General features: G+C 37.5%; 3 protein-coding genes across 5 annotated transcripts; 2 read left to right on the plus strand and 1 right to left on the minus strand.

Moving 5' to 3' along the window:
* The first annotated feature begins 17,366 nt into the window (after positions 1 to 17,366).
* On the plus strand, positions 17,367 to 21,420 carry LOC140810289 (uncharacterized). The gene is made up of 4 exons (XM_073168161.1): positions 17,367 to 17,403; positions 17,555 to 17,640; positions 20,812 to 21,104; positions 21,171 to 21,420. Exons 1-4 carry the CDS (start codon positions 17,367 to 17,369, stop codon positions 21,418 to 21,420), a joined length of 666 nt encoding a protein of 221 aa, XP_073024262.1.
* A 22,462-nt stretch (positions 21,421 to 43,882) lies between these two features.
* Positions 43,883 to 49,536, plus strand: LOC140809886 (transcription factor MYB33). Of its 2 annotated transcripts, none has more exons than XM_073167657.1 (4): positions 43,883 to 44,037; positions 44,688 to 45,124; positions 45,806 to 46,784; positions 48,849 to 49,535. In XM_073167657.1, the coding sequence occupies exons 2-4, from the start codon at positions 44,765 to 44,767 to the stop codon at positions 49,139 to 49,141; spliced, it is 1,632 nt and encodes a 543-aa protein (XP_073023758.1). In that variant the 5' UTR covers positions 43,883 to 44,037; positions 44,688 to 44,764; the 3' UTR covers positions 49,142 to 49,535. The 2 variants fall into 2 exon arrangements, with proteins under 2 accessions (XP_073023758.1, XP_073023759.1); XM_073167658.1 differs by lacking the exon at positions 43,883 to 44,037 and adding an exon at positions 44,070 to 44,337 and having other exon boundaries at positions 48,849 to 49,536.
* A 590-nt stretch (positions 49,537 to 50,126) lies between these two features.
* LOC140809887 (SAC3 family protein C) lies at positions 50,127 to 54,979 on the minus strand. Of its 2 annotated transcripts, none has more exons than XM_073167659.1 (9): positions 54,582 to 54,979; positions 54,382 to 54,482; positions 53,938 to 54,159; positions 52,210 to 52,425; positions 52,030 to 52,118; positions 51,815 to 51,911; positions 50,969 to 51,061; positions 50,656 to 50,810; positions 50,127 to 50,438 (listed from the first exon to the last, which is right to left on the minus strand). In XM_073167659.1, the coding sequence occupies exons 1-9, from the start codon at positions 54,844 to 54,846 to the stop codon at positions 50,414 to 50,416; spliced, it is 1,263 nt and encodes a 420-aa protein (XP_073023760.1). In that variant the 5' UTR covers positions 54,847 to 54,979; the 3' UTR covers positions 50,127 to 50,413. The 2 variants fall into 2 exon arrangements, with proteins under 2 accessions (XP_073023760.1, XP_073023761.1); XM_073167660.1 differs by having other exon boundaries at positions 54,382 to 54,504; positions 54,582 to 54,723.
* Positions 54,980 to 72,089: the final 17,110 nt, after the last annotated feature.

Raw genomic sequence — 72,089 nt, forward strand, 5'->3', positions numbered from 1 at the left:
GACCCTCTGACTGACTTCGGCAGACCGACAACGAAGTCCATGGTGACATTCTCCCACTTCCATTCTGGAATAGGAAGATGCTTAAGCATACCTGCTGGTCTCTGATGTTCCGCTTTCACTAGCTGACACGTCAGACACTCGGATACAAATCGTCTGATATCCCTCTTCATTCCCGGCCACCAATATAATAACTGCAGGTCTTTGTACATCTTCGTACTCCCAGGATGAATAGAGTATGACGACATATGGGCCTCAGATAAGATATCCTCTCGAATAGAATCGCCGCTTGGAACCCACATTCTGTCTCGATATCTCACAATACCATCTCTAAGTGTATACAAGATACTGCCCTTAGCCTCATCTCTCTTCCTCCACTTTGCCAACTGCTCGTCTACTAGCTGTCCACTGCGAATACAGTCTAGAAGAGAATACTGAATCGTCAAAGTAGATAGATGAGGAACTCTACCTCGAAGATATGTCTCTAGATCAAACCTCTGCATTTCAAACTGAAGAGGTCTCGAAATCACCAAATGAGCCATCACTGCGACTTTCTTGCTCAACGCATCCGCGACTACATTAGCTTTACCAGGATGATAGCTAATGTCACAGTCATAATCCTTCACTAGCTCCAACCAAGGCCTCTGCCGCATATTCAACTCTTTCTGTGTAAAGAAGTATTTGAGACTTTTGTGGTCGATAAAGATCAGGCACTTCTCTCCGTACAAATAATGCCTCCAAATCTTCAATGCAAATACTACGGCTGCCAACTCTAGATCATGGGTAGGATAATTCTTCTCATGAATCTCCAACTGACGAGAAGCATATGCTATCACCTTCCCATGCTGCATCAATACTGCGCCTAACCCGAGTTTTGAAGCATCGGTGTACAGAACAAAATCTCCTGGCCCTGAAGGCATGGCCAATAGTGGCGCTGAAATAAGAGCTTGCTTCGATGTATCGAATCTCTTCTGACATTCCTCGCTCCACACATACTTAACATTCTTCTTCGTCAATGACGTGAGTGGAACTGCGATGGAGGAGAATCCCTGAATAAAATTCCGATAGTATCCAGCTAGCCCAAGGAAACTACAGATCTCTGACGCATTTTGCGGCACAACCCAATCTCTGACTGCTGCAACTTTCGTCGGGTCAACCTCAATATCGCTGCTAGAAACGACGTGGCCTAAGAACGCCACTTTCTCTAACCAGAACTCGCACTTGCTGAACTTCGCGAATAGCTTGTGCTTTTGTAAGGTCTGCAATACTGTGGTCAGATGTCTGATGTGATCCTCTTGATTCTTTGAGTAGACAAGAATGTCGTCTATGAATACTATCACGAACTGATCAAGATACGGCTGAAATACGCGATTCATGAGATCCATGAAAATCGCTGGCGCATTCGTCAAACCGAACGACATCACAAGAAACTCGAAGTGGCCATACCGAGTCCTAAAAACAGTCTTGAGAACATCGGCGTCTTTCACCCGTAGCTGATGATACCCAGAACGCATATCAATCTTAGAGAATAGGGAAGCTCCCTGCAACTGATCAAATAAATCTTCAGTCCTTGGAAGTGGGTATTTTCTCTTCACTGTAACTCTGTTTAACTCCCGGTAATCAATGCAGAGGCTCATCGAGCCATCCTTCTTCTTCACAAATAAGACTGGCGCTCCCCATGGCGAAAAACTCGGGCGAATGAATTCCTTGTCAAGAAGTTCCTGAATCTTCTTCTTGAGTTCTGCCATCTCTGTCGGTGCTAATAGATACGGTGCTTTTGAAATCGGTGAGGTACCTGGCATAAGCTCGATAGAAAATTCCACCTCTCGCACCTGTGGCAAACCAGTGACGTCATCAGGAAAAACGTCCAGAAAATCTCGGACAATTGGAACATCGGATGCTGAATGTTTGGGCGTCTCGGGAACAGATACAAGAGTAGCTAAAAATGCTTGGCACCCTCGATGCATGAGTTTCCTAGCCTGGACATAAGGTATTATACGCGGTAAATTAAAATACATGTCTGGTTCGAATAAGAATTGTTCCATCCCAGGCGGTCGGACTAGAACAGATCTCCGCTGGAAATCAATCAAAACTTTGTTCCTCAATAGCCCGTCCATCCCCAGAATGAGATCAAATTCTAGCATCGGCAGAACGATAAGATCCGCATACACAAGATTACCATAAAGTTCAAGGTCTATATCTCGGATCACATTAGTAGCTGTCATTTCCTCTCCAAAAGGCAATGCTAGTGAATACGCTATGTCTATTCCAATTATCTTGATCTTGAGAGAATTTGCAATGGTTTCTGAAATGAATGAATGAGTAGCCCCTGAATCTATCAAGGTTTTTGTAGCTGAATCGGCTATAAAGATTCTCCCTGCAAGATTGGAATATCATGCTAAACCCAATAGTTTTACAAGATCTATGCTTATAGACATGCAAAGGTCAAAGTTCTTTTAACCTAAATTCCCATAGCTAACACTGATTAGAACATGCAATCCTATCATAAATTCTAAGTTCAAAATCTTAACCCAAAACATTAAACTTCAAATGAAATTTAAAGATTTAGGATACCTCTCATGAGCATCGTCTCCGGGTTAGTCTCCGCAGCATGGAGAGCAAAAACTCTGCCTTGGGTAGGCAGATTCTTCTGAGGGCAATTATTCAATATGTGGTCGGTACTATCACATTTGTAACACTTTTCCGAACCACACATACAAGTCCCAGCATGACGACGTGAGAACTTGGCACAGACTGGATACTCCACTATCCTCGGGACTGCTCGTCCCTGCTGTTGCTGCTGCTGCCCTCTGATCCTAGGTGGACCGTGGAAAGGTCTCTTATTCTGGTGCTGCTGCTGAGGAGGACGGTGTGGTGCCTAAAATGGTCTTTTACCCTGGCGATCGCGCTCAATATCATTCTGGTCTTGCTCTGCCACTAGAGCTCTGGAAACAGCAACATTATAGGTAGTAGGGCCAGCCACCCTAACATCAACGGCGTAATATCGGCCGCAGACCATTCAGAAAATGCCTCAATTTGGCTCTAGCATCATTAGCAATTAGGGGTACAAAATGGCATCCCCTCTCGAACTTACGGATGAACTCCGTAACAGTCAAGTCTCCCTGCCTCAGGGTCATGAACTCTGTGGTCAACCTGGAACGCACCTCTTTGGTAAAATATTTAGAGTAGAATACCTCTGTGAAACGCGTCCATCTCAAAGTAGCCAAATCCAAAGCTACGGATGCTTTTTCCCACCACAAGCGAACGTCTCCTCCAAACAGATAAGTCGCACAACGAACCCTATCTCCATCTTCGAGCCCCATGAACTGAAAATAACCTCAAGGGACTTAATCCAGCCCTCGGCAGCCATAGGATCTAACGTCCCTAAGAACTCCTTCGGTCGCATCTTCCTGAACCGCTCATAGATAGCTTCCGGCCCCGTCTGTCTGGCTTCCACTGCATTGTTCCCCGCAAACTGTGCGAAGAACTGAGTCATCCCAGCTAGCATCTGGGCATTCATGTCTGGTGGAGGGGGTGGTGGTAAATCTCTCTCCTCGTTCTCATGACGATGCTCATCACCTCCCGTGCGATCAGTAATGCGTCTAGGAGACATGCTGTTCCATAATTATAACTCATACGTAACCAACATGCATAACTCCACTATTTTCTTTAAATTTAAATAAATACTGCATAATCGTAATATTGACATAAAATATTTCATGCTTTAAACGAAATGCGTAATCGTAAAACTTACAGACCGAAGACGTGACTTCATGAGATTCTCGAGAGCAGTAGTAGTACAACCCTTGACAAGATCATTGGCTCTGATACCAACTGTAAAGGCACGTATTTCGTATTCATATTTTAGCGGAATTATTAAAAAAATTTCCAAATAAATAATTATCTTGCATCATTTATAAAATAAAAATGTAAATAATTTTAACTTTAAAATTACAGCGGAAGTCAACATTGTATTTCCACCAACAACTTTAAATAATCCAACATAATAAAATTTAGTTTGAACGCTAAAAGGTGCATAAACTAAAACATGAGCTCCTCGGGTTTACTACTGTTGCCCCAAAATAGCTCACTGGTCTCCGCCCGCAGTCTCGACCTCATCAATACCTACAACAAACAAGTCTAGTGAGTCTAAAGACTCAACATGTATATATCGTGAATAACAAGTAAATATACCATAAAATCGCATGCAACGTAAAAATATGGTATCGTAAAACGCATGGTGAAAATCGTATCATGAATAATTATAACTACGTGCATATCTGAAAATCATACGTAAAAACTTTTCTCAATAGATCTCTGTCATATCATATCATAATTTTCTGGTAGAGATAATGTTTCTAAGCAAGTGGCCCATAACATAACATGAGCGCCTGATCAGACTAAACCACAGTATACTGGGCGGTAGAGATCACCACAGCCCTTGGACTGGATATCCGTACCCATTCATAATCGTAAACCCGTCGTAAGTCACCGGGTGGAGAGGTCCTCGGTTGCACCTGCCGACTTCCAAACCCATAACGTAAGGTGGCCACAAGACATGTCGCATATATCTCAAAAATAAACATTTTATATTTTTATGCACGTAATATAATTATAATCTTATTTTTACCAGATGAGTTGGATCGCTCCCAGGATTGCTGCAACCTAATTCTAATATGTGACACATGCAAATATTCTTATCTTGACCAAAACTTAACAATAGAACCAAAAACGAGATGATTAGAACCAATAACTTGATTTTAGATCATGGCTCCATACCAAATCAAACCAACATTAAACAGAAGTTTAATCATGATTAAAATACCCCTAAGATACTGAAAAATAACCATGAGGATAGCTGTACACGAAAATTGGTGAATGGAATCCAAAAACATAAAACACTCTTTCTAGAGTCATTTTGGCACATTGCACCGTAAATTCTCGTACGACCTCTAAACTCAACCGAATCACAAACGGCCAAAAACATGACTTTCTTAACTCATTAAGGTACTGTCCAGTCCAAGACCATGGGCTAAAAGCCAACCAAGAACTCAAACAAGCACCAAAACCGAAACTGAAAGTTGCTGTCAAAATACAGCAGTAGCAACTTGTGTGTTTGTGGTGTAAAATCTGAAATTTAATGACCATTGGCTTGAACCACCGACCAAAGACTCTTACAAACATTCTAAGGCATGGCTTGGACCATGGCTACGGGCTAAAAGCCAACCACAACCCAAGAAAACACCGAGGGGACAATCACAGCTACAAATCGAGAACGCCACTTTCTGTGTAGTGTGATGTATTGACTTGTTTTACTGTCTTGGGTCGTTCCATTGGCCATTTGATCGACCATGACTCGATCTAGACATGATGGAGTGTTGTATGAACCATGGCTATGGGCTAGACGCCAACCACAAACCACACAACACTCCAAAACCGAAGCTGCCTCCTACAGATTTCAGAAATTTCAAAACCGAGGGACATTTGCCATGTAAGTGTAAAAATCTGATGAAGCCGTGAACCAAACCTTGAAAGGGTGATTTGGTCATGTCCTAGACATGATAAGGGATGGTTATAACCATGGCTACAGTCTCTAGGACAGCCAAGATTCGAACACACACCTTAACCACTCAATGACAAAAATCGTGACCCATTTCTGCAGCTTATGGAAAATAGTTGTTGTCATGCTCTTGTTTGAAATGTATGGACTCAAACCAATGAACCAACAACATCCTCACACATTCTAAATTATGCCTAGAAGCAGCCTTGAGTGCCTGAAACCGAGGCAACCCATGAAACCAACAAAACACTTCAAACGTGAAACATGAGCATCAACCGAGAGGCATGCACAGAAATTTTTTTTTGTTGCAAAGTTGCTGTCCATTTCATGATGTTGCATGAATAATGATTATATATTGGTTTAAAAATATCTATAGGACTTGTTTGAAGAGCAAAGAAATAAAATATACATTCCTGGGATTTGTTTTGCAAAAAAAACAAATCAATACGACGAATACGAGCGGCGGAGTCGGAGTTGGATTTCTTTCTTGTTTCTGGTGGTGTATCTCGATTCTAAGCTGCTATTGTTCTGATGTTTTTGAAGGTGAGAGTGTGGGTTTGCTAGACACTGAATACGAGTGTTATAGGAGGTGTTAAAGGTGTCATAATATACATTAAGTTGGGGGTTACAAGTCAAGAAGTTGAATGGAATTTGAATTGCTTTCCATTCCCTTGCTGTCGTTGTTTTTTATTCTTATTATTGCTGCATCTACACGTTGATTTGTTAGCATAACAGGTTGAGGAGTTTTGAAGAATTATGGTGCATGTATTACCCATAATTATCGAGTTTAAAAGTGGGAAATGAATACACTATAAAAACCATTTAGTGATGATTTGAATGGGGTTTGCTACACATTTGAATTTTTTTAAAGTGTTGACCGATTTCTTCTTAATTTTTGCATGGTATGATATGGTTTAAATCTTGCATTTTAATTGTTTAAGATTTTAAACCTCTATTATATATATTTTAATGCATTAACAAATTAATTTAGTTTAGAATCTTGCATGGCATTCATGAACTCAAATTTAAATATTCAAATGATATGATTAATTTCTTGAATATATTATACTTAGATTAATTCATCCTCCCTGGTTTACACATTTTACTTTAAGCTTTAATTAAATATTAACCTAAAGAACTTATTTACCAACTTAGCTCTAATTAATTAGATAAATTTTACAACCTTCTATTTCTTAAATTAAATTATTCCTTGTCTTAAAATAAATTTAGGAATATTTTCTTATTATTAATCTTATCTCAAATCTCCAAACTTCGGTCCGGCATCTCGTATTTATCCTGAAAAGCTAAAACTAAACATCTACTTTTAAAATAAATAAAACACTTCATATATTCATAAAATTCATTTTTAATTTAAATACTAAAAATTATGCATGACTTATACGTAATCTGATTTTTCGGGTTCTACACTAACATTGTTCTTGGAAACATGTTATTAACATTATACATGTTGTTTGAGATTTGTCTATATGTACTTGTATTTTTGGCAAGTCATATTTGCAGTAAAAATTCTACTCAAATTTTCTTAAAAACTAAAAAAATGACTAACAAGCCTGTTTTCTTCAACATTATATACAAACATGTCATCAATACTTGTTACAAACTACCTGATTTTTCTTACAAACAAACAGTTGAACAACACATTTCTAACAACATTCACCAAATCATCAAGGTGTGCAAAAACTGATGTTACTTTACTATTAACTTGGTCAAAAAAACCAAAACAACTCCCCAAAGAATATAGTAAACTACAGAAAATCGACGAATAATCATTTTTATTTATTCACAAGTGTTTCACTATTATTTACAAAGAATTACTTATAAACCTATTCTACACATCCATGCAGAATTCTTTCATACACGTTATAAACAAAATATATAAAAACTAATAAAAATCGTTGCACAACCTACTTTCCACAAGACATCATATAGAATGGATGGCTAAGATAAATGGATATTAAAATTTCAGACTGGTAATTGTCCATTAACCAGAATTTCATGTGAATATCTGAAGGCTTATAAAGACAACACAACCAAACTGAAGCAAACACAAGGGATGCATAAGACTGAATTCAGTCGTGAATTTCTATTCTAAAAATTTCAAAGATTTCACAGACTGGACTCAGTCGTGAATTTCTATTCTAAACATTTCGAAGATTTCAGATTTCGAAGATTTTACAGACTGAACTCAGTCGTGAATTTCTATTCTAAACATTTCGAAGATTTCACAATGAAATCAACAGAGAATGAAGGATTTGTCTTTACACTCACCAAAAAACTACAGCATCCAGAGCAAAAAATCCAAGAATATAATCCTATTAAATTCAAAATCATCTTAAGGCTCAAAGAAAACTTACCTTAAATACACGGACAACTTTGATCTTCCACATGAGTGAAAGGGGATCGGTTACGGTGACCGGAAGCGCAACGGAATTTAAAAAAAACGAATTATAAAAGAGAAATTTCGGCCACCCCCATGAAATTGTGTAACAAATACAATAAAACACAAAATGACATTCATAGTGTGTTAAGAAATGTACCTATCAATCACAAGGATTGATGTATGGCTCCAACTAAGGTGTAAACACCTTAGCTCTTCAATGGTAGAAACTATCTACAAGCTCTCCTTGTTCTTGAATCTTTCCTTCAAAATTAGGCCCACCACCAACTAGCTAGAACCACTCTAATTTTGCACTAGAAAAATTAGAGCATTTTTCTTTGAGAAGTGTAGTGTTTCTTCAACAATTGAAGAACAAAAAAAATTGGAGAGGATGAATAGTATTTTCGGTCACTATTCATGCTAGGAGAGAAGGAGAGACATTTTTTTGGTTGTGGGAAAAGTTAAAGTAAAAAAGTTGCATGCCAAGCCTTGGTAATAGAAAAAGTTGTCTCCCAACCCTTCACCTCCCATGCATGCATATATATTATATGGTTTTTAACAAATTAAAAACCATGAACTAAATTTAATTATCTCAAACATATTTGAAACTAATTAAACATTACTTGAATTTACCCAAGTCCCACTAGTTAAATAATTAATTTTAAATTGAGCTCTACAAGACTCAATATGATTTAATTAATTCAACACTTGAATTAATTTAATTATTTGGACTCTACTAGGTCCACTAGTGTTTAATTAATTCAACACTTGAATTAATTTAATTAAGTCCATAATAATGTTTATGAAAATCACAATTTTCAAATACATTATTCACTTGGCCAACTTTTAATTTAGGAACACTTCCATAAATTAAAATTTACATTTCTCTCATAGAAGTCATACTTCTATTTTTCTTTAGTCTTATAAACTCATTTATAAGTCGTTCAACACATTGAACTAGTTTCTCTTTTATAGAAGTCATACTTCTAATTTTCCTTACGCTTATAAACTCCTTTATAAGCCGTTCAACACATTGAACTATTTTTACTTCTCAACGGGATCTAGAAAGCTAGTACTTGTGTGGCCCTCAATGGTTCACTGATACAACTAGCCGTGGGTTCACATCTCTATGTGATTCGGACTAAACATGTCCTTATATGAGCATACCCCAATTGCTCCATTCTTACTTATCAACATCTTGATAACAAGAACGTCAGAACTCAAGTCTGATAGTACCCAACCAATCATGTTAAACGCCTAGCTGCATCGCTTACATGATTCCCTAGGTATCAAATGATAGTGTCTGCAAGAACCATTCAATTATGGTTAGCGTACAGTACGGTCCCTTCAACTCATATATCCCGACCGATTCGACAACCATTGGTTTTTCGAGAGTTGTCAATGAATCGATACTATGTGTCATGTCGTAGTTGCATCGATGGTGTAATCTATGAAACCCCTTTCATAATTACCACCATACTCTGATCAGAGATTTCAACCTACATACAAATGATAACACATAGGATATCCATACCCGAAGGTAAGCGGTGAATCCCCGACTACAATGCATCGACTCCTATATGTTTCGACAGAACACCCAACCTTGCCACCTGATGACCCCATGAGAGTCGGTAAACAAGTCAAAGTGTAATTCTAGCACATAGAGTCTCAATGTTGTCCCGGGTCATAAGGACTAATGGTGTACAACCATAAACTAGGACGTTTTCACTCGATAAGTGAGAACCACTTGGAAAGTCCTTTATGGAGGGTTGTTCAGTGCACTCTACCAGGAGCACCTATCTGCATGCTCGGACATCACAATGTCCCCTACCAATGAAACATGGCACTCACATCGCATATACTAGTCTCTAACTCGAGCGACTTATATCCTTCTTAGTGGCGGCTGAATCGACTAAGAACCGTTTAGAATATACAGTATTCCAAATATGAGTTTCATGATACTCATCATATGAGCATCTCATATTCTTTCTACTATTTGAATATTCAAGGTCTTTATCTATGCAACTAGCATGGGTATACAGATAAAGATTTGCCAAAATAATAATTTCAAATATTATTAAAATAAAGATTGCTTATACATAGAGTTTCATTGTGAACACTCGGCCAACAGTTGGCTCGACGGGCACCTACTCTAACAATGAGTACAAGCCATGTATAGATCTTTTGACTGCAACTTCATTACTTCTTTTGGAAACTGTATTATGCTTCATGAACATTTCCCTCAAGTATCAGTTCCTCATCATCATCCTTTCACCCAATAACTTTAATTTTTTACCTTCCTTCTTCAATTGTTTTACCTTATTCGAAAAATATATGTTGAATTTCAGGAGGTGAAAGTTGACATTTATGGAAGTTTTCCAGCCGCCATTATTATTTTTACATGGCCCTTGAATTGATCTTTTGAGTGAGATGATCGGTAATCTCTTGAGTATTTACTTGAAGATGCTTCTGATCCCCCAACCTATATCTTCGATGTGGGGACCCGGACGCTAATCATTTCTTTAATCGTTTTTAATATCAAATGAAACAATTAAGTAATGTAAGACATAAATTTTTTTTTTAAACATACACATCGAAAACGTAATGTAAATCCATTTAATTTACATATTACAGTTAAAGTACCAGTCTAGTATTTAATACATTCCTATTAAACTAGATTTCAATTACTATAGATCAAGTACTGAATCCTAGTCCATTTCTGAGCCCGGATCTCCATGCTATCTAATCCCGCCTCGTTCTCTTCTTGTCCCTTATCATGTCCCACCTGTTGTCATGCACACATACAAACAAGACAACAGCCAGATAACTCCGGTGAGAATTATATTCTCAGTATAAACCATGTATACATGCAATTATAAAAATAATATAAAGCATATAACAGGTATTCCTAACATGTATAAAAATCAGAAACATAAATCAAATATTCCTCACATGTATTATATTCTTAAACATGAATCACTATCAAGAATAAATCATATTCTAAACATGTATCATTATCAGGAACATAATTCAATATCAAGCAATGAATCACTCTTCGTGATTCTCAGACTCAGACTCGACTCAGTCCTAATCTAGGGATCCCGTTCGGAATAAGAACATACACCTACCTACACTCCCGATCGGGGTGGTGGTATGTTCTTATTCACGGACTTTGGCTCTTTCCATACGAATACGAGTAATAGAAAAGACCCCAGTTCTATCCACTCCGATATAGCCAAACGTCCGGTGTCCTGACCTAACCGTCACAGACTTTTGGCATTTTCACCAATATCCTATCTTGTGACAAAGTTCAATGTGCCCGTGGCGATCCCTCCACTATCAGGCACATCTGTCCCAAGATTCCTATACCATCTTATGACATCGTGCAATGTGCCCGTGGCGATCCCACCACTATCAGGTACTTCTGTCACAAGATTATTCGTCTAGTACTTGCTATCTATAATTCAAGAAAACAAGTACATCAATCAAATCAATGCAAATATCAATGCAATAAAGTAAGGTATGTGATTTAGGGAAACTCGAGTCAAACATCACTCGAGTTGTGCAATCCCAACTCAACATTAATTTATACATTTATCTTCACAGTCTGACGAAGTCGAAGTATCGAAGTCAAGTCTGTCCATATCAAATCTGAAATAACAGTATCAAATAGACCGTGTCAATATACCGCTTAACTCAAAGCCTGTTCTGATCAATACACAAATCAAAACATAATCTGATCACTATCGAATCAAGACACAATCTAATCCATATCGACGATATCACGATATAATCGAAGTCACTACTGAATCTGATCAATATCAACCCACAGATGTTTCGACGGCATAACAGTACAGTCTGCGTAACCCCGTCAATTCCAACATCATAGAAATAATACCAGAACTCATAATAACTATTGATATAACTCATAATTTCAACGATAATGCAAATCTGATATCGAATCTCAATCAAATCAACTCTGAAAATCATAACAATTACATAAACAGGCTATTCTTTAATCGACTTCAAATATACGATGTCCACTGTATCAGAAACACCATATATGATTCATATTCAATTCTGACAATATCATAATTTCAAACGATATCAGAACTCAATGAAACTTATGTCCCGTTGTAGCTGTCGTCGCTAGGAACACGGTGCTGTGCTCGGATTACAAACCAGATGACCAGATCGTAGATCAGAACCTGAGCTTTCCTCGGCTACTCTTTTCTTGATTCTGAGTAATGGACGTTGCTTATATATATACACACACGTCGCATACAAGGGCAGGTGGCTACAAGCATGTTCTGCACGTCTCGCGCATATGCGCGACCAACAACGGCGCATATGCGCGAGACACAAAAATTCTCGGCGCGTCTTCGTCACGACAGCTCGCGCATATGCGCGCCCCATCGTCGCGCATATGTGCGAGACCTACTGTCTCGTGCAATGCAACTCGCGCATATACGCGCATTCACGCCGAGCATGTGCGCCAACTTCTCTGCCCTGCTCGCGCATATGCGCCCGTTCACGTCGCGCATATGCGCCGAGCACTCCCCTAGGCTACTGGACACCTCGCGCACATGCGCGCCCTCACACCGCGCATATACGCGGAGTCTTCTGCCAAAACCGCGCATGTGTGCGCACCAACTCGCGCATGTGCGCGTATGGCATCTCCTTCGCACAAATTTCGCGTCTGTTCTCATCTTTCCCGGTCTAATTCCTTTCGCCCATAATTACATCAATTAATCAAGAAATCATTTCGGATTAACATGATAAATTTCTCGGGCCTTACAGTCGAGATATTCCATATTGAGCTAAAATCTTCGACCTAAGTTGACTCTCTTGATCTTTGAAGAATGATTTGTTAATTTCTTATATTTGAGGCCAGTAGTCCTCCACCATAATCAATGATCCCCGATCTTTCAATCTTTGATCTCCTAGAATATTCTTGGCTCCATGGTTTTATAGTTGATGATCTTCGATGGTATTTCTGATTCTTTGGCCTTTTGTCCATGGATCCCGTATTGCCCCTTGTGTTCCCTCATCTTTCAAGTGCTTTACACCCACTAAAATGATTCTCTCTGGTTGAACTTCTTATGTACCTATCATTCATTTTAAACATCTTATCTATGGGCAACCAACACTCTTTTATTTATTTTTTAAGCGAATTCTTTCTTACTTTGAACATGAGTCTTTTACCTTAAATATCATTTCTTTGGGAATCAAATACATTTTCATCATTTTTTCATATCCATCTCAACTTTTTCATGGTTAATCGGGGATGGTGTTTTCAAAGCATCCTTTCGAGTTTCTGTTGGTCCGCGCTTCTTCCATCATCCAATTCCTTAGAAAACGAACTTCCTCCAAAGTACCGGCTCACCGAATTTTTGGCTATAGATCCTCTATTATACCATGTATTCCCCCAACTTTCAGTTTTCTTCTTCTTATAATAGTGATTACCCTTCTTCTTGAAACATTTTTATTCTCTCTTTGGCTTCAAAAATCATATTACAAGGTATCCAAGACTTATTTATGACTTCTTGGAGACGATTCTTGTTCTTCACCTTAGGCACCATTGTTTTTCATCAAATATCACTTCTTTGGGAACCCAGTTTTTTTTCATCACATTCTTTTTCAATGAATTGGGTTCACTTTATCTCCATAGATATTTGTTTTTTGGGCTTTCAGGAGTTGGGTCAGTCATAATTCTGGATAACAATATGCGTGTGTATAATTTAACTTAACATTCACAATTAGGAAAAATTGTTTTTTGGTCCATTATCTTGTCCAATTTTGCGTTTTTTGTCGAAGTTTAGTTTTGGTACAAATTTTCAGTCATTTTGTCTAATTGTTGTCGTGACATTTGATAAGCCAACAATTTTCGATACCATATCAATATTTTTTAACCATGTTAGCATTTTTTTTTTTTTTGCATTTTATCAATCATTGGACCAAAATAACCGAAATTTAAAATTTAAGCATACCATAACCAAATTTTGAAAAGTTAGTAGACCAAAACTCAAAATTGTACAAGTTGGTTTCCCTTCACAATTATTATACGTACGGGCTCAAAATTAATTTGAACATATTTAATATTTGTTTCAGGAATGTTTTGCAATACGCATGTTCGTTATATGATATACTTGTTAGATCAATAACGATAATTGAAGAAAAAAGAAAAATTAATGGTCAAAATTCTCGATCTCCATATACATCTGAGTTTATGTTGGAACAAATCACGACTTGAGATGAAGTTTAAGGTTAATTAGCCAACCCCATTAGCAGATTTGGGCCATGTCCAAATTACTCTAATTAATAAAAAGAAATTGTTCGTATAGAATATATTACAAATTGATTTTTTTTTTCACTTTTGGTTTTTTTTCCATCGAAATTCTTATATTCAGAGTCGATGTCATGTGAGATTTCGTAAAAAAAAAAAGAAATAAAACCAATTATCGTACTAAAACAAAACTTTATTAATTAATTATAAGAGGACCAAAAAATCCTATTTCTACCAACTTACATTATCACTTTTTGAAATTTTTGTTATTGAAGCATACAATATATTCCCTTTTGCCCTCGCTAGAGCCTAGGACCAACCATCTTCACACAATATTTTTTTTATAAGATGTGATAATTTTATTTTAATGATAAAAAATACCATAAATAACTTAATTGTCTTCAATATATAAAATCATAAACCCTATCATATATTTTTATTTATTTTTATATATTATCAAAATAATAGTGTTTTGAACTCGAGATAATTATATAAATGATTTTTTTTTTACAAATATTTAAAGTTTCCTTTTGTAAAACATATTTATATAATATATAAAATTAGGTAAAAATAAATAAATCATGCAAGCACTGTCGGCGCATGAACAGATAAGAAATATGAACTCAATCAACAACTTTGAAATTATAAAATTTATTATGATAAGGTTAATTTTGTTATTACAATCTAATATATAAATTCAATCACTCTTATTAAAATCATACCAAACATTAATTATAGTATCATACATCTTATTTATCATTAACGTATCATTATATTATATATCACATGTTTATCCTATCATCTATACCAAACTATGCCTTATATGATTGAAATATTGTCACGTCCCTGACCCAAATCCACATAAACGTAATTGTACTTCATATCCGTGATATATTTACAAAAATAGTTAACTCAAATAAGTACAAATTGTTATTGAAGTCTATTAAAAGCTTGAACAAATTTTTTTTATAAACTCACGTGAGATAAAGAGTACTTCAATTATTTTTTTATATAAAATATAGAAATTGCGGTCACAAAATATAATATACCGTAATTGGTTTAGTCCATAGAAAATTGTGATTATTTCTACGCCTTGACGTAACACATTATGATATATAACGAATAAATTGCTAAAAATAGTATAATACCAGCGGCTACGTCTTTTTCCAGTGCCCAAAAATAATAAAGTTAAGTGTACACATCACATTATTAAAAGTTGTCAGGTCTTTTATCAATCGTAAAGTTGACGTAAATTTAATTAATTAATTATTTTCTTCTCTTTTGAGCAGAAACTTAGTATAAGTTTCGATATGGGTCGGATTTCTTTTTTTATTTCTTTCTATATCCGATTTCTTCTCCTCTCCATCGTTAGTTGTCGAGAGCATGATGATACCACCAAGTTTTTCTTTGTTGCGATTTCGAAAGAGAGTCTCGTGAGACCCCATGATTTGTTTCACGTTAATTATATAAATTGTGAAATGTGAATCAACTCATAATGTAATTGTAATTGGTTAGCCAATTAAATTTGAAATAGTCTATTAAAAATTTTAAAAAATAGTTAATTAATTTTTAACAAATAGTCAATTAATTTTTAAGTGTAAAATGATATTTTAAGAGAAATCTACACGTACAAATCCTTGATTCTTGTTAAATTGGTGCTTTTGTCATTTTATTTTGTATATGTGCAGTGATATCTAAGATAGACTCACAGCCACTGCCTCATGTTTTATTCCATTTTATTTTGTATCTATGTCATTTTTTTTTTCGAAAAGTACTGTAAGCAGCAGATAAATAGGGAAAAATCAGATGGGACTCATAATCTTCATATCCTTTATTAATTAGGTCATCTACAACCACAACATCTATTTTTGATGTAAATTTTACACTAAAACAAGCGGCATAATATTCACTCTTGACATAGCTAGTAAGTATTCGAGGTGAGTTCTAAGGTTTCTTACTTTAATTGAGAATTTATGTCATATAGTAGGTCTCTTGTGAGACGGTCTCATGAGTCTTTATCTGTGAGACGGGTCAATCCTACCGATATTCACAATAAAAAGTAATACTCTTAACATAACCAAATAAAAGATCCGTCTCACAAAATACGACCCGTGAGACCGTCTCACACAAATTTTTGCCTTTGTCATAAGTGGGTTTCTCTCAAGTTTAAAACTTTAAATTATGATGTGTAGACTCATGTTTATGAGAATGTCCATTTAGCGATGCGTGTAAAATAAAATAATTCTCCAGTATCAATTATATAATGACACTGCAATTTTATGAAGTTAATGCTAATGGAGAATTTTGACGGTAACACTTGAATTGGGGTGAAACAAATAATTAAAGTAGTAAAATTAATTAGAATAACATAATATTAAGTCATAAAATAATTAAATAATGAGGTCTTCTTTGGACCAGTCTTATACTTCCACTTAGTTTAACTGATTGAAGAATCATAGAAAATAAACTAGTAAACATATTTGAAATATCGAATGAGAAACTGAAAAAGAAATACATGGAATTGTGTAGATTCCATCCAACATCGAAGATATCAAGTTTGGATAATCAGAAATAAAGTATGTTGTGACCGAGTAACATACAGCATGTATCCGTATCAATTGATATATGATTGATTGATTTGAATGAAAATGTATGTCTATGTGCCTTAATTGATTTAATGTGTCATACATTATTGATTGGTAAATCAACGTATAAAATAAATATTTTGTTAACACACATCATTTTATACATACATTGACACATGACATGCACATTATCCTGGGATATTTTTATATCATTGGATTTTGATTCTGAGGTTTTGAGCATGATACTATGTTTGAGATTATGTGGTTTATAAAAGCATAGCCATTTGTGGCCCCTATGATTGATTGGTTGAGATTTGGAGGTTGATGACACTTTGCCGACACTATCATATAGATATTGTACATCTCAAAATTCAGTACACGTAAAACCCATGCATTTATTTAATTGTTAAATCATTTATTAAGTTTCTAAATGAGATTAGTGATGCATAATTTGTGAAACTTGCTTTCTTTTAAATTATTTATATTTATGTGATGCACGTTAATATGTTTTTCGAGTTTCATGTTTCAGACAATTATTCGATGCGGGATCGAGGGAAGGAGACCGGCGACGAGTTTGGTAATTTTAAAATACGGTATTTTATTTTAAGTTGAGAATGTGGGGTTTTAAATAATTTATTTAATTTAGCATTTTAAAGCTTAAATTATGTAATTAGTGAGTTTATAATTTTGAAACATCCAAAGTTGGCTTTGTGCATTCTATTTTGTAGGGGTGTCAAAATGCGACACGACCCATCAACCCGACACGACCCAACTAGAAAAAAAGCAGGTTCGGGTTGGGGTTTGGTGGATTCAGGTTAGTGCCATGTTAGGCGGGTTTCGGGTTGGGTCGCGGGTTGACCCTCGAACTTTTTTTTTGAAAATATTACCTATATTTTTATATATTGTATGTTTGAACAAAATTTATTGTAAATTTATATGATAAATTTTCATCATTTAATATTTATTTTGCATATATTTTTTTTTAATAATTTTTTATTTGATTTAGTAAATATACTTTTAATTTTCTACGATTAAACATTCAAATTTAAATCGAAAATTTTGTTATTATGTGTTTAAATTAAAATATTATTATTTTTTTTATTTTTTTTGAATTTTTTCATTGATTTTTTTAAAAAAATTAATAAAATTCGGGTTATGCGGGTTAGACGAGTTGAGTCGGGTTATACGGGTTCGTGTTCGGGTTGGGGTTTTCGGGTTGCTCCGGGTTCGGGTTGGGTCGGGTTGAAAAAATAAAATAAAATTTCGCGGGACCCGCAACCCGACCCATTCCACCCGATTGACACCCCTACTATTTGGCAAAAAGCAGAATTTTAGAAAATTAAGGTATATTTATTTTTAATTGAGGAGTTGTTAAAAATTAGTGTGAGTTAAATTTTGTTAGCATTTTAATTAGTTAAATTAGCACTAATTACTCCTAATTTAAAACACACACATGTTTCACACACTCACTTACACGTTTTTACACACACCAAAACACACAACACACACCTACACATTTTATTTCAGATCTTCTATATTTTGGAGAGCAAAAACCTAGGGTTCCTCCACCTTAGAGCAGCCGCCACTCCCATTTGAATTTCCAACTAGTTTTCGGTGATTTTTATTGCAAGAAGATAGTGCCACGTTCGTCCTGGATCAAGCTTCGCTCTGTCTCCGCTTCGGTATTGCCGTATCGTAAGTTTTAAATATCAAAAGGCATGTATATTCTATTTTTCCTGCGTCGATCTAGTCATATTATGTGTTACGATGTTTTTATGTGAGAAAATACATATGTGATATGTAGAAATTTGAGCAATCATGTTTGGATCACTTTTGAAACCATTTTTGGATCTCAAATAACGTTTTTTCTGTCAATTTAAAAACTGCTATTTTTTTGTCGTAATTCTGAGAAACATTTTAACACAAAAATCGTAGGACTTTTCAATACCTTCGATTTGACAGTAAATTCGAAATATTTGGATAAAAATTGAGTGAGTCATGACGTTTTTTGTGGGACTGCTCAAACTGTGTTTTCTGAAAATTATGATATTGATGCGCTCTTGAAATTTTATGGTTGCAGGCTTCGTTGGGGATTGACGGGTGATCGCTGTTGCGTTAGGTACGTTGTTAATGATGTTGGGATGTTCATTGATGTTTTGTTTTGCGTCGTTAGGCATTTGGGAGAACGAGTAGTCGTGAAAACTATTTTGGTGTCAAAATTTGAGTTATGGGTTGTAATGATTTGCGTGTGGTGCGTCGCTTTTTTGGGAATGTTTGGGACATTTTTATGGAGTCGAGTCAGGATCATAGTGTCCTATGATGGGTCTCGAGGCGCCGTTCACTGTGAATTTGGAGAGAATAAGCTTCTCAACCGCAGAGTACAGTACCCTCGGCGCCCGAGCGCCACACATTCTGTCGAGAGTTTTTATTTTTAAGCTCAGCGCCCGAGCGGTAATGTTTTACCGCCCGAGTGCCACTCCTTCTGACCGAGTATTTGCTTCCCACTTCTTTTCAAGTCCAAATAGTAAGTTCGTGTCTTTTATGGTTGGGAAATGTTTGCACGTCATCTTAGATTTGGTTTCTGGGTTTGATATCATGATTAGTATGATTAAACGAGGTCAAGTCCCGAGTGATCTAGAATGTCATAAGCTATTTATGCACTTCGGTGGTGAGCTCGAGTACCTACGTCTAAGTTATGCAAGCTAAGTGTTGAAATTCATGTTAGCATGTGCAGCAGCGGCCCCAAGCAAAATCCAACGAATCCCTTAACGCAAAGTAAGTATGTTCGACGTGCAAAAAAAATATTTCAAGTTTTTGAGGTATGTTAAATGTCTTGTGACCAAGTGTGTATGGAAAGCAGTAAAGCATGACCTGAGACTAATCCACCCTTTAAATCATGAACGAGTTTAGATCAGGATTGGAAAGCGTTAAAGCATGAACGGGGATCAATCCACCCGTTAAAGCGTGAACGTGGATCTCATGTATGTGACAGTGGATCTTCTCTGTCAGCCCAGTACTGTGGTTTAGTCTGATCAGGCGAATTATGTTATGGGTCACTTGCTTTGAAACATGTCTCTACACAAAATGATGAAGTTATATATGTACAAGTATGCAAGCATGTTTATGAAATGTTTTCACGTTATGGCATGTCTATGTTATGTATGTATGTTCAAGTTTAATTTCAAGTTCAAGTTTCAAGTACGTACATTCTATTTTGAAGTTGCATGTGGTTTTATTATGTATTACTCGTTACTGCCAGTTTATACGTGTTGAGTCTTTAGACTCACTAGACTTGATCGATGAAGGTGAGGATGATGTTGAGGAGACTAGGGGCGGGGACCAAGGAAATGGCTTGGACTGAGCAAGAGGCTAGACTCGAGGACCGCCCAAGTTTTTAAGTTTTTGTGAAAAGTCAAATACTCTGAACGCTACTGGTTATGAGATTTTAAACAAATACTTTTGTCAAACTTTATTTTTAGATCTTTGTTCCATCTACTTTTGGGACGTACGATTTACTTTATCGAATTTGAAGTTTGACTACTCATTTAATAAATTTTTTAATTTTTCCGCAAATTTTAAGTAGCAAAAATTACGGTACGTTACAGTTGGTATCAGAGCGGTGTTATTGTAAAGGGTTATGCCTACTGCCAGTTGCAAGAAGCTCATGAAGTCACACCTCAAGTCTGTAAGTTTTAAAGTTTTGAATTATGTTACATAGTAAGCATTGAGTCATGATTTCAGCATGTTCACATTTTTAGTTCAAAGTTTGTGCATCTTATGTTGTTGTTAATATATTCATGCATATTGGGTTTACGTGTTGGGTAAATGGTTAGAACAGAATGTCTCCTAGACGTGTGATTGACTGTGAAGCAAGGGATGTATCAGAGAGCCTCGAGAGGAGGGGAGAGACAATCCTCCACCTCCACCTCCACCTCCAGACATGCAGGCGCAGATGCTTGCAGGCATGACGCAATTCTTCGCGCAGTTTGCGGGGAACCAGGCTACAGCAGTGGGTGCAGGGGCTAGGCCCCGACCAAAAGCAGTGTATAGGATGAATCCGAAGGAGTTTGTGGGGATGACTGACCCGATGGTGGCAGAGGGATGGATTAAGTCCATCGAAGTGATTTTTGACTTCATGGAGCTGCAGGATGCAGACCGAGTCAGGTGTGCCATATTCCTTCTAGCAGGGGATGCCAGACAGTGGTGGGAGAGCGCATCTTTAGCAGTTAACCTGCAGAATTTGATCTTGAATGGATTCAAAGAGGTGTTCTTCTCCAAGTACTTCAATTAGGAAGTACGATCCAGGTTTACTAGAGAGTTCATTGCGCTACGACATGGAGACAGAAGCGTAGCGGAGTTTGTGAGAAAGTTTGAGAGGGGGTGTTACTTTGTACCCCTAATAGCTAATGATGCTCGGGAAAAGTTGAGGCATTTTATGGATGGGTTGCGGCCGGTCTTACGCCGTGACGTCCGAGTTGCTGGTCCTACTACCTACACGGTTGTCGTGTCAAAAGCCTTAGCGGCAGAACATGATCAGAGGGATATTGAGGCTGACAGGCAGGGCAAGAGGCCCTATCAGGCTCCACAGCAGTAACAACGACCTCAGTGTAAGAGGCCGTTCCAGGGGCAGCCAGGGAAGAAGCAATATTAGAGACCGCCAAAGGTCAAGGGTCCTATGCCACAGCAGAAGGCGCCACAGAGGCCGGGTGATCACCCGGTGTGCCCAAGTGCAACCGCCAGCATTCGGGGCCATGTTTATATAGGTCAGACAAGTGTTTCAAATGCGGGGCAAGTGACCACATGTTGAAGGAGTGCCCATAGTGGAGGCAGCCGACTCAGGGTAGAGTGTTCGCCATGCATGCCCAGGAGGCGAACCTAAACACGACACTGTTAACTTATTTAATTCAGATTAATTTTTTGTCTTGCATGTTCGAATTTTATTTCGGATTATTGGTGTGCTAGTGATATTTTTGAACGACTTGAGATATTAATTTCTACTATGCTTGAGGTTAACGTTATAATTTCGGGGGTATAAGTTTTGGGTTGTGCTAACATCTCTCATGAAATATTTTCATAAAGAGATTATCCACGAAATTCCTGATAGACTCAGGAGCCACTCACTCCTTTATCTCAGAAACGTTCGCTAGTCATCTAGACGTCAAGCCTATTGGACTCGACGTGAGCTATTTAGTGACAAGCCCATCAGGGGAAGAATTGTTAGCTACCATCGTGGTCAGAGATATTGATCTAGAACTGCAGGACCACCTGGTATATGCCGATCTGATAGTGTTTCTGATGCCGGAATTCGATATCATTCTGAGAATGGACTGGCTGACGAAGAACATAGTCCTTATCGACTTCCAGAAAAGGTCAGTGTTAGTAAGACTTTTAGGCATGGAGCAGTTTCTCTTCGAGCCAGCTAGATGGAGGAGTTTCCCTCGCATGATCTCTTGCATGCAAGCACGGAGACTTATGCACAAGGGTTGTCAGGCTTTCTTGGCCAGCATCATTTCAACACCTGACATACTCACTCCGTCTATATCTGAAGTACCAGTAGTAAGAGATTTTTCTGGCGTCTTTCCTGATGACATCACAGGCCTTCCACCAGAGAAAGAGGTGGAGTTTGCTATTGATCTCATGCCAGGCACAGTGCTAATCTCTAAGGCACCGTACCGATTAGCTCTAGCTGAGATGTTGGAACTCAAGCAACAGATTCAAGAGCTTCTCGACAAGGAATTCATCTGCCCTAGTTTCTCACTGTGGGGCGCATCAGTGCTCTTTATAAAGAAGAAGTATAGGAGCATGAGGCTGTGTATCGATTACCAAGAGTTGAACAAGGTAACGATCAAGAATAAATACCCACTTCCTAGAATCGAAGACTTGTTTGATCAGTTGCAGGGAGCTACAGTGTTCTCTAAGATAGATCTTCGATCAGGGTATCATCAGCTGAAGGTGAAAGATGCAGATGTGCACAAGACAGCCTTCAAGACCAGGTATGGGCATTACGAGTTCTTAGTGATGCTGTTTGGACTGACGAATGCTCCAGAAATTTTCATGGACCTCATGAATGAAGTATTTCAACCTTACCTTGATCAGTTCGTCATAGTATTTATTGATGATACCCTTATTTACTCGAAGAGCCATGAGGAGCACAACCAGCATTTGAGGACGGTTTTACAGATCCTGCAGAGTCGCAAGTTATTTGCGAAGTTCAGTAAGTGTGAATTCTGGTTGGAGAATGTAGCATTTTTGGGTCACATAGTATCTAGTAGTGGTATTGAGGTGGATCCAGCAATGGTGACAGTCGTTAAGGAATGAGTTGAGCCAAAGAATGCATCAGAGATCCGCAGCTTTCTGGGTTTAGCCGGTTACTACCGCAAGTTTATTCAGGGATTTTCGTCGATAGCAGTGCCGCTCACTTCACTGACCAAGAAGAATGCCAAGTTCGCGTGGAGTGGCGAATATCAGAAAAGCTTTGATACCTTAAATCAAGCTCTTATTTCAGCGCCAGTGTTAGCCATGTCATCAGGGCAAGGAGACTTTGTGCTATACACCGATGCATCTAAGCTCGGGTTAGGCGCAGTATTGATGCAGCATTGTCGGGTTATAGCTTATGAATCCAGACAGTTGAAAGTTCATGAGAAGAACTACCCGACTCACGATCTGGAATTAGCAGCTGTTGTCTTTGCATTGTAAAAGCTAATGTTGTCGCAGGCTCCTTGAGCATGAAAGTGGCAGTTGTAGCACAGTTGTTAGTGCAGAGACCTCTTCAGTCAGAGATTCAAAGTTTTGGTCTAGAGGTTTACCGTAAGGGCAGAGCTCCTAGGTTGTCTAATCTGACAGTCAAGTCTGATTTGCTAGACCGTATCTGTCGAGGACAGTCTTCAGACGAACAGTTGCAGAAATGGAGACTGAAGGATGAAGCCAAGGGCAGTGTACTCTACACAGTTTCTGATGGTATTGTGAGATACAGAGGTAGAATGTGAGTGCCTAATGTTGATTCGATTAGAGAAGATATCTTGTCATAGGCACATGCATCTCCGTATTCCATTCATCCAGGAGGTACCAAGATGTATAATTTGCAGATCCTGTATTGGTGGTCAGGTATGAAGAGAGACATCCGATGATACGTATCAGAATGCCTCACTTGTCAACAAGTGAAAGCAGAGCAACAGAGGTCAGCAGGAATGCTTAAGCCACTCCTTATCCCCGAGTGGAAATGAGAGAATATTACCATGGACTTCGTTGTTGGTTTGCCAAAGTCAGTCAGAAAATTCAATGCCATTTGGGTTATAATGGATCGACTTACCAAGTCAACGCACTTTTTTTCAGTAAAGACGACTTTCTCCTTGACGCAATATGCGGAGCTCTATATCAGGGAGATAGTTCTATTGCACGGGATCCCAATTTCTATTGTATTCGACAGGAACCCGAGATTTAAATCGTCCTTTTGGAAGAGGTTACACGCAGCCATCATGCAGATCATTCTCTATTTGTCAGGAAGAAAAAGAAGTCATGGGGACGAAACTGCTTTTCAGTACAGCTTTTTACTCGTAGACAGATGGGAAATTTGAGCGAGTGATTCGGACTTTGGAGGATCTATTGCGAGCATGTATGATCGATTTCCAGGGGACTTTGGAATCTAAGCTACCTCTAGTGGAGTTTATCTACGACAACAGTTTTCAATCATCCATAGGTATGGCTCCCTACGAGGCTTTGTATGGAAGGAAGTGCAGATCGTCGATTCACTGGGATGAAATCTGTGAGAGAGCAGAACTTGGTCCAGAGATAGTTCAGCTGACTGCAGACGTGGTGGTCAAGATCCGAGACAGGATGAAGACTGCCCAGAGTCGTCAGAAAAGTTACGCTGATAAGAGAAGGAAAGATCTCGAGTTTGCCATAGGTGATCACATTTTTGTAAAGATAGCACCCATGAAGGGTACTGTTATGAGATTTGGGAAAAGAGTCAAGCTGAGTCTGAGGTTTATTGGACCTTTCAAGATTTTGGACAGAGTTGAGACACTAGCCTATCGTGTTGCCCTTCCGCCGAATCTGGCTGGGGTACACAATGTGTTCCACGTCTCGATGCTGAGGAAGTACCTAGCTAATCCTTCGCACGTGTTGAGCTATGAACTGTTACAGTTGGCTCCAGACCTGTCGTATGAGGAGAGACATATCCAAATCCTAGACAAACAGGAGCGTAGGCTTCGGAACAAGGTGACCAATCTGGTCAAAGTCCGGTGGCTAAATCAATCAGTAGAGGAAGCCACTTGGGAAACCGAGGCAGATATGAGGTTTCGCTACCCGGAGTTGATTGGTAAGATTCAATTTCGAGGACAAAATTTATATAAGTGTGGGAGAAACTGTAGAGCCCAAAATTCAGTACACGTAAAAGTCATGTATTTATTCAATTGTTAAATCATTTATTAAATTTTAAAATGAGTTTAGTGATGCATAATTTGTGAAACTTGCATTTTTTAAATTATTTATATTTATGGGATGCACGTTAAAATATTTTTCGAGTTTCATGTTTCAGCGATTATTCGATGCGGGATCGAGGGAAGGAGACCGGCGACGAGTATGACAATTTTAAAACACGGTGTTTTATTTTAAATTGAGGATGTGGTATTTTAAATAATTTATTTAGTTTAGCATTTTAAAGCTTAAATTATATAATTAGTGAGTTTATAATTTTGAAAATTCTAAAGTTGGCTTTGTGCATTCTATTTGGCAAAAAGGAGAATTTTAGAAAATTAGTGTGTATTTATTTTTATTTGAGGAGTTGTTAAAAATTAGTGTGAGTTAACTTTTGTTAGCATTTTAATTAGTTAAATTAGCACTAATTACTACTAATTTAAAACACACACACACACGTTTCACACACTCACACACACTTACATGTTTTTACACACACCAAAACACACAACACACACCTACACATGAACGAGTTTAGATCAAGATTGGAAAGCGTTAAAGCATGAACGAGGACCAATCCACCTGTTAAAGCATGAACGGGGATATCATGTATGTGGCAGTGGATCTTCCCTGTCAGCCCAGTACTGTGGTTTAGTCTGATCAGGCGAATTATGTTATGGGTCACTTGCTTTGAAACATGTCTCTACACAAAATGATGAAGTTATATATGTACAAGTATGCAAGCATGTTTATGAAAAGTTTTCACGTTATGGCATGTCTATGTTATGTTTGTATGTTCAAGTTTAATTGCAAGTTCAAGTTTCAAGTATGTACACTCTATTTTGAAGTTGCATGTGGTTTTATTACGTATTACTCATTACTGTCAGTTTATATGTGTTGAGTCTTTAGACTCACTAGACTTGATCGATGCAGGTGAGCATGATTTTGAGGAGACTAGGGGTGGGGACCAAGGAGCTGGCTTGGAGTGAGCAGGAGGCTAGACCCGAGGACCGCCCAAGTTTTTAAGTTTTTATGAAAAGTCAATACTCTGATTTCACGCTACTGGTTATGAGATTTTAAACAAATACTTTTGTCAAACTTTATTTTTAGATCTTTGTTCCATCTACTTTTGGGACGTACGGTTTACTTTATCGAATTTGAAGTTTGAGTACTCATTTAAGAACATTTTTAAGTTTTCCACAAATTTTAAGTAGCAAAAAGTACGGTACGTTACAGATATTCTCTTATACTTGATTGAGGCTGGTGTGTCTGCTCGAGCATTGATTTGACAGCGATTCGATTGATTTTGATACATGATTAGTGGATGGACATTTGACCTAATATCTTTACGACATGCATGCATTGCATATCATATGTCATTGTGTTAATATTGAAGGATCGATTGTGTTAGTGTCTTTGAAGATATTTCGAACACTATATTCTCCGATGAGTTGCAATAGCTCGTATTCTAAGAATGTTAACACCGATGAATTAAATCGCGTTTGTTTTAAAACCAAGCGGAAGAAGTAATCTTTCGTGAAAAAGACTGTTATATTAGAAAATATTTTAACTCATGTAAACCGAATAACTGAAAAGCAGGGGATCAGTTGTCGCATATATCAGTTCACTTATGGAAAGAACTGAACGGACGAATTCTCTAACTGATCAAGTCAGTTTGAAAACAGCAGTTAATCAGTTAAATACACAAGATGTGTTTATGGATGTTCGGAGACTTCAACTGCTCCTACGTCACCACTTCTACCTTCACGGGTAGGATTCACTAGAAAACTTTGATTTATACAACTACTTGTACAAACCCACTCAGCTAGAACTTACATTACTGCCTAAACTGAACTCCTAGCTACGACTGAAGGCAGCACCTTCCAGCCAACACTTCTTTAACGTCTATGTGTCAAAGACTACATACACAAATTTAACGTCTTTGTGCAAGATTGTATTTGAGTGGTGGTGAGAGTGTTTGTGTGTGAGTACTGAACAAAGATGTTCTCACACACTGAAGGAGATAAGCTTCGAAACTAAGCTGATATATCTTTGGTATATATCTGGGCTGATTGCTTCTTGAAAGCTGATGAGCAAATAAGCGTGCCTTTTCTTTTACCACACTCTCTCTGGTATTTGCATTGTTGCTCTCTCTGTCTTCACTTGTGAGGCCCGGGGCCGAAGAGGGCGGGGGGTGATCGTCGGTGCCATCAGTTGCACGGACAATGAGCGGCTCCTGGCAGGCTTCTAGGTGGAGGGAACATGAATGGACCTACCCACACGGGAATGAGAGGGATTCCGAGACTGTTCAATGTAATGGAATGTACAGTTGAAGAGGGCTTAAAAGATTTGATTTGTACTGCTCATATCACGAAGGTGCATCTTCTTTTCGGTAGCTCATCACATAAGAACTCCAAAATTAAGCGTGCTTGACTTGGGGTAATTTTGGGATGGGTGACCTCCTGGGAAGTTTCCTAGGGTGCGTGTGAGTGAGGACATAAGCACGCTGGAAAGACTCGTCTTGATACAGTGAGGACAGTCGTCGAATCTGGGGATAGTTGGTATCAGAGCCGACCTCTCTTAGTACGGTTTGGTTCGGGGATGAACCAAGTGAGGCCCGGGGCCGAAGATGGCGGGGGGTGATCGCCGGTGCCATCAGTTGCACGGACAATGAGCGGCTCCTGGCAGGCTTCGAGGTGGAGGGAACATGAATGAACCTACCCACACGGGAATGAGAGGGATTCCGAGACTGTTCAATGTAATGGACTGTAGAGTTGAAGAGGGCTTAAAAGATTTGATTTGTACTACTCATATCACGAAGGTGCATCTTCTTTTCGGTAGCTCATCACATAAGAACTCCAAAATTAAGCGTGCTTGACTTGGGGCAATTTTGGGATGGGTGACCTCCTGGGAAGTTTCCTAGGGTGCGTGTGAGTGAGGACATAAGCACGCTGGAAAGACTCGTCTTGATACAGTAAGGACAGTCGTCGAATCTGGGACGTTACATCACTGATCTTCATCTTCAATTCATAGGCGCAAAGTTAGATCGTACAGTGAGACTCAATTATTGTATCTGTTGCATTTTGAATTTGTTTTTGGACTTTGTGTCTCAAATTTTTGACTGCCCTTCTGAAACGTTTGTCTTTAATGTTCTGATACAACGTTCTTTATTGTCCTTTTATTGGACAATTACTTTGTACCTTTGTGTATAGCTGGAATCCACTAGAAACAGCTTATCTTGATCTACAACTGAAAGATTCTGACTGATGCTTCGAACTAGTCAGCTGAACTGATCTTCAGTTGATCTGATGAAATCAGTTGACTCTTCAGTTGAACTGATTTCACTCTCATTCAGTTGTACTGATCAGCTGTGTTTCTTCATCAGTTGAACACTCTTTTGGCTGGCCAGGCTTCTGAGGTTCTTATGCTGAACCACCTATCAAGTGGACAATCAGCTGGACTGCTCAATTGACGTAACAGTTAGTCTGATTTAGTTTCTGCGATCAGTTGCGTCTTCAGTTTGCGATGTAAACAGCTCGTGACAGATCCTAGCTTCTGCACACTAAGGTAGATTATTAGTACTATAAAATAACAAGTTTTTTTAATATCAAAATCAAGATTGCGAACTTGAAAAGTTCCAACAGATATATTTGTATTTATTAAGGTTGTTCCATACGAAGCGTTTGCTCACCCACAAGGGGGGAAGGGGGGTATGTTATCTTTGTGTGTGAACAATGACAGGAAATCCAGGTTATCAAGAGACCGGAGATGTGAATTCTTGATGGAGTCACATCTGAGTTGAGGTTGTGTAGTTTATCCCATTGTATATACATGTATCTATATACCGGAGCATGTCCTGGGGATACGAGTTTTTTGTATGTAGTTGATTACCGTCATGCATGGGTTTGTCTTATGTTGTGATGTCTTTAGAAACAGTTGGCACATTTTGGGCTCATTATAAAGAAATTTTTACTTTTTTATCGATGTATTTAGACTCTAATTAAATTGCATTGTAATAACGATTAGGAGTAGAGGATCCCACACAGTATGATATAAGAACATAACCAAGAATGTTTGAGTGTTCTGTACACTTGAATATGCACAAATTAATTATGCGTTTGTGTTTGACATATTTGTATTACTTGCCCCTACTTGATTTGATTTTAGGAAGCTGATGAGAGTAAGTTTTTGATAAGATTAATGATGTGATATGATGAGTATGTATAGTTTATATTTGATATTTATACTATATTTTTGTAGATGGATCTCACAAATCTTGAAACTACTATGAGTAGTAGTATCGAGAGGATGGTCGGACAATTCGTAGGAATGTCCATGGATATGATTATGGCTCGATTCTGGATCTGAAGCTACCAAGATTCTTTGGCGCTTAGAGTGCAGAAAGAACAGAGGCATGACTGATGGATATCGAGCAATTGTTTAATATTATAGAATATTCCAAGCCACATAGAATGAAACTTGCCCTTTATCAATTAAAAGACCATGCAAAATCTTGGTAAGAAACAGCTGAGATTGGACAGAATGAGACTAGTGTTGAAGCCACGTAGGATGTCTTCAAGGCCCAATTTCTTGAGCAGTACTTTCCTCCATCTTGTTATATTGCCCAAGAAAATGAAAACAATATTCCGCTGCAGGGAACGATGACTTTTGCAGAATATTCTTATAAAATTTTCTAATTTGTTGAAATATGCGTCTCATGTATCGCAAAACCCAAAAGCTAAATATGACATGTTCGTGAATGGTTTACATCCTGCTATAATAATTTTGTTATTTCTAGGTTGTCTACTATCTACATAAAGATAGTTGAACAAGCCAAGGTAGCCGAAGCCTGATTAAGAAGAGGAGGTCCTCAGTACTTTCCTTCACCTCAAGTGTCATCTCAGCAGCTAACATGCGTCCAAAAGGTAAAAAGGTTAACAAGACTGGTGTGACTGCTTCTTCATCATCTTCTAGTTCCAGTGGATCCCAGCGAGGGAGTCCCGCTATTGCTCCTTTTTGTAGCTACTGTGTAGGGAAGCATACTATCAAGCAATGTCGATGTATGTTTGGTACATGTTATCAATGTGGGCATGAAGACCATTTTTCACGTGTATATCCGAATAGGGGTATGAATTCTTTCCAACCTCAGCTAGGATTTCGAGGTGGCCCTAGTACGATAAGACATGCTTCTCATGTTCCCTCTTACTGGCGGTCGAACTTTCCACGATATCGAGGACCTGGTGGTCAAACTGTCCAAGGCCCTCCTCGACATAGAGTGTATTCCATGACTAAAGATCAGGAAAAGGAGGCTCCTGGTGTTGTTATTGTAGGTATCTACATGCTTTGTGATTATATTGCACTTGTTTTATTTGATACATGAGCATCTCACTCATTCATATCTCATGCATTTGTTGCATTCCATGATATTATGTGTACTCTATTTTATGATACTTTATCAATAGACATGCCATCATGAAAGATTATTCTATATGAACAAGTTGTGAATAATTTTTCATTGATCTATGAAGATAATGTAATATTTCTGAATTTGATTGTCCTTTCAATGCACGACTTTGATTGTATTGTTGGCATGGACATCCTGACAACCAATCGAACTAATGTTGATTGTTTTCATGGAGTGGTTCGATTTCGACCGATTGATTGACATATGTGAAATTTCTATGGCAAGAGTTCCCAAGATAAAATTTCCTTAGTATCTTTTTGGAAATTTCTCGGCTTTTATTTAGCGGGGACGAGGGTTTTATTATTTATGTTTTTGATGTCTCTAAAAAAGAACCTTATTTATCTGATATTCCTGATTTTTCTCCTAATCAAGAAGTCGAATTTAGTATGGATCTTGTATAGAGGACTGCGCCTATTTCTAAAGCTCCTTATCGCATGCTACCTTTGGAATTGAAATAATTGAAAGAACAATTGTAGGATCTTCTCGATAAGGGATATATTCAACCGATTATATCACCTTGGAGAGCTCCAATTTTATTTTTTCGAAATAAAAATGGTACTATATGAATGTGTATTGATTAAAGGAAACTAAATCGGGCAATTGTGAAAAATAAGCATCCACTTTCTCGTATTGATTACTTTTTTATCAGCTTTAGGGCACTTCTATTTATTTAAAGATTGATCTTCGTTATGATTATCATCAAGTACGAGTTCGAGAAGAAGATGTGTCTAAAACTTTTTTCCATACCAGGTATGGACACTATGAGTTTTTGGTTATGGCTTTTAGTCTAACTAATGCTCATGCCGTCTTTATGGACCTAATGAATCGTGTCTTTCAGAATTTTTTTGGCCGATTCGTTATCGTATTTACTGATGATATTTTTGTTTATTCGAAATCGAAAAAGGAGCATGCTGAAAATTTGAGACTGCTACTTCAAACTCTTCGCAATTGACATTTATATGCCAAATTGTCTAAATCTAAATTCTGGATGAACAAAGTAGTATTTTTGGGCCACTTCATTTCGAGACATGGCATATCTGTTGAACCTTCTAAGGTTAAAATTGTATTGAATTTGTCGAGACCTACGAATGTCCCTGAAATTCGTGGATTCATGGGTTTAGCTAGTTATTATCATCATTTTATTGAAGGGCCTTTAATAGCTAAACCTATTACTCAATTGACACAGAAGAATCAGAAATTCATTTGATCAGATGAATGTGAAGTTAGTTTTCTTGAATTAAAGGCGAGATTGATCACAGCATATGTGCTTACTATTCCCTCAGGTACCGAAAGATTTTTAGTGTGCACAGATACATCTGGTAAAGGTTTGGATTGTGCTTTGATGCAACATGAAAAGATACTTGCATACGCATCTCGTCAATTAAAATATCATGAAACTCGTTATCATGTTCACGATCTTGAATTGACTGTCATTGTGTTTGCTTTGAAAATGTGGCATCAATATTTATATAGAGAAAAGTTTGTCATCTATTTATCCATAAAAATCTGAAATATTTATTTTTTCATTCTGATTTAAATATGAGGCAACACATGTGGATGGATCTCTTAAAGGACTTTGATTGTGAAATTCATTATCACCCTGGATCAGTAAACATTACTGCAGATGCCAATAGTCGTAAAGTTCATGTCTTTGTTTTAGTTTTTATTAATGTTGCCAATGTACACTAGGATATATGTACTTCTACCTGGAATTTTCATCAAATTGGAATTCTGTCACCGTCTCCGCATTGTAAATTGAGCCTAATTTGATATCTAAAATACTAAAGGCCCAACAAAGCGATGTACAGATTCAAAAGTCTGAAGAACTTGTATTTGCAGGACATCCTTTTGGCTTTCAGATTTCTTCTGATGGTTCTTTACTACTTAATGGTCGGCTGGTAGTCCCTGATAATTCTGATCTGAAATCTACCCTTCTTCGTGAAGCACATTATAGCAAATACAATATTCACCCTGGAGGCCGAAAAATGTATTTAACATTGAGACCTCAATTCTGGTGGAAATGTATGAAGGACATTGCTAAATTTATTTCAAAATGCCTTGTCTGCCAGGAAGTTAAAGCCGAGAGATTGAAACGGATTAATCTGTAGTGACCCGTTCCAGAATAATGGAGTACGACAACGTCGCCCGTACAACGCCTCAAATGGTGCCATACCAATACTACGATGATAGCTGTTGTTGTACGCGAACTCAATCAAAGGCAAATGATCCTGCCAAGCGGGTCCGAAATCCATAACACAGGCTCGCAACATATCCTCAAGCGTACGGATAGTCCTCTCTGACTGACCGTCAGTCTCCGGATGATAAGCCGTACTCAGACTCAGTGTAGTACCCAAAACTGACTGGAAACTACCCCAAAACCGTGAGGTAAAACGAGGATCTCTGTCACTAACAATACTGACAGGCACTCCATGCAAACGTACAATCTCCTGAATGTACAATCGAGCCATACGATCGAAAGTGAAATCCCGGTTATAAGACAGAAAATGAGCAGACTTGGTGAGTCGATCCACCACTACCCAAATAGCATCACTATTCCTTGAAGACAATGGCAAGTGAGTAATGAAATCCATCGTAATATGCTCCCACTTCCATTCAGGAATAGGTAGATTCAACAATAATCCTCCAGGTCGACGGTGCTCTGCCTTAACCTGCTGGCAAACCAGACACTTGGAGACAAACTGATACACACTGCGTTTCATCCCTTTCCACCAAAACCGCGTTCTCAAATCTCTATACATCTTATTGCTTCCTGGATGAATACTCAGCTTGCTTCGATGAGCATGAGATAAAATCTCTTCCCTCAAATTGCCATCCTCTGGTACCACAACCCGATTAGACAAACACAGAAGACCATCAGACTGATAATGGAAATTACTGTCTCCACCAGCCAACCGAGCTAACCTCTGAGTCTTGAGATCAGACATCTGAGCATCTTTAATCCGAGTGAACAAAGCTGGCTCAGATAAAATGGCAGCAACACGAATGCTCTCCCTACCTTTCCGATGTTGGAATTTAAACCCCAACGAGCAACAATCTTGGACAGCACTAGACATAGCACATGTCTGAAGTGCAGAGGCTCTCACCTTGCGACTAAGAGCATCGGCTGTGAGATTCGCAGAACCTGGATGGTACTTGATTTCGCAATCATAATCCTTTAGTAAATCCATCCAACGACGTTGTCTCATGTTCAACTCAGCCTGAGTGAACAGATACTTTAGACTCTTATGATCAGTAAAGATCTGAAACTGAACACCGTACAAGTAATGACGCCAGATCTTCAGTGCAAACACAATAGCTGCCAATTCCAGATCATGAACTGGATACTTCTCCTCGTGAGATTTCAGCTGTCTGGAAGCATAAGCGATCACATGACCATTCTGCGTCAATACACACCCTAAGCCTTGAGCGGAGGCATCGGTGTAAACACTGAAACCATCAGATCCTGACGGTAACGCCAAAACAGGTGCAGAAGTCAGAAGTCGGCGAAGCTCTCTGAAACTATCTTCGCACTCGGATGACCACTCAAATGGGACATCCTTCCGAGTAAGTTGCGTCAATGGTCTGGCTATCTGAGAGAAATTCACGATGAAGCGACGATAATACCCTGCTAGACCTAGAAAACTACGGATCTCAGCCACCGTCGTAGGACGTGACCAATTCAGAACTGCTTCAATCTTGCTGGGATCCACAGAAACTCCTTCCTTGGAAATCACATGACCAAGGAATACCACACGATCTATCCAGAACTCGCACTTACTTAGCTTAGCATATAATTGCTTCTCACGAAGAATCTGCAATACAATCCTCAAGTGTTGGGCATGCTCTTCCACACTGTGGGAATAGATCAAGATATCGTCGATGAAAACCACCACAAACTGATCCAGAAAATCTCGGAAGACTCGGTTCATCAGATCCATGAACACCGCTGGCGCATTCGTCAATCCGAATGGCATAACTAGAAACTCGTAATGCCCATAGCGAGTACGAAATGCAGTTTTGGAAATATCATCATCTCTGACTCTCATCTGATGATAACCCGATCGCAAGTCGATCTTGGAGTAAACAGAAGTACCCTGAAGCTGATCGAACAAGTCATCAATCCGAGGCAAGGGATACTTATTCTTGATCGTCACACGGTTCAGCTGACGATAATCAATGCACAGCCGCATCGATCCATCCTTCTTCTTGACAAACAAGACTGGAGCTCCCCAAGGTGAAACACTCGGGCGAATATAACCCTTATCAAGAAGATCCTGCAACTGCTGCTTCAGCTCTCTCATCTCTGACGGAGCCAGACGATAGGGGGCACGAGAAATCGGTGCAGTCCCTGGCATTAACTCGATGCCAAATTCCACCTCTCTAACCGGAGGAAAACCAGGAATTTCTTCTGGAAATACATCAGGAAATTCACAAACCACTGGAAGATCATCTAGACCGACACTACCTGTGGATGAATCAATCGCATAGATGAGGTAGCCTTCCCCGCCAGACTCTAAAGCACGACAGGCTTTCAGAGCAGATACCACTGGCATCGGAGGTCGCGCTCCCTCACCATAGAAAAACCAACTAGAGCTCTCAGTCGTACGAAACTGAACAAGCTTCTGGTAACAATCCACAGTAGCTCGGTAGGTAGTCAAAATGTCTATACCCAAAATACAATCAAAATCTTCCATCTCTAGGATCATAAGATTCGCAGTCAACTCGTTACCCTCAAAATCTAAAGGACAACCCATCACTAGACGCTTGGCTAAAACCGAATGACCCATCGGCGTAGAAACAGAAAGAATGACGTCTAGAGAAACGTATGGTAACTTATGACGCTTAACGAATCGTGCAGAAATGAATGAATGAGATGCTCCGGTATCTATAAGAACAAAAGCAGGAATACCGCATAAACAAAAAGTACCTGCTATGACTCTCTCCGTCTCATCTGCAGCCTGATCCTGGTTTAGCGCAAAAACCTGACCTTGGGCACGAGGTCGAAGATTCGAACTACCCACTGCCTGACCCTGCCTCCTCTGCTGAACAGTCGTCTGAGATCCGGAACCAGATCCTACTCCACCTCGCAGCTGAGGACAATTCTTCTTAATATGCCCCATCTCTCCGCACTGATAACAAGCTCCTGCGGCTACTCGGCATTGCTCCGATGGATGGTTCTTCCCACAATGCGCACAAGACTCCTTCTTCTTACCAAAACGGAAAACACCGCTAGATCGAGATCCAGATCCAGAAGAAGACGAACCCGATTTCTTGAACGACTGAGATCGAGGCCTCAAAGTACTCGGAGGTCTGGAAGAAAGAATAGACCTACCACGCTGAAGACTGATCTCGGCCTGGCGACACCGGTTCACTAGTCCATCATAGGAAGTAGGATTGTCACAGACAGTGACTCGATCAAAGATCTCCTGATTAAGGCCCTGAAGAAAATGATCATACTTGGCTTCCGAACTGCCACTGATGTGAGGAGCAAAGGGTAACAACTCGAAGAACTTCTGCTGATACTCATCAACAGACATATTCCCCTGCTTAAGGTTCAGGAGCTCAATCGTCTTGGCCTGGCGAAGGGCTGGAGGAAAATACAGCTGCAAGAACGCTGCACGGAAATCAGTCCAAGTCGCTCTACCCTGAGACTGGACTATCGGCGCAGAAGTCGATCGCCACCACCTGCGAGCACGGCCCTCGAGAAGAAAACTAAGGGTCTCCATCTTCTGCTCATCGGTGCACTGGAATGCGCGGAAACAACTCTCCATGCGCTCTAACCAATCCTCCGCATCATCGGGAATCTCACCGCCAACTAAAGGCTTAGGCCCCATCTGCATGAAACGATGCATGTCGAAACGCCTAGGACCATCCCGACGATGACGATGGTCACGATGCCGTCTATGATCGTCCTGATCACCCCAACGACCTACACTCCCCTGACTACTCTCATCACCAAAGTGGTCAGCCATCGCTACAAGATAGAATGGGAAAATCGGTCAAATGGTCAACGGAAATCCCAAAACAACATCTATATCCCAAAATCATATGCATGCTCTGATACCATAAATGTAGTGACCCGTTCCAGAATCACCTACTAATCAAGAGCTAAGCATGCAATTAACTTAATTAACAATAATCAGAGATAACAGCGGAAAAATATGGTTAAGAACAAAAGTTATACAACCCAATCGAAAAACCAGAATACTCAAACTATCTGATACAACCATATCGAATCAAATGGTACCGAAACTAAACCAACCGGCTACTCAACGTCCTCCTCCTGCTCCTCCTGAGCCATCCAACCTGAGGCCTGCCCCGTGGGAATGGGGTGTCCAAGATAAACAAAACCGAGGACGTGAGCGATAAGAACGCCCAGTACAAAAGCATGAGTATACAGACCTATATGAAATGCACATGCTATGATCATGATACCAGGTAGTCAAGAAACAGGAGTCACAAAAGGATCTCAACAATGCTCAGTCTAGAGGCGCCAAGTGGATAGTGCCGCGCGGTCCAACCTCTGGGTCACTGCATCCACTACAAGACAGACGTGGACCTAAAATGTCCTGGACTACCGAAGCCCTCCCGACCCGTCGGCCACTGTGTACTCTCGGTGTCCAATGCGTCCACAAGACAGGGCTGAGCGGCCCCAAGATATAGCTTATCTCGAAAGAGATACAGCTCAACAGTAAAGGCTATCTCGAAGGAGATATGGCTCAACGTGCAATGCAACATGCATCATAAATCGTGACATAATAGCATGCATCATATGACATATAATAATGCAACAGATAATCATGCAACACATATATGAATGTATACTCAACCAGGATATCTCGGATAGTACTTTCGTACCTCTATCACTGCAATCCTAATCCACTGGAACAACCAGACAACAGGTCTAATCCAAGCCTATGCAACAAGAGCATACTCAATGAACAATACTACCATGCACTAGCAAAACCAGTACTCCCTAGTACTACCAAAGGTTTAGGGTTTTACCTTCGTCCGTCGACAGCCCTTTGATGTCGATTGCCTCGTAACTCAGGCGCTGCTGCTCTACCAATCCCGGCAGCTCTTGGCTATCGCTCGACCAACAACTAACCCTAGAAGCCTCCAAACTCACCAATAAGAGACACAATCCAAGAAATTAGCAAGGAAGAATGAGAAATCCGAGCACTATTTATAGGCCATGTTCGGATCGTCCGAACCCTCTTCGGAACGTCCGAACTCCTACGTGTCCATCGGCTCTTGACAGCTCATGTTCGGATCCACCGAACATACACTTCGGAACGTCCGAACATGCATGCAAACTGACGTGTCAACCGAGTCTCGACACCTATGATCGGATCCACCGGAATCATTTCGGACCGTCCGAACACTTCGGTGCTTCCGAACCATCTTCGGTCCGTCCGATCATGACCAGGTCAAAATTACACATTAAACCTTCTAATCACCATCAATCCGTTAATTACCCAATTTGGAATTCGGCTACTACATAATCCATATCTCGAAATTCCCAAATACAATTGGGAACATATTGCTATGCATTTTGTGACTCATTGATCTCGTTCGCCCAGGGCTGTGATGCTATTTGGGTTATTATCGATCGGCTTTTGAAATCTGCACATTTCATTCCATATGAGCAGACTTATCCTTATAAGAAAAATGCTCGCTTCTACATCAAAATGTTGTGAGACTGCATGGTATGCCCGTCTTGATTATATCAGATTGTGATCCCTAATTTGCTTCTAAATTCTGGGTAGTTTCTAAGAAGCTATGGGTACGCGTTTGGCTATGAGTACTGCTTATCATTCTTAGACTAATGGCCAAACTAAAAAGTACAATTCAAATGTTAGAAGATATGTTACGTGCTATTGTGATGAATTTAAAAATTGGATGGCAAGATGTCTTACCATTAGTAGAATTTTTTTATAATAACAACTTCCAAACAAGTATTGATATGACACCTTTTGAAGCCTTATATGAGAGACAATGTAGGTCATTGTTATTCTCAGATGAGATTGATAAAAGACAAATGATTGGACCTAAAATGATACATGAAATGAATGATAAGGGTCAAATGATTCGACAACGAATGAAAGATGCTCAGGATCGTCAAATGAGTTATGCTAACAAACGAAGATAAAACTCAGAATTCTAGAAAGATGATAAAGTATTTTTAAAAATATTTAACTTCAGAGGTAATGTTCTATTTGGCATGCGAGGGAAATTATCTCCTCGATATATTGTTCCATAGGAGATCCTTAATTGACTTGGGGATCTTGCTTATCGGCGGGAATTACTATCAGCTTTATCTGTCATTCATGATGTGTTTCATGTTTCTATATTGAGAAAGTATGAATCAGATCCATCTCATGTGCATCAATCTAGAAACAATAAACTAGCTGCATAATATTCATTCATGGCATAGCTAGTAAATATTCAAGGTGAGTTCTTGGGTTTCTTACTTGAATTGAGAATTTATGGGGGTTTCTCTCAATTGTAAAACTTTAAATTATGACGTGTAAACTCATATTTATGAGAATTTCCATTTAATGTGTATAAAATAAAAGAATTCTCAAATATCAGTTATATAATGATACTGCCATTTTATGAAGTTAGTGCTAATGGAGAATTTTCATTGTAACACTTGATTTGGGGTGAAACAAAGAATTAAAGTAGTAAAAATAATTAGAATAACATAATATTAAATAATAAAATAATAAAATAATGAGGTATTCTTTGGACAAGTCTTATAATTCAAATTACGATGGTCTTTTTTGCTAAGAAAATTAAAATGATAATCAATATTAAATACTTCCACTTAGTTTAACACATAGAAGAATCATAGAAAATAAACTAGTAGACTTAGACATATTTGGATTGTCGAATGAGAAACTAAAAAAGAAATAAATGAAATTGTGTAAATTGCATCCAACATCAATGATATCAAGTTTGGATAATCAGAAATAAGATATGTTGCGACCGAGTAACATACAATATGTTTTTGTGTCAATTGATATATGATTGACTGATTTGAATGAAATTATATATCTATGTGCCTTAATTGAGTTAATGTGGTATACATGACATTCATGATTGATAGATCAATGTATAAAATAAATATTTTTTTAACAAATATCATTTTATACATACATCGATACATTGCATGCATGTTGAGCTGTGATCTCTGGATACCTTTATATCATTGGATTTTGATTTTGTGACTTTGAGCACGATACTATGTTTGGCATTATGCAGTCCATAAAAACATAATCATTTGTGGCCTCTATAATTGATTGATTGAAATTTAGGATTTGATGGTGCTTTGTCGACGCTATCATATGGATATTCCTTTATACTTGAATGAGGCTGGTGTGCCTACTCAAGCATTGATTTGATAGCGATTCGATTGATTCTGATAAATTCTCAGTAGATAGACATTTGACCTGATATATTTACGACATACATCCATTGAATATCATATGTCATTGTGTAGATACATTTGTATTTATTACGGTTGTTCCATATAGAGTGTTTACTCACCCCCGAGGGGGGGCTTGCTATCTTTGTGTGTGGACGAACTAGTGGATCTAGATCAAGAGCTCCATTACGTCCAGTCACTGGCAAATAGCGCAATACTTCTTCGTGAATCTCTGCTATTTGAATACTGAACATCATAACAACAAATAGGAATGAAACGGCTATAGCTCCCATATGAACTACTCGGAAGATCATAGCGAAAAAGTCGAGACCTAATAAAATAAGTAAAGCAGAAGTATTGCAAAAGACTGGGATGGGTAACAAAACGGAATGTACCGGATTTTTAGTACGTACAACCATTAAACCAGAGACCAAAGCAGGGCTCGACAAAACATAAAGTATTATAGTATGTCGTCCTTCCTTGAAATAGAAAAGCTACAAGTTACCAAGAGACCGGAGATGAGACTTCTGGATGGAGTCACATCTAAGTTGAGGTTTAGTATTTTATCCCATTGATATATATGTATCTATATAATGAGGCATGTCCTGAGGATATGAGTTGCTTGTATGTAGTTGATTTCTGTCATGTGTGAGTTTTATCTTATGTTGTGATGTCTTTACACGAGACTTTATTATATACTATTTTTAGTATTATAATCACAGTTGACACATTTGGGCTCATTATAAATAAATTTTTTACTTGTTTTCCGTTATAATTAATTGACTCTAATCAAATTGCATTCGTAATAACGATTAAGAGTTAAAGACACCATGAGTATGCTACAAAGTTGTTTTCTCTAAATATGTGAGAGATCACAAGGTCATGTTCTTGATGCAACTAAGGGTGTTGAGCCAACGATTACCATGCACCTAGGTGGAGTCACATTCCACCCAAAGCTTATTCCTGTTTCTTTTAACTTAAGACTCAATGACTACCATGACCGCTACTAGTTCAGCTTCAAAGGCAAAAGCCTTACCAAGATTCACTGAAAAACAACCTTGAACAAAACATTTAAAATTTCTTAAAACATCACCACAAAAAGAGTTATAATGGAGGCCAAGGGTGCTTCGATCCGTGTTACCATTATTCATCAGACGAGTCGAGACATTCTTCCCCTTCAGTTTTTTTCATGGTTGGAAAAAAGTGTTTTACCCTTTGGCAAAAACTTGTGTGAGACAGTCTCACGGGTCGTATTTGTGAGACAGATCTCTTCTTTGGGTCATCCATGAAAGAGTATTACTTTTTATGCTAAGAGTATTACTTTTTATTATGAATATCCGTCGGATTGACCCGTCTCACAGATTAAAATTTGTGGGACGTTCTCACATGAGACTCACTCTTACATTTTTATAGCCAGATATGGTCATTTATTCAGATAAGTTGTTGATTTGAAAAAATGGCTAGATCAATCATTTTCACATGAGACTCACTCTTACACCTTCCAAGCTGTTGTAGAGAATGGATTCATGTTAGAGTTTTCTTTTTCTTACAATGGATAATAATTTTTACAATGGATAATAACTTTTCGTCTCTATTGTTTTGGGGCCAAAATCTTTTTTTTTTCTTTCCTCTTTTACTATGTGATACACAAAAATATCCTTAACCTTATGAATTTTCATCTCTTAAAACAAAATGTCATATATAATTTTAAGAGGTAAAGAATACGGATAATAGATAACACGCGTTATATTAACAAAGATCCATAAAAAAACAGAAGAAGAAGAAATTAACACTCCATATTTTCAAATATTGTTCGAAGAATCTAAATTTAAATAATTAATAATATAATTAACTTAAATCAAACATATGGGATAGTGACGACATTAATTTCAATTAAGTTATAATTTATATTGAGTTAGTGATTAAAAAGATAATTTAGAGATAAATTTTCTGAGATTTACTTGAAAATTTATAAATTTGAGTAGCCTACTATTATGAGTAATTTTTGTAATATGTACTATATAATAATATATATAATAATACATTTTATTATGATATGATAAAGAAAAACAGTCATATTATCCCTAATATTTAAAATCCAAATTTTTTTTTTATAAAACAACATATTTTTTAAATTTAACAAAAAACTAGTTGACTTAAACTCATTAATAATAATAATAATAATTACGTTTTTCCCCCCACAAAATAAGGACAGTAAATTTCAACTCGAAAGTTGAGGTAAATTGATTTAAATTAAGTTATAAATAATATTGAGTTGAATGATTAAAAAGATAATTTACCGATATACTTGAAAATTTATTTAATTTGAGAAATCTAATATTATGAGTTTTTATAATATATACTATATTATAATATGATAAAAAAAATATTCCCATATTTTTATATTTATAAAACACCGTATATTTTAAAAATAACAAACAATAATTTGACTTTAAATGTAATGATATTCTTCTCTAAAGTTCTCAATTCACTATAATCTCAACTGTTTTTTACAAAATAAGAACATTAATTTTCAAAGTTGAGGTATATTGATTTTGATTGTCTAATCTAATTAGGTAAAAGCAGTCATCGATTAATAACTTGGCTTCAAAAGTGCTGAAATGATTAAATATATTAGCAATAAAAAAATTTTATTAGATAATCTCACTGATCAATTTTGTGAGATAATTTTCGATCCAATTCAATTAATTAAAGATCTATTCATATACTAGAAGAGCGTGTTTTTTGTGAGACATTCTCATATGTCGTTATTCGTGTGACAGATCAATCATATTTTTATATTTACAATAAAAAAATAATATGTTTGACATAAAAATAATACTTTTTCATGGATGACTAAAATAGAATGTTCGTCTCATCTAACAAAATTGACTTGTGAAACGATCTCAAATGAGTTTTATGTGATATTAGAAATATTTCATCCATATCAACGATGATTGCTTTGACATCAACAATTACATAATAAAAAAAATACTAAAATTAAAAAATTTAATTCATTATATTACATTAAGACTTGATTTTGTTCTAATCTTTTTTTCCCCATAAGTAACTCAATATCAAAAATATTGTATTTTACTCTTAAAAAAATGTTGTATTTATACTATATTATTAAAGAGTAGGTCTCATGTGAGATAGTCTCACGGTTCCTAATCTATGAGACGAGTCAATCCTACTCATATTCACAATAAAAAGTAATACTCTTAGCATAAAAAATAATATTTTTTCATGGATAACCCAAATAAGATATTCGTCTCACAAATACGACTCGTGAGACCGTCTCACACAAGTTTTTGCCATTATTAAATTTGGCCATCCACTAACCAACTTGTATCTATCAATGTGATATCAAAGTTTTTTTTATTACAGTTTTAATCTTCATAATATTTGTTAACTAACTCTACGGTATGAGTTTATTAATAATTTTTTATATATATCTAGTTTTTTTGATTTTTTCTCCAACTTATTTCTAATTAATCTAAAATTCAAAATATTTAAATAAATCTTATCTAATCATTAAACAATAAATAGCACATCATAATAAATTAAAATATATTTTTTTACATAAAAATCATCAAATAAAAAAAATTATTACGACATACGTAGTTAACACTAGTCTTTAAAAAATTAATTTATGGGCAAATACGGATTTAAAAAGTTTATTGTGAGATAAATATAATATAATATAATTTAATCGAACGTTCGCTCACACACACAATCACACACATTGACACACATACCATGTGTACGCATCTATACATACGATACATACACCCGGCGATCTCCATACAATTACTATTTCTTCCTTCCCCTTCGCACATTTCCGCTGTTTATAATCTCCTTTCTGTTTCCTTTTCTAGCTCCTTCAATTCCTCCCGATTCAGGTAATCATATGCTTAATTAGTCTACGCTTTCCCATTTCCGTATGATGAAAAACAAGATCATGCGTAGCCTAATTAATGAATGAAATTGCGGAACCGGAAATTTTGCAATTATTAGGTCAACCTACATTTATTGCGGAGCGAAGAATTTTTGTTCGCTTGCATTGTTTATTAATTGCTTAAATAAATGAAGTACGAGGGCAATAACGTCTGGATTTGGTACTCTTTGATGTCGATTGGATGATTATTCGTAAGCAGATCATTGTTTAAGTTCGAAATGCGTATGGGGCGTTGCAATTCTTGGTAATATCGATGTTCATGTTCATGTTCATGGATGCCGTTTTTACTTTCACTGTTTAAGTTGGATTTCTTTTCTTTGTGGGTTTTTGAGGTTGGCCAATTTGGTGTTAATTTTTGTTAGGATTATTTATTTCCCTTCAATTTTTTTTAATCGTTTGATTCACTTACGTAGTTGCTGCTGATATTAAGAATTGAGTAGTATTTTTGTTAAATTTATCTTGGTTAATTTATTATGGAACTAACTTTAAGTGAAAGATGAATTGTCTATGACGGAGTTATGGGGAAGTTTTTTTTAAATCGTATTTTGCCTGTATGAAATTTGTCCTCTGTTTACTGTTTTTTCTTGTGTTTAGGATTTTAGCTTATGATTTGGCTTTTGGGCTATTGGTTTCGTGGAGCTTAAGAAGTTCCCTCTCATAGAGTAACAAAGATGGGTCATATCACTGGGGACGAGTCTGAAGACAGAGTCCTCTCTAGCGATTCACCTCTGAGTAACGATGGTGATAACTTTTTCAGAGGTTCAGACGGGGGGGTTATTCTGAAGAAAGGTCCATGGACAACTGCTGAGGATGCAATTTTGATTGACTACGTGAAAAAGCATGGGGAAGGCAATTGGAATTCAGTTCAGAAGCATACGGGACTTTCACGGTGTGGTAAAAGCTGCCGCCTGAGGTGGGCCAATCATTTAAGGCCAAACCTGAAAAAGGGAGCATTCACACCAGAAGAAGAGCGACTAATAATTGAACTTCATGCTAAAATGGGAAACAAATGGGCACGGATGGCTGTGCATGTAAGCTTCAACAATCACCTTTTGCAATCTTACAGATCATTTATCTTTTGAACGCATGAAGAATTTCATGTACTTCAATATAGAATCTCTGCTTACAGCAGATAAATTTCTCAGATATTTATGAGTATAGATCTTAAATGTCTCCTTCAGCGTGATTGTGAGTTTGATCCAAACTGATAAACTATGTAAATTGAGTTTTGCAGTTTCTGATATGCGTGAAATGAGAATGCTTCTTCTGGATGCCTTGAATGAATTCTCCGGAGGAGTCTAATATGCACTTGTAAAATCATTATTGGGATTAGTTAGTTAGCTCATACTTTTGCAGATTCGGTTGGTGTATATGTTACTGATTGTTACCCAAGAAAAATAATTTATTTCAAAAACTTATCCTGCAACTGTTAGGTTGAAACTTCCCTTGATAGACATAGATGAGGAGATGTTGGCATCGGGATGTTTACATCATGAAAATCATCTCGTCCAATGTTCACATTACACTATGCTGTTAGCTAATTAGTCTCGGCTTTAATGGGTGGAAAAACCAAAACAGATTTGTAGCATGATTTTTCTTTTTTCATATACGCTGCCCTATGATCATTGCATATTACAATGTAAAATGGTATTTGAACAGTCATATTTTTGTGATTTGAAAAATATTCGTAATCAATCGTTTCTGTTTCTCAGTTGCCCGGACGGACAGACAATGAGATAAAGAATTATTGGAATACTCGAATAAAAAGACGTCAACGTGCCGGCTTACCTCTTTATCCAACTGAATTTTTCCAACATGCACTTCCAGAGAAACAACAAAACCGTAATTCACCTGGGATATTTGGTGGAGATGAAGGATGCCATGATAGTGTGCCAAGCCATGGCTATGAAACACCTGATGTCATGTTTGATAGTTTAAACATGTTACCGTACAGACCAGAATTTCCTGATATTTTTGCTAGTGGTTCACTCGTGAGCGGTTTTGGTTCTCCTCAGTTTTTTAGTTTTCTTCCCCAAACAGTTGGATTGCACAAACTTACTCAAGAACTTGATGAACAAATGGACTTTGGTGGCATTGCTGTTAATGATGCTTTCCCAGTTGACATGGCTCGAAATGATCGCTGTGAGAATAAGATGTCTCAATCCTATGGTCCCTGTTTCCCATCTGACACTAATCACACAAAACAACTGTGGCATTTTGGTGTCAGTCCGGATACTCATTTTGTGTCGAATGACATTTTCTCTGCTTCTGAGCCCTTGGAAGGTGCTGAGAAGTTTGAGCTCCCTTCACTCCAATATCAAGAAACCAATTCAGGTGTCTGGGGCTTGCTTCCTTTTGAAGCTACTCCTGAATCATTGGATTCTTTTATTCAATCTCCCTTATCTGGGACACAACCGTCACATTGCCCTTCTCCACGGAGTAGTGGCCTCTTAGAGGCTTTACTCTATGAGGCCAAATTTATAAGCAAGTCAGAGAATCAGTCTTCTGACAAGGCTACATCATCTACCATCAGCCAAGGGGCTATAACATACTGTTCTTCCTTAAAAGCACACTCCGCAGAGATCAAAGGTATTGACCCGACATCCCCATCAGGCAACTCAACAGGATCGATTTTTAACGGGTGCAGTCCTGCTGATCCCATTGGCACTGCAATGGAAGAGAAAATGCACGGTTAGAATCTATAACTTTTCTAAATGATTCATAGGTGACAGAAACACATAGAGGGTTAAGGTTTAACTCCATAAGTCTATTATTTTTTGATATTATATCCTCTCATTTCTGTTAGTTTCAGATCATTTAGTCTCTCTCTGTCTCTCTCTCTCACACACACACACACGCGCGCGCGCACGCACACACAAAAATTCGCACAAACCCACACAACACACCCCACTCTGTTGTTCTCAGGGATATAGAGGCAAATGCTTAATGTCCTTGCTCTTGTGCATCTCTAATGGCTACTAGAGAATCCTGTACTGGTTTTCCTTTGGCTTTATCGTTTGTAGTCTGCTTCCTTTTTTGCATTTGCCCACACCCAGCCAAGATTTGCATCAAGTACTTTAGTTCTAGCTACCTTCTCATTTTTTTAAGAGCCTAATGCAAACCATGATATTAGAAGGTTCTCTAAGGAAGTGGGTTCAATTCCAGGACGTTGTCTTGTCTTCAGGCACATTTCTTTTTTATTTTCCAACTTATCTTGAGTTTCTCAAACTTTACTCGAGAGACTATAAACAGTAAGTAATTGTAGTTCTTTTTCTACCTTTGCTTTTTTGGAAATCTTTTCTGGATCAAGAGCATAAGTGTGTTACTGTTTTTATTTTTCTCTATTTTTTACAAGGTTGTATATAAAACTCAACTATTAATATCAACTTTAAAGTATTTATTTGGTGACGATTGACATAAATTGTTGTGTAGTTTGTATGTGATCTTGTGTGTCATGCCCTTTTCACTTGAATAGAAAATAGTTTATCAACTCCCTGCAGCCATATTTTTCATGATTACTTTGCTGATACCAGAACTCTACTCTTGAGTCACATTCGTCTTGAACTCAAAATGGGAGATGAAAGACATAATTGCTTTTGGAGTAGGAAATTGAGATTTTCTGTCTGCCCCATATTGAGTCTACAACTATTTTGTCAATTTGAATTTTTGTTGGCTCGCCAAATTCTTCGATCTATGGAATGCTTCAGTAAACAGTGGATATATATGCTATGCAGAAAAATCTTGGGCTTATTTGAAACTACAGTCTTGGTTTTCTTCTGTAACCATTCCGCTAGCTTCTCTGCCCCAATCTTGGAGTTGTGAAAATTGGACCTGTTGTAATAACTAGATATGTGGCTTGTGACTGCTGATTCCTTGGCAAGATGATGGCCGGCTAATCCGTGCATTTTCAGTAGAAGCATGTAGTTATTGGTATTCAAAGTGCCTGGAGGATTGAACCTGTTAGTTTAGGAGGTCAAGGTGATTATTCAGTTTTTTTTAGGTGCTGGTTGTGAGTAGAGCTGTCATGAAACATATCCAAATCAGATAGGAATTTTAAGCTTTTGCTTGTTTTTTGTTAGAAAACAACTTGCAATCTTGAGCTTGGAGAAGCTTGGAGTAAAACTATCTTGCTAAACTTAAATAAAAGCTCGAGAGTGGTAAGTGAAACAAAATTATCATTTTAAGCTTAGCTCTAGATCGATTAATTTACTTTCAAGCTCAAGCCTTCCAGAAACCTTTTAAGCCTCAGAAATATACTTTTGTTACCTAGAGTTGAACAAAAAGATTAAACCAAGAGCAACATGAAAGGGTGGTGACGTGTTAGGATTATTGTACTGCACCAAAGGTCATGGTCAGCAGTATCTCCACAATTGCTTAGCGGAAATTGAAGGGTTGGGATGAAGATATCGTGTCCTTGCTCTTGTGTGGGTAGTGTAGGTAGCTTTGGTAGGAAATACCCCACCAATGAAAAAGGAGGAAATTATTTTCTATAGTTGGGTTTACCAACTTTTTCATAATGATCTTTCTGTACTTTGCATGTATCTTTCTCTTTGTTTTTAGACTCCTATTATTTCTTTACCATATACATCATCATACATTGTTGAATGAAGATGGAAGGCTGTGTATGACTTCAATAATGATTAAAAACAGGTTATACAATCTAAAGATTTTTTTTAATGTCAAAAATTTATTATTACTCCACGAGGAGTTTTCAAAGGGCTTGAAACTAATGTCATATCTTGTGTGTTTTCGTAGCAAGTCATGTGAAATCAGAAGTTGTCAACCAAAGTTGTTTCCTGGATGAAGATAGGAAAGAAAATTTGAGCCTTTTGGACTGCTCAAAGTCTGATGCTATACTTGGATCATGCTGGCTTGAGCAAAGTGGTTCTAGTGTGAAGCCATGTGGCCGCATAACCGATGCCATTTTTCTTGGCGATGGTTTGGGCAGCGAGTTGAAGAACATGTCTTCTGGAACTTCTGGTTGGGGACTTGGTTCTTGCACATGGAATTACATGCCATCTGCCAACCAAATGTCCGATCTTCAGTGAAAATCACCATTTCTATTGGTTTCTGTACTTTTCTCATTCTTTGTTATCATTTTGCTATCAAACTTTCTCAAAAGATGGCTTCGCCATATAAAGATGAACTGATGCTCATTGTCTTTATTGATGTACTTTGAACCGGTCATGCCATTATGCCCCTTTGCAAGGTAGATTATATGATGCACTTTTTTGAGATACATTGTTCTTATACCTCGAGACGTCAGGATTTGATTGCAGTCAGTGTCGTTTTTTCAAGAATCCAGTGTATACTGATTACCGCAGCGTAGAAGTTAATTGAGTTATATAATTATTGTAAACTCAAGTTGTTGTGTTAGTGTTGTGTTGCTGTCAAATGCTGTATTTAAACCATGTAACGGAGTTCTGAGGCATAAAAGGATAATGGAGAAGTTTTAGTATCGTCAGAATAAAAGTAAATTTAATTTCTATTCGTATCTGTCTGCCGTTGCAAGTCGATTTCTTTACGCCTCCCGCACCTAACATATCGCAACAAGCAAATAAACAATGTTGGTTGTACTCGTGCTTTTACCAAATTTAATTAATTCCAAAACAAAAGCAATTAAATTTAATTGAATTTTGAAATTTATCAAAGTCTAATAATTCCAGAATTGGTGATACATACAGCTTATGAAAGTAAAATATGAATTACCACGTTGTGCAAACTGCAAAGCTTAGCATGCTTTGGAAGGTCTTGGCTCAGGGGATTGCCCAAAGTGTATATTTTCAGCAGCTTTCACTTGAATGTACTTCTGTGAGGCGTGAGTTTTCTCCCGTGGGAGAAGGGTAGACACTCAAATGATGAAATGAGTTTTAACCGTTTCGATTTCAAAGTCTAAAGGGAGCTCTCAAGAAATAAGTTCAACTAACCCGTACAACTCGTTCGATCGAATTCAAAGTCAAAGGGAGCTTGGTAGGCTTGGGACAATCTCGAAATAAGTTCATCTAACCCATACAACTCGTTCCATCACATATCAACGAGTGAATCTTGATATTTGTTTATTTATAAAAATAAACTGTTGGTGATCAGTGAAATTAACCAACATAACGAATCTCGTACAATATATACTTATCTACATTTATTGCACCAAGTATTTACTGTTTCGATCACATGAACTCGGTAATTCGTTACAAATTGATGTAACAGAATATATACACATGACCTGATGTCGGAATGTTAAAGATGCAGTATTTGCTGCCAAATCGGAATTGGGAAAAGGGAGTCATTCTTGATGTAAACTCTACCACTAAATTGCAACATCACTATGCTGATAGTTCACCAAATAACCTGTAAAAGCCAAAAGTAAACAAATATATGTCTCATAGTCTTTTAAAACACCATACATAGATTGGGTACAAACTATTAACTTTGAGAAAAGTAAATACTCAACAAATCAAAAACCCCTTTCTAAGATGCAAGACTAAAAACATTTATGTCCAGAATCATGTCACAGAACCCTCATTTAGCGAAAAATGGAGTTCTCTGAAGAGTTCATTGAAGATACCTTTCTATTCTTTCTGAATTCATTGGATAGTATTTCTCGAAGCCTCTCGCAGGCTTATGGGTAACTGATGGTTTGGCACACGAGAGCCCCTTTTCGGTTCCAGAAGTATATATTTCAAGACCACATTGGAGACAAAGGGATTCAACATCTGACTCCTGTACAAACCAATTATAGAAAGATAACATGAAACAAATTATCTGTATTTCTTTTTTTATAAAGATTACCAACCAGAAAACTATAAAATAATGCCAAATCAGCTTCTAAGAAAGAAGGAGAAGAAAAAGTAGAATACAAAACAGAATTGAAGATGCACCTTCATCATAAGGAGTTTAGATAAGTGGGACAGTGCGTATGGTTGAAACTTGTATCCTCCATAACTGATACAGGACAATGCCAATATTCTCACCTGTGGTCAATTGCAGAAGAGAAAAGGCAGTTAGTTGTAAGCTACATGAGCCAGTTTACTAAAATTCCGAAGACCTGATCATAAGATAACGATTCAGTAAAAACAGAGCCCTTCACTAAATGTCTCGCTAAATTTGATGGATTTGGCTCATATATTTGAATAAATATGTCAAAGAAATGTTAGACAATACCTCCTGAGCCTTGAGATGTTTAAGATCCAAAGTTGTATCCTATGGGTGTACATACGTAGATTTCTTTTTTCAATATTATATTATTTAAGCTATAATGGCACAGAAAACATACATTAAAGTTAAAGAGAAAAAATTCAGACTCAAGGAATTTGGGTCATACTAATTGAATAGATTTATAAAAGAAAAGTTAGAAGATAGCTCCTGGATGTTAAGTAAAAATAATCAGAACTGCATCAAATAAATAGTAAACAATGTATAATGAAAAGAGGTGTCAACAAAAGACAAGAGTAATTATCTGAAGGGTGACAAAGAAAAAAAGAAAAACTGAATATTAGAAATCTCTGACCCTGTGAAAGTTAACAAGCTTGGATCACCTAGTAACTAAAAATAGAAAAATGAGCCAACAATTAATTTAATGCTGACAAGAGTAACTCAAATGGCGAACCAAATATTTTGAACTGGTCCCAAGTACACAATTTATCAATCTACTGTTTATAAACTAAAGCAATCACAGATGCATGATTTGGTGCAGAAACACATATGCCGAGTTGTGATTGTTAAACCTCATTGACATAAGGTTCAACAATGCAGTATTGCAGATTGGATGCTTCCTCTTCCACAGTAGAAATGAACCGCTTGTAATTGCCCAATCGATAACATCTGCTTTATGCATAGATAAAATTAAGAAACATAAAGGATATGAATGCATGACTTATTTACATCTCAAGGCAAATATGGACATAGAAATAATGGAAAAGCTAGAGAGACTCCTAGTTACCTTAAAATTTTACGAGCAAAACACATCTCCTTTGACTTTATGATTAGTGCAGGAACGTGGAGGAACCACAAAGGTAAAGATTCACTATCCTGTATATTAATAGAGAAATTTTTTAAACAAGTAAAATTATGCAAATCAACAAGCTTGAATTCAGCAGTAATTGACAACATAAAGAATTACATGGTTGTTCAAACCCAGATGAAGAAGCACGTAAAACGAATGAAACTCGGCTTCGTTCCTGCATATAGATTGTGAAGCTCGATTTGCTTCATAAAGATTAAATAAAGTTGTCAGAGTTTTCATAAGCTGCTCCATGTTGAGGTGACTCATAGAAGAAATATTTGGATTGCTACAAATCCTATGAAGATGGTGATGAGATATGATGTGAAACTTGATCTGTATAAAAAAAACAAAGGGTTAAGAAAACATTGTGACAGACTAAATCAAGTTGAGACTAAAAAGCCAATATCTGCCTCCTAATGGACCAGAATATTTCAGAAACGGTTACTTGGAGAAGAAAAGGAGTTTGAAAATAGGGAGGATATTAAGCCGCAGTGGTTGGACGGAATGGGATATGCTTTATTTTCTTTCCGCTATTTGCTAGTGAAAGCTAGGGCAGGAGCATTGTATTTTTTCTCTTGTAAAAGGAATTATTTCTTTGGTTGGATAGAGATGCTCACACCGTTGAATAGATTTTTACTCTTATTTATATTTGTTACTAAATTCTGTAGTTCTTGGTTGTTTAAAAAATTAGCACCTAATAAACGCGAAATGGTGCATTATCAATCATGGCACATCGCCAATTTAATGATCACATGGCTCAACCCTGTACTATTTTGTGCTCGCTGCTAAGAACAAAAAATTAGAATCCGGATTAGCAAAGATGAAGCTAGCATTCATGATTTCTTTCTTATTTGGTACCAAAAGACATGGCTAGTCATAGATTTGAGATCTCAAGAAAGATTACTCAATAACCCTTAGCTCCTCCCACCCCATCTTTTTTTTTTCATCTCCTTCTAAAATGTATTTCTTCATTTCAATAAATAAAGCATCATTACAATCTATAACTAAATTAAGCTTAGGATATAACAAGGGCCCACGACTGTTGTTCCCCAACTCAGCGCTAAAGCAAAAACACAAAGCTGTCTTGCACACACAACAAAGAGGAAGAACGTAAAAACTTTAAAACATGTAACAGTCCTCAATAAATCTACATGTATAAAATGAGAAAATGGAGCTATTAGTTTCTAGTGATGGAATGAAAAGATTTCAGAGTCAATTTCTTGTAGAAACTAGATGGAATATTACACTTATTATAACCCTGCCATGTCAACTAGTTTTCAGATATGAACTAGATAAGAATCCAAAAATCTACACTAGTTTATAAAAACAATTATAATCTTAATTTTCATCATGAGTGCGAATTAAAACTGTTTTTATAAGAAGACTTGGTTCATGTAACAGAACTTTTGACTCTCACTAACAGAGTCTGAAGCAATAACGGAAAGGGACCATGATTGATAGAAACCTCTTGCCAACAGAAGAGATCATTACATCTCCACAAATGAACCTGGATTCAATAGACACTGTCATATATATTAGGTGTGATGAAAATGGAGTAACCACTGATCTGCAACAAATATGACATGCCCAACCAACGAGATTCTACCATAAGAAATTATCACACAAGAAAAAGTAACATGGCGTTAAATGTTTGAGCTATGTTTGTGTCTTCTAAACAAAATAGAATTTATGATATCATTGTTAAGAACTGCTGGGTAAACACATTTATAGTTAGCCAGCTGAAAAAAAAAACAGAACTAAAGGATAGGACAATTAGATCAAATTGAAATCATCGCCACAAGAAAAACAGATATACAAGTGAAGGCATTTGATTAATAGGCATACCATTCTCTCATACATATGAATCACTTGGTCACCCATAGCATTCTGCATACTAAGATCTTGCCTGATGCATCTTGTCCTATCAAAGATGAAATCATGAATCACCTCAAAAGGACACTCACTAGAATTCAGTAAGTTGAGTAGATAATTCAAAGTGTCCTCCAACACTGAGACAGGCCGCACATCAGAAGCTTTCAAATCTCTTGTGGTTATAGTTCTGCAAAACTAGTATAATAAGAGGAGATTAAATAAAGTTTCAACTTTCAAGTAGAATACTAAAAGAGAGAAGAGCTTGTCCAAAGATTATATGGAGTAAAACTTTGAATGAAAGCAATATCCATCAATATCATTCTTAATCAAGTCTCAACAACCACCAATGACCATCTCATTCGACCAGATAAAACTAGTAATATCAAGAAAAATATCGTTTACTTTCAAATGCCGCACCTTTTTAACCGCAAGATTGGCAGAGCTTTTAGCAGGATTGCCATGAAGCCTCTCAAAGATAGCCAAATCTCGCAGTTTCTCACGCCTCGCCATCTCTTCCTCTGCAATAATACAAATGCAAAACTATTTCAAGAATTCAAATCAGCACAAGGTTAAAAAAAGTTTTCCCTGAAAATGAACAGGTGTGAATTTTTTTATACCTGGGCACATAAAAGGGCACGTTCCAACTAAGGTGGGAAATCCTTGAAGGCCACCATCATCCTTAACGACATTATTATCAGCATTTTCCCAATTGCTAGTGGTTGCATTTCGGCTATTCCTCGAGCTATTAGAATTTGTGTGTGAAAATTTGGAATTTGTAAAGGGTTTGTAGGAATTCTGGGATTTGGCAGAGTTAGAGGAAGAAGAAGAACACAAGTTTCTTGCTTTGATTGGCTGGCGGGTTTGAGGGTTCTTTTCAGCCATGAATGAAAGCTTGCACACCTGGGTTTCGATTTCAAGATCTTCTATGTCACTACTGCCAAGACGACCCACACCTGTTCACTTACAGGGAAATTTAGTCCCATACATCTCCCCAGTACAATTCAACACTTGCAGACCAAATTTATATTTGCCCTTTAAGTCACTGGTTTAAAAAATAAAAACACTATATATATTTTTAAGTTGCGTTTAGATTTGTGTTTAAATTTAGATTCGATGATTTGAAATATATTCATGTCTAAAAAACAACTATTTGAGATTTGAAAATTGACGAATCAATTTATCCAAACAATTGATTTATTATTATTGATTTGAAAGCTCTAACTTCAAATTAATGAGTCCAAACACAATTTTAATCCATTCTATATTTCTGAGGTCATTAACTCATAATCGTTATTATAATACAATTTGATTAAAATTGTTTAATTACAGCGGAAAACGAGTGAAATTTTTTCTTTAAAATAAGCTCAAATGTGACAACTATAATTATGATATTAAAAATAGTATATAATAAAGTCTCATTTAAACATATCACATCAGAAAATATGATCACACATAATCAAAATCAACTATATACAACTCATATCCTCGTGACATGCCCAAATATATAGATACATACATACACTAGGATAGACCACTAAACCTCAACTTAGATGTGACTCCCTCCAGAAGTACCCCCTCCGGTCTCCTGATAACTTGAAGTAATTGTCATTGTCCACACACAAAGACAACAACAGTCCCCCTTGGGGGTGAGCAAAGCTCTAAATGAAGCTACCATAATATATGCAACACGTGTCTACACAATGATATATGATATGCAATGCATGCATGTCGTAAGGATATCAGGTCAAATGCCCATTCATTGAGAATATATCAGAATCAATCGAATCGTTATCAAATCAATGGCTCGAGCTGGCACACCAGTCTCAATCAAGTATAAGGAATTATCGTATTACAGCGTCGGCAAAGTATCATCAAATCTCAAATTTCAACCAATCAATCATCGGGGTCACGAATGACTATGCTTTAAGGGCCACATAATGCCAAACATACTATCGTGCTCACAAACCCCAGAATCAAATCCAATAATATAAAAGTATATAAGGATCATAGCTCAACGTGTATGTCATGTATCGATGCATGCGTAAAATGGTGTGTGAACAAAATATTTATTTTATACATCGTATATCAATCATAAATGTCAAGTATATCACATCAACTCAACAAGAAAGGCATATAGACACATATTCTCAGTCAAATCAATCAAACATATATCATATGACACAGGTACCTGACGAATATTACTCGATCACAACATACCTCAATTCTTCGTTTCCAATCAATGTAGCTTTAAGATTTCAGTACAAAAACGATATCTATATAATCAACATCTTCATTTCACTCAATAAATTCAATGAAAATCAACAATTTAAGTTCCAAAAAGCTTTTGAAACTTTGAAAATTCATATCAAATTGAAATCATAACATAATTCGATTTCGATTTTAAACAGAAGTTTCTAGTCGGTGATTTTATCGCATATATTGAAATTAACTTCAAATACATGTTAAGATTTGCTAAACAACCCTTAGACTTATAAATTTGGTAATTTAGTCCCTAAATTTTCAAAAATTCCATATTCGTCCTAGAATTTTCGATTTATCTCAATTTCAGTCCTTGGACTCTTCAAAAATTCGGATTAGCCCCTAAAAATTTAAGAATTTGCAATTTGGTCCCCATAATTTTCGAAAATACCTTGCATGACCTTATTCTCGATTTTTCTCAATTTTAAGCCTTAAAACTTCTTTTTGGATTTAATTATCTACTTTGCATAATTAAGGCTCATAATTCATGCTCAATTTCTATAGTTTCTATTGTCATCTCTTAAGTTCAACTATAGTAGAGCATGCAACCTAATTTCTTCTAGGTTCTTCTTGATCCCAAATCAATTCTCATAACCAATTTAACATTTAATGAAATAAAAAAATATAAAAATATTAAATAACTAGGTTACCAGTTATTAGAATCGTGTCTTTCTCCTCCTCAACTTCTTCAGCATGCACCACATAAGCTCTGCCCACAGTTGGTCCTCTCTTCCTCGGGCAATTTAGAGATTTATATCCATATTCATTGCATATGAAGCACCTATATGATCCCCACATGCACCTGCCATAGTGTAAGCTATTGCACTCTTCGCACAATGGCCCCTTTTCTGGTTTTGGTGCTCCAGGCGGTGGTGGCTTTTGTTTTCCCGGCTTCCTCCATTGTCCTTGGGGCTTTTGTTGCCCTTGAGCTTGCGGCGGTCCTGTAAATTGCCTCTTGACTAGTTGAAAGCTCTGTTGGTGCTATTGCCTCTTGCGCTGCATCTCAAAGTCAATATCTCTCAAGGCTTGCTCAACTTGGAATGTTCAAGCAGTGGCAACTGCATAATCCGTCGGTCGCATCATCATTGCATCACGGCGTACTAGGTCGAAGGCCATCATAAAGTGCCTTAATTTCTCAGCAGCATCCCTAGCAATAAGTGGTACAAAGTGACAACCTCTATCAAATCTTCTAACAAACTCAGCCACAGTCTTGTCTCCTTGACGAAGAGTCATAAATTCTCTCTTCAAGCGTCCTCACGTCAGCAGTAAAATACTTCTCATAGAAAATTTTCTTGAATTGCTCCCAAGTGAGTGTGGCTAGATTGACTCCATGCTCAGCTCCTTCCCACCAAAGCGAAGCGTTGTCTCGTAGCATGTACGTAGCACACCTAACTCGGTCAGCATCTCCCATATTCAGATAACGGAAACGCACCTCAAGAGATCGAATCCAACCCTCAGCAGCAAATGGTTCAGTGGTGCCAGAAAATTCTTTCGGACCTAGCCTCCGGAACTGATCATTCATGCCGTGTTATGCTGAGCCTACTGCTCAAAGAAACGTGACATGCCCTCTAGAACACGAGTAGCAGCATCCCCATTAAGAGGCAGAGGTGCATTCCCTTGACGATCCTCATTAGTCTCAACTTGCCTATCGGTATTAGGTGCGTGTCTAGGAAGCATTATATCTGAACATTTTCTAAATTCTAAACGTAATCAACATGCATTTAAATCTAAGTTTCTATTCATGCAACATATACTAATCCCTTTTTGAGCAACTTTAAGCATATATAGAATTTAACCTCAAAAATCTTTTAAACATGTAACATAAACGGATAAACCATGTAAACATGCAGGTATCCTCATAAAAATCATGTAAAGCAATTAAACTTACAGGCTTGAGGCTTGACGACTGAGCTTTCCAGAACTGGCAATGGCACAACCCTTTGCAGGAACATTACTATGATACTAACTGAAACATCCACTACTAGGTTTTATTAAAAAAATGCTAGAACTTTTTTTTTTTCATTTCTAATTCATTCGGCCGAAACACTAAGCATTTAAAATATGAATAATTTGCAACATGTAATTAGTCATTTTCAATTTTCCTATATTTGCATGCAGTTGGATTATGTTATCGTTTTTTTGGACATGACATCAGCGATCCACTCTGATAGATGTTTTTCAACCATTTCAGGAACACGTTCTTATATGGCTATTGCTGTTTTGGCTTTGAGTATCTTCATTGGATCGTCATAATGACATATCACATGTAATCATCTTGTGCGGCTAGATCATGTGTATTTTTCAATCGTCATAGTCTTCTTTTGATAATATAGGTATCTTATTAAAAGATGTCATTATGAAAATATAAATATTGGAGTTAAAAAAAAACCTTCTTTTATACCACGTGTTTGGATCATTACATAGACTAGTGAGGATAAGTGAATAAACTTTTTAAAAATTTCTTACAAAGTTGAGCTGAATTTAACAATTTTTAGTTGTTAAAACCTTTTCTTGAATGACTAGACTGAGTTGGATTTTTAAAAATAATTAAGTATTTAAACGGTCTGGCTAGACTAGTGATATTGTGTATATTCCATACAAGCAACAATTCACAAAGGGGCTAGAAACAGGAAAGCAAACAAGATAAAGTTTTTAAGTAATAAGACCAAATTTTATGAATGTTCAGATATAAACACTCATATGTAAAAAATTCTTTAACTTATGAAGGAATCCATTAAAAGACTTTGGTTAGTAAACTCTTGTACAAATCCAGCTCGACTAGGACTTACCACTGCCTAAATCAAAACTCTTAGTGATCATTCAACAACTTCTAGCTGTTTAAGAACCCTTGGTTCACCAGAAACAATAACTTCCAATGGATAGCTTTGAACAACTAGAGTTGGTTAAGGTAAGACAGATTGATCCTTGAAGATCTGATATGGATAGATATGCATTTTTTAATTGAGCAACTTGATATTTGAATGATTGTTGAGTGCTTGAAATCTTGAATATTTTCATATTTATTAAATGAAACATCTTCTACTCGTTTTTCTTTAAAATGTACTAGCAATTTTTTATTTTTTTTATACTTGCTCTCGGCCGAAAAGAACACATACATATATATTTATAAAGAATTTTCCATTAAAATAAACTCACCACTTAATTATTTGAAAATCCAAAAACGTAATTCGAAACATAAAATCGTAAACGTCAACCAAACATAGACTTAGAATTATTTCCAAAATAAAGCATACACATCTTAATCCCTCAAAAGCTCCATAAGCCATAAAACTTTTAAGGTAAACTTAAATCATAAAAATAATGGCGGAAAACTAGTAACGGTCTTGGGTTGTGTGCACTTTCAGTCCAGCTAGATCAACCATCAAGTCCTCCATCAAATTCATGCTCACCTGCATCGATCACACCTAGTTAGTCTAATGACTCAGCAAATCTTAACCATGATAATAAATAGTACTTATACAATCACATGCATCAATAAAATACTTTTATTAAAAATAACTTTTCATGAATATTCATAAGCTTTAAACCTTTTTCCTTTCATCATAAATTATTTTCATTCATCATATATATATACATTTTACTTTTTATTGAATTCAGATAGTTAATTGTGACTTTGTTTCAGCAATAGGTTGATGGATCCATCTACGTATAATCATGGTACCAGGGGGCAAAGACATCAGCGACACTCTCACCCGTCAACTGAGCCTTGACCTTAAATATCATCTGTTAGGATCGGTTTGACGTGTCTAAGTGTTTAGAAAGATGTGTTGAATAAATACTTTGAGATTTTGACTTTTTTTAAATAATGAATCAATTTTGTGACAAACTGATTTCAAGAATCTTGCTATCAATATCAGTCAGTTAACTAGTTTAAGAGCGGAAATAAACTAATTGATAGATTGAATACTTAAAAATAACTGAAATAATGAACACAAGGCTTTGACGGATGTTCGGAGACTTCAAATGCTCCTACGTCACCCCTTCTATCAAAGGATGGTATTTCACTAAAAAGCTTTGATTGATTACATAAACTATAATAACTCACTTCAGTTTGAACTTAAACACTGTCAAACTGAAACTTTTAGTTTCTTACAGCTTACCCCAGTAGACAATCTGATTATTTTTCGTAGCACAACTGATCTTAAAAGATCGAATACAACAATGTAATGTGCTAGTATTTTTAGCTCAAATGATAGCCTAAAAGCTATGAATATATCTGTAAGGCCCGAGATTATACCATTTTAATCCGAGATTATTTAAATTACGAATCTTGGAATAATGAATTAAATTCCACAGTTTTCGTAATTAATTAGGATTGAAACGGAATTAAAAAGAGTTGTGAGGATCAAATTGCAAATAGTGAAGATTTCAGGGGCTAAAGTGCAATTAGCACTTGAGTGGACACTTGTCACCATGCATGAGATATATATAAAATTTACATTTTCCTTCATATGTTGGCCAAGAAATCGAGGGAAGAGTGAGAGGAATTCTCAAATTGCTTCGTAACTTTTAAATTGTGATTTTGTGAAATCCGTCCGTCCGATTTTGAATCCGACTTCGGTACCGAGTTCCTATCGACGTAGGCTACAACTGGACGTAAGTTTTACTACGTTTTGACATGCTTTGAAATTATGCTATTTTCAGAATTGAATGGAATTCATATATGATGTTCTTGACATGTTAGACATCGTAGAATCGAAGTCAGATTGAGAAACAGACTGATTATGGAGTTGATATGAATTTTTAGGGTATATTGATTTATACCAGACAGATTTGAATTGTGATTGAATTACAGATTGTAATGGATATGAGTTATGATCTGTAATTGATGTCTGTTGATTTGGTATTGACGGGGATACTGAGATTGTACCGTTATGCCGTCGATTTGGAATTAAATCAAGATTGATCAGATTATTATTGATTTGAAAGGTATACTGATATGAGATTATTGGTATTGTCATTTCCAGACAGGCTGTGAGTTCAGGACATCGACTGAGCCAGAAACCGACGAAAAGGAAGGTATAAGTCAATGTGGTATTGGGAGATGGACTTGAGTCGGTTTAGACTTGGGTTTCCCTAAATCACATACTTTACTTTATTGCATTGATATTTGCATTGATTGATTGATATACTTGTTTTCTTGAGTTATAGATTACATGTATTAGAAGAGTAATCTTATGACAGAAGTGCCGTTAGTGGTGGGATCACCACGGGCACATTGCACGATGTCATAAGATGGTGTATTGGCGGTTGTTCCAAAGACTGTTACTGGATGTTTGGCTATCGATGTGGATAGGATGGTGGCTTTTTCTATTACTGTTAATCAGTATTGTATCGATGTGGATAGATTAGTAGCTCTTCTATTACTGTTAATCGATGTGGATAGAATTAGAGTTGCTTCTATTACTGTTAATCGGTACTATATTGATGTGGATAGAATAATAGCTTCCTCTATTACTGATAATCGATACTATATCGATGTGAATAGAACTGGAGTCTTTTCTATTACTGTTGATCGATACCGTATCGGCGTGGATAGAACTGGAGTCTTTTCTATCACTGTTAGTCGATACATGCATGCCAACTTCTGGAATCGGGATCCCTAGACTAGGACTGAGTCTAGTCTGAATGATGTAGCTACGAGTATTTTCGACAGTGTGATATGGATTATGTTTCAGATTTTGTTACATATATCGGTTACCTGATTACATGCTTTATATTTGTTTATATGATTGCATGTTTCGTTGATTTATACTGGGAGTATATTCTCACCGGAATTATCCGGCTGTTGTCTTGTCTGTATGTGTACATGACAACAGGTGGGACAGGTACAGGGTTGAGGAGATGAAGAAAGATCGAGATTAGAGTGGAGATTCCGGACTTTGAGTATGATGTATAATAGGGTCACTTGACATTAGTTGTTAAACCTTAGTTTAGTTTGAATAAATTTTTGTGATACAGGACTTGTATTTTATATACTGATATGTATATATGTTTTAATTTCACTACGTTCCGCACTTTAAAAAGAAAAATTTTTAGACCCTGTTTTATAATTGATTAATTAGTCCCAAAGATGATTAAGAATTTGATTAGCGTCTGGGTCCCCACAACAGGTGGTATCAGAGCGATAGATCCCTTAGACTGAGTTAGAAGCTAGTGAGCGGGGTAGATTGATTTTATTGCCTGCTTTTGATTGCTAGCATGATTCCTGTTTTAATATATGCTACCTGAATTATCTGATATTGATATGGTATTGTATATTATTGGAATGGATCAGCTGTAAGATGATCCGAGGAGGATTGAAACTGGTAAGTGGTATTTGGAATTACTAACCTCTTCGATTATCAGATATGCCTCCGAGAAGGATACCAGAACAGGGAAGTACATCGAATCCTCCTATGGATGTGACCCTACTCCAATGGAGCAATTGTTGAAAAGATTTCAGTCATTCCATCCACCGACTTTGAAAGGGACGGAGAATTCCGTGGAATGTGAAAGTTGGTTGGACTATATTGAATCGTTGTTCGAATCTTTGGAACATACTGAGGAAAAGAGGGTGAAACTGATCGGACACCAGATGCATGACGTTGCTAAACACTGGTGGAACACGACAAAACGGGCTTTGGAATTACGAGGTACGGCCATTACCTGGAATGTGTTTAAGACTGAATTTTATCTACGGTTCTTTCCAGTTTCATATAGGAAGGACAAGGGAGCCGAGTTTGCAAATTTGAAACAAGGCCAGTTAAACATTGAGGATTATGTGGCTAAGTTCTCTACTCTGCTCCGATTTGCCCCTCATGTGGCTGGGAGTGATGAGGCCGTTGCAGACCAGTTCATAAATGGTCTAAATCCTGAAATCTTTACTCTGGTGAATACCGGAAGGCCAAACAATTTCACTGATGCACTGAATCGAGCTAAGGGAGCTGAAGCCGGATTGATAAGACAGAAAGAGGCTTCGTTTGTGCCTTCAGTACCGAGTTCACAGATGCCTCCACCATTTCCTCGATTTGAGAGCGGCGGTGGAAGTGGGAAGAAAGAATTCCTGAAAGCTAAAGGGAAGAAATTCAAGAAAGCTGGAAGTAGCTCATCCAGTTCGAGTGGCTCTAGACAGACTGGTCAGGGCCCGAGTTATACAGGACCTTACTGTAGCACTTGTGGAGGGAAGCATTCCACCGAGCAGTGCCGAGGAGTGTTCGGAAACTGCCGCATCTGTAAACAGCATGGACATTTTGCTCGAGTGTGTCCACAGAGAGGTGCCCAGGGATCACAGGCAGCTGAGTCATCGGGATTAGTGGCTCAGGCAGGAAGACGATCTTCTGCCGTTCATTCCTTTCAGCCACCACCGTCTACTCTGTCACAGCAGAGGCCAGGAGGGGGCCAGACAGCGAGCCAGCCTCCTAGACAGCATGCCCGATTGTTTGCTTTGACTGAGGAGCAAGCTCAGGATGCACCTGATGATGTCGTGGCAGGTAACTGTTTTATTTCTGGTTATCCTGCGTATGTATTGATTGATACTGGTGCATCCCATACGTTTATTTCTGAAAGATTTGCATTGATACATGCATTGCCTGTTGAATCTTTAGCTACTGTAGTATCTGTCTCGTCTCCGTTAGGGACATGTTTGATATCAGTGAAGTCTGTGAAATTTTGTATACTGCAGTACGATGGGCATACGATTGAGTTAGACTGTATTGTGCTTGGTTTATCTGATTTTGATTGTATTATCGGTATCGATACGTTAACCAAGTATAGAGCTACAGTTGATTGTTTCCACAAGATTGTACGCTTCAGACCTGAAATGGCTGAAGAGTGGAAATTTTACGGTAAGGGTTCTCGAGCCAGAATTCCTTTGATATCTGCAATAAATATGACACGATTATTGCAGAAAGAAGCGGATGGATTCCTGGTTTATTCAGTGGATTTACTGAAACCGAGCCCATCATTGGCGGATATGCCTGTGGTGTGTGAATTTGCTGATGTCTTTCCAGACGAGATTCCTGGATTGCCTCCGATTCGAGAGATAGACTTCAGCATTGAGTTGATGCCATGAACAGTTCCGATTTCGAGAGCTCCATACCGGATGGCACCGATTGAGTTGAAAGAGTTGAAAGAACAGTTGGAGGATTTACTGGCCAAGGGATATATCAGACCGAGTGTATCTCCTTGGGGTGCTCCAGTATTGTTCGTGAGGAAGAAAGACGGGTCGATGAGACTTTGTATCGACTATCGGCAGCTGAACAAGGCAACGGTAAAGAATAAATATCCATTGCCTCGTATTGATGATCTGTTTGATTAGTTTCAAGGTTCATCTGTGTATTCCAAGATCGACTTGAGATCTGGATACTATCAACTGAGAGTCAGGGACTCTGATATCTCTAAGACTGCATTCAGAACCAGGTATGGACATTATGAGTTTATTGTCATGCCATTTGGTTTGACGAATGCACCGGCAGTGTTTATGGGATTGATGAACCGCGTTTTTCAGAAATATTTGGATGATTTTGTTATCATATTCATTTATGATATATTGATTTATTCAAAGAATATGATTGAGCATGCAAATCATCTGAGGACGGTGTTGAGAATTTTGAGGGCGGAGAAATTATATGCTAAACTGTCGAAATGCGAGTTCTGGTTGAAACAGGTGGTATTTCTAGGGCATATTATATCCGAGACGGTATATCAGTGGATCCCAGTAAGGTTGAGGCAGTGATTTCGTGGCCGAGACCGACATCTGTACGAGAAATACGCAGTTTTATGGGTTTGGCAGGATATTATCGACGTTTTATTAAAGATTTCTCGAGCATTGCCAAACCGATTACACAGTTGACTCAGAAAAATGCTCCATTTGTTTGGTCTGAGGAATGTGAGACCAGTTTCCTCGAACTGAAGAAGAGATTGACCAGTGCGCCTGTATTGACAATTCCTTCAGGCACTGGTGGATTTGTCGTTTATTGTGATGCATCTCACCGCGGATTAGGTTGTGTTTTGATGCAGCGAGGGCATGTGATTGCTTATGCCTCGAGACAGCTGAAACCCCATGAAACTCGTTATCCAATTCATGATCTTGAATTGGCAGCCATAGTCTTTGCATTGAAGATATGGCGACATTACCTCTACGGTGAGAAATTCGAAATCTATTCTGATCACAAAAGCTTGAAATATCTCTTTTCACAATCAGAATTGAATATGAGACAGCGGAGATGGCTAGATTTATTGAAAGACTTTGATTGTGAGATTAAATACTATCCGGGAAAGTCAAATGCAGCAGCTGATGCACTAAGTCGAAAGGTATGTGCACTATCCTTGTCGACTATTGGTGTTTCGAATTTGATTGAAGACTGTTGTGTGTCTGGATTAGTATTTGAGACAGATCGGAGACCAATAAGATTATATACTACTCAAGCTGAACCAGAGCTGATTTTGAGAATTAAAGCAGCTCAGAAAGGTGATCAGAATATACAGAAGTTGATTGCTTCGATCAGAGCTGGACATCGATCGGAATATCGAGTTTGTGACGGTATTTTGTATGTGAATAATCGTCTGGTTGTGCCAAATGTTTCGGATTTGAGACAGCGAATACTGACAGAAGCGCACAACAGTATTTTTAGCATTCATCCTGGTGGCAGGAAAATGTACAATGACTTAAAGACACAGTATTGGTGGAAACAAATGAAATCTGATGTGACTAAATTTGTAGCCAAGTGTCTAAATTGCCAACAGGTGAAAGCTGAAAGAAAGAAACCAGGAGGATTGTTACAGAGTTTGTCCATTCCTGAATGGAAATGGGATCACATTTTCATGGATTTTGTGACACAGTTACCGAGATCCTCCCGAGGTTGTGATGCAATTTGGGTCGTGATTGATCGATTGACCAAATCATCATGTTTTCCATACAAAATGACGTATAGATATGACCAGATGGCGGATATTTACATCAAGGAAGTGGTGAGACTGCACGGAGTGCCGAAGTCGATTGTTTCAGACCGAGATCCTCGATTTACTTCGCACTTCTGGCAGAGCCTGCAACAAGCTCTTGGTACGAAGTTACATCTTAGTACCGCATATCATCCACAGACTGACGGACAGTCAGAGCATACGATACAGACATTGGAAGATATGCTGAGAGCTGTAGTACTTGATTTTAGTACTAACTGGCAAGATGCATTGCCTCTTTGCGAGTTTTCGTACAACAACAGCTATCAAACGAGTATTGAGATGGCTCCTTTCGAAGCATTGTACGGAAAGAAATGCATATCCCCTCTGTATTGGGATGATATCTCTGAAGTTCCTGAGACTGGACCTGATATGATCAGAGATATGACTGAGAAGATAAAGCTGATTCAGAAGAAAATGAAGGCAGCTCAGGACAGACAAGCCAAATATGCAAACCTCAGACGACGACCGTTGGTATTCGAGGTAGGAGACCGAGTATTCTTGAAGATTTCTCCTTTCAGAGGTGTTGTCAGATTTGGCAAGAAAGGGAAACTATCTCCACGATATGTTGGTCCATATGAGATTCTCGAGAAGATAGGAGATCGTGCATATCGACTTGCCTTGCCGCCTTCATTGTCTGAGATACATGATGTCTTTCATGTATCGATGCTGCGGAAGTATCTCCCTGATGATTCTCACGTTATTCAGCCAGACGAGACTGAGCTGGATGAGACATTGAGTTATGTCGAGAAACCGATCCGGATTATCGATCGTAAAGAGAAACAGCTCAGAACAAAGACGATTCCTCTTGTGAAAGTACAATGGACTCGTCATTGTGTTGAGGAAGCTATTTGGGAGACTGAATCTGACATGAGACAAGAATTCCCATCATTATTCCACTGATTTGAGTTTACTATTTCAGTTTCTGTTATTTCTGATTTGACTGCCTGTCATATGATTGCTTGAGATTTCGAGGACGAAATCATGTCTCAGAGGGGGAGAATTGTAAGGCCCGAGATTATATCATTTTAATCCGAGATTATTTAAATTACGAATCTTGGAATAATGAATTAAATTCCACGGTTTTCGTAATTAATTAGGATTGAAACGGAATTAAAAAGAGTTGTGAGGATCAAATTGCAAATAGTGAAGATTTCAGGGGCTAAAGTGCAATTAGCACTTGAGTGGACACTTGTCACCATGCATGAGATATATATAAAATTTACATTTTCCTTCATATGTTGGCCAAGAAATCGAGGGAAGAGTGAGAGGAATTCTCAAATTGCTTCGTAACTTTTAAATTGTGATTTTGTGAAATCCGTCCGTCCGATTTTGAATCCGACTTCGGTACCGAGTTCCTATCGACGTAGGCTACAACTGGACGTAAGTTTTACTACGTTTTGACATGCTTTGAAATTATGCTATTTTCAGAATTGAATGGAATTCATATATGATGTTCTTGACATGTTAGACATCGTAGAATCGAAGTCAGATTGAGAAACAGACTGATTATGGAGTTGATATGAATTTTTAGGGTATATTGATTTATACCAGACATATTTGAATTGTGATTGAATTACAGATTGTAATGGATATGAGTTATGATCTGTAATTGATGTCTGTTGATTTGGTATTGACGGGGATACTGAGATTGTACCGTTATGCCGTCGATTTGGAATTAAATCAAGATTGATCAGATTATTATTGATTTGAAAGGTATACTGATATGAGATTATTGGTATTGTCATTTCCAGACAGGCTGTGAGTTCAGGACATCGACTGAGCCAGAAACCGACGAAAAGGAAGGTATAAGTCAATGTGGTATTGGGAGATGGACTTGAGTCGGTTTAGACTTGGGTTTCCCTAAATCACATACTTTACTTTATTGCATTGATATTTGCATTGATTGATTGATATACTTGTTTTCTTGAGTTATAGATTACATGTATTAGAAGAGTAATCTTATGACAGAAGTGCCGTTAGTGGTGGGATCACCACGGGCACATTGCACGATGTCATAAGATGGTGTATTGGCGGTTGTGCCAAAGACTGTTACTGGATGTTTGGCTATCGATGTGGATAGGATGGTGGCTTTTTCTATTACTGTTAATCAGTATTGTATCGATGTGGATAGATTAGTAGCTCTTCTATTACTGTTAATCGATGTGGATAGAATTAGAGTTGCTTCTATTACTGTTAATCGGTACTATATTGATGTGGATAGAATAATAGCTTCCTCTATTACTGGTAATCGATACTATATCGATGTGAATAGAACTGGAGTCTTTTCTATTACTGTTGATCGATACCGTATCGGCGTGGATAGAACTGGAGTCTTTTCTATCACTGTTAGTCGATACATGCATGACAACTTCTGGAATCGAGATCCCTAGACTAGGACTGAGTCTAGTCTGAATGATGTAGCTACGAGTATTGTCGACAGTGTGATATGGATTATGTTTCAGATTTTGTTACATATATCGGTTACCTGATTACATGCTTTATATTTGTTTATATGATTGCATGTTTCGTTGATTTATACTGGGAGTATATTCTCACCGGAATTATCCGGCTGTTATCTTGTCTGTATGTGTACATGACAACAGGTGGGACAGGTACAGGGTTGAGGAGATGAAGAAAGATCGAGATTAGAGTGGAGATTCCGGACTTTGAGTATGATGTATAATAGGGTCACTTGACATTAGTTGTTAAACCTTAGTTTAGTTTGAATAAATGTTTGTGATACAGGACTTGTATTTTATATACTGATATGTATATATGTTTTAATTTCACTACGTTCCGCACTTTAAAAAGAAAAATTTTTAGACCCTATTTTATAATTGATTAATTAGTCCCAAAGATGATTAAGAATTTGATTAGCGTCCGGATCCCCACAACAGGTGGTATCAGAGCGATAGATCCCTTAGACTGAGTTAGAAGCTAGTGAGCGGGGTAGATTGATTTTCTTGCCTGCTTTTGATTGCTAGCATGATTCCTGTTTTAATATATGCTACCTGAATTATCTGATATTGATATGGTATTGTATATTATTGGAATGGATTAGCTGTAAGATGATCCGAGGAGGATTGAAACTGGTAAGTGGTATTTGGAATTACTAACCTCTTCGATTATCAGATATGCCTCCGAGAAGGATACCAGAACAGGGAAGTACATCGAATCCTCCTATGGATGTGACCCCTACTCCAATGGAGCAATTGTTTAAAAGATTTCAGTCATTCCATCCACCGACTTTGAAAGGGACGGAGAATTCCGTGGAATGTGAAAGTTGGTTGGACGATATTGAATCGTTGTTCGAATCTTTGGAACATACTGAGGAAAAGAGGGTGAAACTGATCGGACACCAGATGCATGACGTTGCTAAACACTGGTGGAACACGACAAAACGGGCTTTGGAATTACGAGGTACGGCCATTACCTGGAATGTGTTTAAGACTGAATTTTATCTACGGTTCTTTCCAGTTTCATATAGGAAGGACAAGGGAGCCGAGTTTGCAAACTTGAAACAAGGCCAGTTAAACATTGAGGATTATGTGGCTAAGTTCTCTACTCTGCTCCGATTTGCCCCTCATGTGGTTGGGAGTGATGAGGCCGTTGCAGACCAGTTCATAAATGGTCTAAATCCTGAAATCTTTACTCTGGTGAATACCGGAAGGCCAAACAATTTCACTGATGCACTGAATCGAGCTAAGGGAGCTGAAGCCGGATTGATAAGACAGAAAGAGGCTTCGTTTGTGCCTTCAGTACCGAGTTCACAGATGCCTCCACCATTTCCTCGATTTGAGAGCGGCGGTGGAAGTGGGAAGAAAGAATTCCTGAAAGCTAAAGGGAAGAAATTCAAGAAAGCTGGAAGTAGCTCATCCAGTTAAAGAAAAAACCGTCGCTAAATAGTTGTCGAATGTCTCAAAAATACGCTTATACAAATGTCCTTTACCATTTTTTTTGTAGTGAGAATCCAAAACTGTTGTCTTAATTAATAATTTTTTTCATTAGGTAAAATTTTTGTATTAAATTTCTTTTAATTTATAATATATTTAATAATAATTAACCAAAAATAACAATCGAAAACAAAATATTTACCACGTTAAATCCGTGACTATGTTATGTTCAAAATCCTTCTTCGAAAATATGCCAACGATAAACAAAAATTTTATAAATTTGAATTTAGTATTGCAATTGACCTTGATACATGTTCGTCATCAACGTGGCAATGTGGCAGTAGAGTCCCACAATATCGACATTTTCCAAACAAAAAATACGTATATACTGCAATCTTTTGTTATCATCGGCCTCGATCTCCTCAAACTCATCAACATTTATGCATCAAAACCTTCCCCTGACATTTCATCCCGGGCATATATAATCCACACATAGAAAGCCCATTAAAAACCCATTTTCGTAATTACAGCGTTGGATTCCAAAATGGCAATTCCTTATCCAGCAACATTCATGGTTACTCGTACCTTGTGTTTACTATTTTCCGGTTCATCTTTTTACCTTATGTTTTAACCAAGAACCCTTATATTACATTAAATTCCCAAATTCAAATAAATTTATTATTATCTCAATTGTTCTCCAAGCTACAAATAAATATAGATCGTGTCATAGTAAGGTTATGATTTAACACGAGTAGTTTAGCCCGTCATTCAGGCTATTCTCTTGAAATATAAAAATAAAACTGTAATGCCCGAAAATTAATCAGTGTTAATTAACGATTATTGACTTATAATTTAACGTGATTATGGAAAGGCCAACGGAGACACGATTTAAGATAATATGCGGCCATTTATTCTGAATTTTAGAATGTGTTGCCGAAGCAACACCGCACCCGCGCCTCAAATTATACCGCACCCGCGGTGAGGAGGCAGTAGGGTATGCTATTTTTACAGAATGATCACCGCACCCGCGTCAGAAACAGGCCCGCACCTGCGGTGTTGGAGCGCACCCGCGGTCCAGGGGTTACCGCACCCGCGATGCAACGTGTTTTGTAAAAATGATGCCACCGCGCCGTATGCATGCACTGATATATATAACGTTTATTCCTTCGAAAATCAGTAACAAAATTCGAGAAAAGCTCTGGGGAAAAGAATGAAAAATCCTTACGCCTTTTTTGAGAAATCCGTCCATCCGATTTTGAATCCGACTTCGGTACTGAGTTCCTAGCGACACAGGCTACAAATGGACGTAAGTTTTACTACGTTTTGACATGTCTTGAAATTATGATATTGTCAGAATTGAATGGGATTCATATATGATGTTCTTGACGTGTTAGACATCATAGAATCGAAGTCAGATTAAGAAATAGATTGATTATCGGATTGTTATGAATTTTCAGATTATATTGATTTGAAATCAGACATATTTGAATTATGAATGAATTACAGGTTGTATCGGACATGAGTTAGGAATTGGTAATTGATGTATGTTGATATGGTATTGACGGAGATATTGAGATTGTGCCGTTATGCCGATGATTTGAATGAAATTCAAAAGTAATCAGATTGGTATTGATTTAGGCAGTATATTGATATGATATTATTAATATTGCCAGTGCCAGTTTGAGGGATTGACAGAGTTTAAATTCGAGACCGACACTACGAAAGAGAGGTATAAGTCAATGTGGTATTGGGACATCGACTCAAGTAGGATGTACTTGAGTTTCCCTAAATCACATACTTATTAATTATTTATCATTGTGTGTAATGATTTGATTAAATGCATGTTCTATGGATTATAGGAGCATGCATTAGACGAGTAATCTTGTGACAGAAGTACCTGATAGTGGTGGGGTAACCACGGGTACATTGCACGATGTCACAAGATAGTGTATTGGCGATAGACCACTGTCTATGACGGATATGTTTGGACACTGGATGTTTGGTTATATT

This window comes from Primulina eburnea, chromosome 13, assembly GCF_022965805.1.
Source record: "Primulina eburnea isolate SZY01 chromosome 13, ASM2296580v1, whole genome shotgun sequence".
Lineage (NCBI taxonomy): Eukaryota > Viridiplantae > Streptophyta > Magnoliopsida > Lamiales > Gesneriaceae > Primulina > Primulina eburnea.

Bases quoted from the DNA above. Each gene is read 5' to 3' on its own strand.
- LOC140810289 (XM_073168161.1), top strand. From the start codon at position 17,367: ATGCGGGATCGAGGGAAGGAGACCGGCGACGAGTTTG. The intron at 17,404-17,554 runs GTAATTTTAAAA...TCTATTTTGTAG, and splicing joins GGAGACCGGCGACGAGTTTG to GGGTGTCAAAATGCGACACG. The intron at 17,641-20,811 runs GTTAGTGCCATG...TTCTTCGCGCAG, and splicing joins TTGGGGTTTGGTGGATTCAG to TTTGCGGGGAACCAGGCTAC.
- LOC140809886 (XM_073167657.1), top strand. From the start codon at position 44,765: ATGGGTCATATCACTGGGGACGAGTCTGAAGACAGAGTCCTCTCTAGC. The intron at 45,125-45,805 runs GTAAGCTTCAAC...TCTGTTTCTCAG, and splicing joins GGGCACGGATGGCTGTGCAT to TTGCCCGGACGGACAGACAA. The intron at 46,785-48,848 runs GTTAGAATCTAT...GTGTTTTCGTAG, and splicing joins AATGGAAGAGAAAATGCACG to CAAGTCATGTGAAATCAGAA.
- LOC140809887 (XM_073167659.1), bottom strand. From the start codon at position 54,846: ATGGCTGAAAAGAACCCTCAAACCCGCCAGCCAATCAAAGCAAGAAAC. The intron at 52,119-52,209 runs GTAATTCTTTAT...ATTAATATACAG, and splicing joins ATCTGGGTTTGAACAACCAT to GATAGTGAATCTTTACCTTT. The intron at 50,439-50,655 runs GTATCTTCAATG...TGGCTTTTACAG, and splicing joins AATTCAGAAAGAATAGAAAG to GTTATTTGGTGAACTATCAG.